This window comes from Rattus rattus, chromosome 5 (genome assembly GCF_011064425.1).
Source record: "Rattus rattus isolate New Zealand chromosome 5, Rrattus_CSIRO_v1, whole genome shotgun sequence".
Classification (NCBI taxonomy): Eukaryota; Metazoa; Chordata; class Mammalia; order Rodentia; family Muridae; genus Rattus; species Rattus rattus.
In genome coordinates, this window is record NC_046158.1 from 9,048,146 (window position 1) to 9,116,348 (window position 68,203).

At 50.9% G+C, this 68,203-nt stretch overlaps 1 long non-coding RNA gene across 1 annotated transcript; it reads right to left on the reverse strand.

Moving 5' to 3' along the window:
* Window positions 1–16,651: 16,651 nt before the first annotated feature.
* LOC116900069 lies at window positions 16,652–21,754 on the reverse strand. The gene is made up of 4 exons (XR_004387914.1): window positions 21,534–21,754; window positions 20,292–20,406; window positions 17,388–17,530; window positions 16,652–17,153 (listed from the first exon to the last, which is right to left on the reverse strand). It is a non-coding gene; the product is annotated as an uncharacterized LOC116900069 (long non-coding RNA).
* Window positions 21,755–68,203: the final 46,449 nt, after the last annotated feature.

Below are 68,203 nucleotides of genomic sequence, written 5' to 3' on the forward strand. Positions count from 1 at the left end.
CCCATTCAGGTCACAAGCTGTGTTTGTGTGTAGGGTTCAGATCCACAACCTATTGGCTGTGAATTTTCTCTCTACCAAACCTCCAGAATTTTCTGAGAAAGTGAGACCCAGGGCTGGCCCTCTGGTCGTCGCAGTGCATGAGTGTCAGAGTAGAGGACAGACGGCTCACAGAAGGCTCACTCAAAGGACATGGATGTGTGGCTCGAGGCAGGGAGTATAAAGGCAAGTCTGGCCGTAAGTGCCCTGCTTCCCCCCGCAGTGATCAGCAGCCCAACCACAGTCGTCCCCGTGGTCCACCTCCTCAAAACGGAACTCTGGACAGTGAGCACAGCGTGTGAGGTGGGAGGAAGACAGGAACAGCCAAGACCGCCTGCCTGTCAGACAGTGTTTCCAACAGGATCAGAGCTGTCACCCCACCTCTGCAGCCCACCTGCCAACTCAGCAGGGCATAGCAAGGCATTGTCTCTTCTGTGCACTGTACCACCTGCCTGTCAGGGGCTCTGCCTGCTAATCTTGGCTAAGAACCTGCCTGGGGACACATCCCAACTCTTGTTCATCCTGAGTCCCCACCCCGCAGCGCCCCAGCAGGGCTGTGGCCTCCACCTTACCCCCATGACTTCTAGAGAAAGTCAGATCCTCTGATGCATGAGTTCATGTGACAGTGGCAGTCAGGGCACCTGACCCCTGGATTAGTAGGTTGGCCTGAGGATGTGATGGAAAACAAGGTGGCAGGTCCCCCCAAGGTGGCAGGTCCCACACCTCAGAGCCTGCTTTGTGGGTAAACTCCAGCCAGGATTCACTGTCAGAAGGGTATGTGTTGTCTCAGCCAGCTCTGTACTCAGTCGACTGACTGCCTTATAAACACACGGCTGAACTTTAGCTGAGGGTCTGCAAAGGAAACCCACCCCCAACAGGAGAAGACTCTCTTCTGTTTGTAAAGAAAAATATAATAGATTAATTTGAGACTGTTACACCAGAAAAGTTAGTCATCCTGGAGATCCTGAACTCTCCCATTTTTGGGTAAACTCCACAAAACTGCATTGTTCTCTCTTTTCTTAAGTGACTGTAATTATTAGTAGTAACTGCCAGCCTGACCAAATCTGGAATCTCAAGTGTTTCTGGTCATGCCTGTAAGGGATCATCTTGATTGGGATAATTGAGGTGGGAGGACCTGTCCACCATGGGCAGCACCACTTCCTGGCTGGAGGACCTGTCCACCATGGGCGGCACCACTCCCTGGCTGGGATCCAGGACTGTGGAAGTGGAGAAAGGGAGTTGAGCATTCATCTCTCTCTGCTTTCAGATTGCAAATGGGATATGACTAGCTTCTTCAGGTGCTGCCCTGAATTCCTCATAGTGATGGAATGTACCGTAGAACTATGATTCAGGACAAACCCTCCCTCTCTTCCTCCCTTAAATTGTTTTTGTCAGAGTTTCATCACAGCAATGGACAAAGAAATTAAGACAGTGACCAATGACGGACATCAACTTTAAAAACGACTGAAAAGGTCTGCCTCCCTTCCCTGCTGTCAGGTGCAGTCCTTAACTTTTTCTTCCAGTTCCATGTTTCAGTTCTGTGTGGACATGTTTTTGTTTTTTGTTTTGAGACAAAGTCTGACTATGTGGCTCTGACAGCCTTGGAACACGCTAGATCAGAATGGTGTCCAGTTTACAGGGGTCTGCCTTTCCTTCCTAGTGCTGGGATTAAAGGAATGCCTCACCGTGTCAGGCTCTGATGTGTTTATTTTTTCAAACTGCCAAGATGTATCCAGGAGTCTAACTTTGTACCCATGCACGGAACATTGCATAAGAGTTCCCAACTGGAAAGTCTGGTGCAATGCTGCATACTTCAAACCTAGCACCCAGGATACAAAGATAGGCAGAGCTCCGTGAATTTGAGGCCAGCCTGATCTATATGATTTCAAGGCCAGCCAGAGCTACCCTCTGAGGCTGAGTCTCAACAACAACAAATTCTCACCTTGCCCCACCCCTATCCCCAGCCTCCTTCGTGGTGTTGGGGACAGAGAGCAGGGCCTCAAAGTGCCTTACCACTTCACTGCCCTCCAGACCCCCCAACTTACCCTTAAAATGTTCTCTGGGTAAACACATTGCCCTTCAATAGACCTGTGTCAGCTGAAAGCTTTCTCCAGGGCCCCTAGGATCTAACACATGGCTTTGGGTGCACAGTGAGGTGCGGAGGCTGTGTGAGGCAGACAGGTCTTCAGGGCTCCTGGCTTAGTCTCCTAAATGCCTAGCCTGGGGAAAGTCCTGCCAATCCCTCCCCCATCTCCTTCTGCCGAATTGTACACCTGAAAAATTCGAGTAAACCATTACTCTTGTTGGAGAGGAGATATCCCCTCTCCCCCACTGGAAAGATTTGCTACCCAGTCATCCTCTTTCTGCCTCTGGGCTCCTGTCCCCACAGATTCTAACAAAAGCCCAGGCCTCCTCCAGTTGAGAGAGCCCTCCAAATCCTAGGCCAGACACAGAGTGCTGGGCAGAACCCACTTCCTGTGGGATAGCCTATCTTGGTTCAGTCCCTAGGTAGTTGCCCACCCACATTTCTCCCTGGCCAACAGCAACACCTTTAGACCTTGCTGCCCCAAGGGCATCATACTCTCCCTTCTCATACCCTCCCTTCCCGGTACCTATGCTTGGAAGATTGAGATTGCAAATCCAGAGCTATGGCCCATGCCAGCACCCATACAGCTCATGACCCCTGACATCTGGAGATCCTGGTAGGAAACCATACCTCGGAATTAGGGGAGGAAAAAAAGCTCACCCAAATAGGAGGAGAAAATTGTGTAGGCACACAGCCAGGTGAAACACCAAGTGCAGGGCACACATGCATCCCCCGCCCCTGCCTGCCAGTCTCAAAAACAATCCCTACCCAGCAGCACAGAGCAATATAGCAGGGTCATCAGTATTAATATTAGTTATTGCTATTGATTTCAGCTTTAGGAAATTGATTTTCAGTCCAGACTCTTTTCTCAGGCTCTCTTCAGAAGACACATGGACACGGTCCCCATAGATTCCAGAGTCTAGAAGCTGCCAGCACGGTGCAGGCAGGGCTGCCACACTCACCCAAGGGAAGTGTAGACCAGAGCATCCCAGAAGGGCCAGCACTGCAGAGCAAACCTGTCTGACCCAGGTCAAGCCCTGGGCAGCCTCCCTCTGTCCTCAGCTTGGGACAGACTGCTGGGCCCTGAAGGACAGGCGTCACTCTGACTTTTAGACCTCCTGCACCTGGCCTTCCCTCCCCTGAATGTCGCTGTGTTCTTCCAAAGGCCTAAGTTCTACAGCCCAGCCCTGGTCTCTGAGCCTCCCCACTGACAGCTCAGTCAGTAAATAGCTTACAAGCAACCACAAGAAGCCTGAGTTTGATCTTTAGAACCCACCCTTTTTTAAAAAGCCAAGCATGATGGTGAGCATTTATAATCCCAGTGGTGGGGAAGCAGATACAGGAAGATTCTCGGAGCTCACTGGCCACTCAGCCTAGCCTAATCTAGAAGCCCTAGCCTGGCGACAGACCTTGTCTCAGAAAACAAGATGGTGGTGGTGGTGGTGGTGGTGGTGGTGGTGGTGGTGGTGGTGGTGGTGATGGTGGTGGTGGTGGTGGTGATGGTGATGATGGTGGTGGTGATGGTGGTGGTGGTGGTGGTGGTGGTGGTGATGATGGTGGTGGTGGTGGTGATGGTGATGATGGTGGTGGTGGTGGTGGTAGGGTGATGGCAAGATGACTCAATGGGTAAAGAAAGGTGCTTGCTGCAGAACCTGATGACCTGCATTCAATCCCTGGGACCCGCATAGTAGAGGGAGATAAGTAACTCCCCACAAGTGGTCCTCAAGTGATGTGGCCAAGACACACACACACACACACACACACACACACACACACACACAGTCATCTCCCTATTCCAAGCCTGTCCTCCTGATTTCTACTTAATGAACTTATCCAGTGTCAGCATCAAAGTAACAGAAAAGAAGGAAGAGGAGGAGGAGGAGGAGGAGGAGGAGGAGGGGGGGGGGAGGAGGAGGAGGGGAAGGAGAGGGAGGGGAGAGGAGGAGGGGGAGGAGGAGGAGGAGGAGGAGGAGGGGGGGGAGGAGGAGGAGGAGGAAGGAGGAGGAAGAGGAGGGGATGAGGAGGAGGAGGAAGAAAAGAGAAAAGGGGAAGAGGAGGGGAAGAGGAGGAGGAGGAGGAGGAGGAGGAGAGGAGAGGAAGGAAAGGAGGAGGAAGAGGAGGAGGAAAAGGAAGAGGAGGAGGAAAAAAAGGAAGAGGAGGAAGAGGAGGAGGAGGGGGAAGAGGAGGGGGAGGAGAAGAAGGAGGAGGAGAAGAAGGAGGAGGAAGAGGAGGAGGAGGAGGAGGAAGAGGAGGAGGAGGAGGAGGAGGAGAAGAAGAAGAAGAAGAAGAAGAAGAAGACAACGACGACGACGACGACGACGACGACGACGACGACGACGAAGAAGAAGATCATCTCAGTTCAGCAGCTCCAACCTTGGTTTTCCAGCCTGCTTCATGCCTGCCCTCTGATACAGTAAGGAACCAATGAGCATTCCCTGACCCCTGCTGATAAGGTCAGTGGGTCTCCTGCTGTCTCCACTGCCCTAGGCCCACTGGAAGCCCTGTGCATCTGACAAAGCAAAGGATTTGGGAGTTGAGGGTACCAGAGGCTGAGAAATGGGTCTTCCCAGAGTCACATCCTCAAGCCCCCCCTTAAAAGTGACATTGGGCCAAATTACTTTAAATATTGTTTTAGCCAATTACCAGCCTACAAATTAATTGCTCACAGCATGCAGAAGGCAGCGTAAGGGGGTGGCTGGGAGACTGCAGAGAAGTAATTACACACAGTAGAAGAGGCGGGTCTTACTCTTAAATTATAATTAAAGTTAGAGAAACTCTCTTCCACCCAATGCGCAAACATAATCCCCTCCAACCTCCCTAAGCGCTGTAGTCTCATTGATGCCATGGAAGGCTTGAAGCTGGGCCCACAGCCTCGGCGACTGGGAATCAGCAGGCATAGGAATGACCCACAGGGACCCTGACAGCAGTCCTTACCCCAGCTCTGTGGCTATTAAACCTGAGGACCCAGAACCTGTGAGGAGAGCCCGACAGGCAAGTGAAGAACAGTGGGCCTTCAAGACCCATAGTCAGGGGTCCCTGGGATAAGAAGCCAGAGTGGGAAACGGAACAGCCCAGTACAATGCTGGGGCGCCCTCCAGCTCCCTGGCAGGGGACACTGTGGGCTGGGTGGGTCTGCAGGTGTTGTCCAACCACACTCAGATGAAGAACACCGTGTGTCTCCTAGGAGCTAGAATCTTCTACTTTAATACCTCAGCTTATTTAAAAGTAAGGATGCCAGGGACTGGGGAAATGGCTCAGGGGTTAAGAGCACTTGTTGCTCTTGCAAAGGACCAGGGTTCGTTCCCAGTCACCTATACAAAGACTAACATCCATCCGTAACACCCTCTTCCTCTTCCATCCATCCTCTTCCAACCCCCACAGGCCCAGGCACAGACATGATGTGCATACATACATGCAGACAAAACATTCATGCACATGAAAAAAAAACTAAAATGAAACATTTAAATTCATTAATTAAGGAGTAGAGCATCTGAGGAAGATGCTAGGGGTCCTCCCTCGGCTCAGACATACACCCCCTAATGATTCTACGATCAGTATCAGGGAGCGGCAAGAAGGGGTCACCTGCCCCCTGCTCCTTTCCTCAGAGGCGCCTTTGACTCTCTCCCCGAAAGAGGTGGGTTCTACAACAGACTGTGAGATAAAAGGCTGAGCGGGCATCAGTTTCGGACCCTCCGACTGCCCCAGAGCACTGTTCACCACCCCTCACCCCAAAGTCCCGCAACTCAGTCAGCCTTCCCCCACCCAGGTCAGTAGACAGGGTTAGTAAGAGGGCCAGTCTTCTCCATCAGCTGGCACTTAGATGAGAGTGTGTCTACGGAGAGATGCACAGGGTAACATGTGTGTGCTTGCTTGGATAGCACTGACCCCCAGCCCACTGGGGTGAGGCAAACCCTCACGGCCACCCACGATAGTGGTCTGAGGGCCCTTAGGCAGGTGCTTTCAGTTCCGCATTTGTGCTACTAGTGGTGGGAAAAGTGTAATTCCGAGCCTCCATACTGCAGCTAAGGAGACACTAAGGTGTCTCTGTCTCCTCTAGCAGATTTAGGCCACAGCTCTATCACGTCTGCGTATTACTGGGCAGTAGGAGGCCAGACCTCTGGGAACATGCATTTCCAACTTTATAAATAACGTTAACCAGTTTTCCAAGGTGGCCAATCAGTCTACTGTGTTCAGCATCCACGTAGTGAGGCTGCCCTGTCCCCTCAGAGTGCCAAGGGCTGTCAGAGTCTGAAGTCTTCTCATAGGAGCGGTGACATGCCCTGGGGTTCAAGTGACAATACCCTCACAGCTCCCCCGGCAGAGCAGATAGGCCCACACTTACTGTAAAATCTCATTTGTAAAGTCCCCAGGTGAGGTGTCTGTTCATTTCCTGCTGGTTACCTGTTATCCGTTTGCAGGTGGCCCTGTGCGGAGACGATCTTGGCAGACGTCCAGACAGCAAAGACACCTCTAGGACTTCATCTCTCCTGACACCTCTCTTGCTGGGACAAGTGTTCTGAAACAGTCACATGCTTAGCCGATGACTGCGACACAGATTCCCCACAATCGATCCTACCCAGGGAGCTCATGCTTCATGCACGGCCTTTTAAGGTTCTGCTCAGATGGTTGGCATCCAGGCCAGTAGCAGTGCTGTCCGGGGCCACCCTCCATTCCCTAGGTGGGCTCCTAGCCTAGCCTAGCGCCCTCCACTGGCCCCATCAACACCCTGCCTGCCTCAGATTGGGAGCTTTGAGTCGCTATGTACTTCTCTAGCTGTGGTTACTGCTTTACCTACAGGTGATCATCAGTTTGATGGGCCTTGGACTCATGTAAGAGTCACACACCTCTGAGCGTGTCTTTAGGGTGTTTCTAGAGAGGAGTTTAACTGAGGAGGAAAATCCACCCTGGGTTTGAGTGACACCATCCAATGGTCTGGCGTCCTAAAATGAGTAAGGAGAAAGCCCTCTGAGCTCCAGCCACAATGTATCCAACAGCCACCCACTCCGGGGACCTCCCACTATGGTGAACTGTACTCTCAAACCTTGTGCCAAAATAAACTGTTCCTTCTTAAGTTGCTTTTGTTGGGTATTTGGTCCCAGCAACAAGGAAAGTAATGCCACAGCTGACATCACAGTTGGGCAAGCACACAGCAAGGGATACCATGGGCCACCTGGTACTAAAGCTATTCTTTTCTACCCAGCAATGTGCCACCAGCCACTGGATGCCTTTGGATGAGGCTCCTCCCAGGATGGCCGCTTGGGCTAATGTTTAATGGAGCTCTTGTGTTGTCACCCTGAAGTACGGGATCCCCTGTAAAGACACGGTGCCTGGACCACAGAGCCAGGAGCTGTGAAGAATGAGATACAAATGCTCATTTCCTCCTTGGCTTCTGGGCTGAGGGCAGTGCCTACGGAGCACAGCCGTTCCTAATACTGTCCTAGGAAAGATGGCCCAGCTTTAAGCGGTGTTGCCATAGAATCACATAGCTGGATCTCCTCCACGTGGCGGTCCTTTGCAAAGCCTGAAGCTGCTGGCCATGCGTGTGAAATGACCATGACAGTGTCTTTGTTACAGAGTTCGTTCTTTTTCTAGTTTCTTGCTGTCTCCATGCCCTACCCAGTAGCACTAGGGTTACAGGAGTGTGAAATCACTACTGGCTTTTTACATGAGGACTGGAGATTTGAACTTAGGTCCACGTGGTTGCACAGCAACCTTCTCGGGGCTGAATGTTCATCAGAGCACTGCCTCTTCTGCATCTCTTAAATTATTGGATGTCCTGTCATTGTTTCCATTCTCCTCAAAGCATTTTCTTTTTTTTTTTTTTTTTTTTTTTTGGTTTTTTTTTTGTTTAGCCGGGGACCGAACCCAGGGCCTTGTGCTTGCTAGGCAAGCGCTCTACCACTGAGCTAAATCCCCAACCCCCCAAAGCATTTTCTTATTCCCCACTGGTTGCTTGAGAGGGTGTTTCATTTCTGCAGATCGGTGAGTTTTCCAAATTCCTTAGGGCTATTGGCTTCTAAGACAGCCACAGATGTGTGTATCCCACTAAGATCAGAGAGTGGACCAGTATGGTTCCAGTCTTTTTCAAAGTATTGAGACTTGGTCTACACCCTAACATGTGTCTGTCCTGACACTGTTCCAAGTACTGGGAAGGAATTGTGAGCACTTGCTGATGCAGCAAACTGCTAGTTAGTTTGTTGACTTGATACAAGATGGCGTCCACCGAGAAAATACCCCTATCTGAATGACTTATGGGAAAGTCTGTGGGGCATTTTTCTAATTAATGTCTGATGTAGGAGAACCCATCCGCTGTGGACTGTGCCACTCCTGTGCAGGTGGTCCTGGGTGCTATAAGAAAGCAGGCTGAGCAAACCAGTAAGCAGCACCCTCCATGGCCTCTGATTCAGTTCCTATCCTGATTTCCCTACTGATGGACTGTGTCTAGGAACAATTAGCCAAATAACCCTTTTTGTCTCTTCCTCCTCTGGCTTTTGGTCACTGTTTTACCACAGCAGTAGAAAGCAAACTAGGGCAGAACCTCTGCTGGGCAGGATGCATTGTGGGAGTGGGGCAGAACCTCTGCTGGGCAGGATGCATTGTGGGAGTGGGGCAGAACCTCTGCTGGGCAGGATGCATTGTGGGAGTTATTATTCCTCCTCAGTCTTCTTTCTCAGTTGTGGCACTTGTACCACTATTGAAAATTGGCAACTTAAGCTTCCTCTCCTCTAATCGCATTATCTCTTTCTTCTCTGTCTTTGCCTTATTATTTTAGGACTCTGTTATCAGGTGCATACATGTTTATGATAGTCATTCTGGGATCAACCCTCTTATTATTCCGTATTTCCCTTCCTTGTCCAAAGACGGCTTTAAGTGATTGAATATTGCTACACTGTATCTCTGTTGAATCTTTGCATTAAACATCTCTTTTGAAAGTATGTGTTTATTTTACTTTATTTGCATGTTTGAGTGCCCAGGTATAGGGATGCGGATCTCAGGCATGTAAAATCCGAGATCTGTCAGAGCTCCTGGAACTTGAATTACAGGCGGTTGTGAGCCAACAGGTGAGCACTAGCAACCAAACCGTGCTCTTCTACCAAAGCAGTGAGTCCTCTTAACCACTGACCCACCCTCCCGCCCGAGAAATATCTGCCCCACCCCCTCACTTTAGTCTTCAGACTTGCTAGGTAGCCCAGGATGGCCTGAACTGTGCGATCCTCTTCCTCAGACTCCCGAGTGCTGGCATTGCAGGTGTGCACCACCACACCCGGCAGAAATGTCTTCTTCATTCTCTTACCTTCAACCTATTGGAACCTGTGGCTGTAGATGAGTCAGTCTTACAGTCAGGGTATAGCTATGTCGTCTGCATCTCTCTGCTAGTCTCTGCCTTTTAATTGAAGGTTTAATCTGTTTGCACGAATACAATTACTCATTAAAAAGGAGCAAACTTCTATCACATTTTACCATTTGTTGTCTATCCTCAGATCCTTCGTGTGCACACTCTGCATGAAGTAGGCACATTCAGCACACTGTTTGAGTTTCACTGTAATTTCTTTTATTATAGATATTTTAGTTCTTTTCTCCTGGTGCCTTAGGGGCTACATTTTACATTTTCTAACAATGTAGTTGCAAATGACACCAAGCTAATTGAAGTAGCATTCACAGACTCTGCCAGTGTATCTGCCGGCCTCTACCTCCCAAGTCGCACCTTTGTAAGCTGGAAACCAGACAACCTGGACTTGTAACTTGAACTTTATGGAACTGCCTTTTAAATGAGAGAGAGAGAGAGAGAGAGAGAGAGATGAGAGAGAGAGAGTGCCTGGGTGCCTGAAGACTGAGGAGAAAGATGGTGTCCTGCCCTCTTATCCTCTTATCCTGAGTCAGGTTTCATATTGACTAGATAGCCTGGCAAGCCTTCTTCCCCACAGAACTAAGTTTCTAGGTGCACCCAACTTCTTACTGGATTCTGGGAGTGAATGTGAGCTCTCTTACCTGCTGATTCGTCTAGCCAACCCCCGTATCTTTGCTTATCTAAGGAATTCTCAAATCTTTCATTTTTGTTTTGCTTTAATTTTATTTTGTTTCTTTGCTATTTGAGGCTGGGTCTGACTATGTAGTCTAAACTGGCCTAGCGCTCACGAAGCTCCACCACCACGCCTGGCCGTACATTGTCTGTGTTCGAGGTACAGCTTTTGTTAGACACCAAGGTCTTGTTGGGCAGGCTTTGTCTTCAGCCTTTGATGATGTCAGCCACCCTCAGACACTCATGGCTTCTCCTGCTGTCAACTGTCCTGAGGGTCCCTTGCATATGACTTATTGCTTCTCTCTTCATTTAATAAAATTTTTTTGAGCTGGAGAGATGGCTCAGTGGTTCCACAAGATCCAAGCCTGGTTCCTAGCAGACAGATAGGGCAGCTCACAATGGCCTATAACTCCAGCTCCAGGTGATCTGCCTTCTTCCGGTCAGAACACCCAGACACCCAGACACACACACACACACACACACACACACACACACACACACACGAACACACGAACACACAAATATATATAGAGAGAGACAGAGAGAAGAGCAGAGACAGAGAGACAGAGAAAAAGGGGGGAGAGAAACGCACAAATAAATTAATTTTTCTTGCATTTTATACTAAAAGGTAGGCACAATTTATGGAGGAGGACGCCCTCCTTCTACTGTATAGATCCCAGGGATTTAACTCAGGCTATAAGGCTTGACAGCACCTTCCCCTGCTGAGCTATCTGCCAGCCTCTCTCACCATTTTCAGGATTCTTGGTTTTTAAGACAGGGTTTCTCTGTGTAGCCCTGGCTGTCCGGGAACTCACTCTGTAGACCAGGCTGCCCTCAAACTCAAAGATCCTTCTGTGTATGCCCCCTGGAAGGCTGGGATTAAAGACGTATGACACTACAGCCTGGCCACCCTCAAGTTTCTTTGCTGTGGGAGCTAAAGAGATGGCTCAGTTAAGAGTGCTTATTGTTTTATCAGGGGACCAGAGTTTAAGACCCACCGCCCACACTGGGTATAACTACACAGGACCAAATGCTCACTTCTGACTTCCATGGGCAACTGCTCACACATGTTTACACACACACACACACACACACACACACACACACACACACACACCATAATGATGTTAAGTATGCTCTGTCTTTAGCTTGCTGCATTTTGAGCACAGTATGTCTCACATGGGTCTGTTTGAGTTTAATCCTTCTTGGCCTTTCATAGTTGGTCTCCCATCCTCTGGTGATAGCAGTAGTCCTCCAATTCCTCGTCCTTATAATTTCACTTCTACCCAAACTCTAAAATACACAAGCAATTGTACCCACCACTGGATGCAGTGTCTGTACACATGTGCAGGCAAAATGTTCATACACACAAAATTAAAATAATAATAAAGAGGGGTTGGGGATTTAGCTCAGTGGTAGAGCGCTTGCCTAGGAAGCGCAAGGCCCTGGGTTCGGTCCCCAGCTCCAAAAAAAGAACCAAAAAAAAAATAATAATAATAATAAAGAAACTACGTTCTTGGGACTGGGGAGATGGCTTAGTGGTTAAGAGCATTTGCTGCTCTTGTAGAAAAGCTAGCACCCAAGAGACAGAGGTAGGGCGATCTCTGTAAGCCCAAAGCTATCCTCATCTAAGTAGCACATTCAGGCCAGCCAGGGCTAAATAGTGAAAGAAAATGTGTGTGCTTCTTGTCCATCATCTCATTGTGACCGCCCTGGCTGGTCACCATGTTAATCCCCGGAATCCATTCCTCTCTACACATCCCATCCAGAGCTGCCTCCCAATAGCCTGTGCGGCTCCTCCCCTCCCCGCTCACTAAAATCTCCTCTAGCCGGCTACTAAGCCTGTTCCGATCTTTGTTTCACACTTACCAACTCTCACCTTTCTGCTTGCTGTCGATTGCAGGCATCTCCTGGAGTGCTCTGCTAAATCACGGTCTGTGTGGTAACTCCCACAGCTGCAAGGCTGGTGGGTCTGTTTGCTGCTGTCTGCTGCTTCCCTTGGTCCTGAGCCTCCCCTCGGCCGATCTTGCAATACTTTTTGAGGTCTGGTTAGAGCTGGACCTGTTTCCTGGTGAATCCCCTGAAGCATTCCAGCACAGAGCACAGTGAGTCCTAAACTATGCTTTGTGTGTGTGTGTGTGTGTGTGTGTGTGTGTGTGTGTGTGTGTGTGTGTGTATGTACACAATACCTTGTGTGACTTCTGGTAAAACAGCAGCTTTCATAGGCTGGCCTAGCTTCCTGTTCAAGGGGAATGTTCACTTTCCTTGTCAGGATTTCTCTTGTTCCCTTTGGGCTATCCCAGTCGATCTAAAACTCAGTTTTAACCTGAGTTAGTTACTCTCCTTGTTGCTTTGACAAAATACCTGACCGAAGCAAGTTAAGAAAGGAAGGCTCACAGTTCAAGGGGGTCCAGTTACAGTAACCCCACCAGGGCTCTGTCGAAGCCTATTAAGAAATTCTTTTGGATGTTCCATTGATACCACTGGGAGACCCCCCTCTTTTCTGAAGGGAAACAGAGGAACAGTGGATAGAGGGAGGAAGGGAAGGGAGAAGGTGGGAAGGATGAAAGAAGAGGGACTGTATTATATGGGAGAAGAATAAATTTTAAATTTTCAAAAAAAAGAAAGAAATGTTTTTTTTTTTTTTTTTTTTTTTTAAGATTTATTTATTTTAGAGGGACAGGCCAGAAGAGGGCACCAGATCTCATCATGGAGAATTGAACCTAACAGTCTGTGCTCTTAACCACTGAGCCATCTCTCCAGCCCAAGAAATGTTTTTGTCAAGGGACTATCATGGAGACCTAACGCTCCAGGCTACCCAAAATAAAAGAGTTAATGGAGTTGTGCTGGCCCCCAGCTAGCGGAGGATCATTCTGCCGAGAGTCAGAATCACCTAACACCATGGCAAAGAGATGGGGAGCGTAATTATCCTTCTGACAAGGCAATGTGTGCTCCCCTTGTAAGGTTCCCTGCCCTCTACAGCTGCTTCAGGACCACCATGGACAGGCGGTATCAGCAGTCAGAAAGCAGAGACTGTACAGGAAGTGAGGCCAAACTATCAAACTTCAAGGCCCGCCCTCAGTGACTCACTTCTTCCAGCAAGGTTTCACCCCTAAGATGTTATCATCTTTCCAAACAGCACCACCAACCAGGAACTAATGTCCAAACACACAACCGTGGTGGGGAGGGTAGGTGAGTGGTGGAACGGGGGTGGGGAGGACAGTGGAGGGTGGGAGTAGGGAGGAGGATTGGGGTCAGGGGCTGGTGGTATGGGGGATAGGAGACTGTGGGGTGTGGTGGGGATGGGTGGGGGTAGGGGTGGAGGTGGAGGGTAGGAGCATGGGTGGAGGGATCAAGGGGTGGGGTGTGGAGGTTGGGAGAGTGGGGAGTATGGTGGTGGGGGAGGGGTAGGGATGGGTAGGAGGCTGGAGGTGGGGGGTGGGGTGGGGGTGGGAAGGGGTGGGAATGGGGAGGGCGCCATATTCAAATCATGACACAGCCCCATGAAATTCATCCCAGGTGATATCTTGTTTACTTGTTTGTTACAGGACTATATAGTTCCAGCTATCCTGAAACTCACAGGTACCCACCTACCTCTGCCTCCCAAGTGATAGAATTAAAGGCTTGGACCACTACATGTGATGTCTTTCCTCTCCCTCTATGTCTAGTTTGGAATGGTAGCTTCGCATCTTGGGTCTGAAAGCTTCCCCATCACCACTGGGAGCAATGGTCACTGACTGGTGTCATGTTGTATTGTATCTAGCATATCTTTTTTTTTTTTTTTCTCTTTCTTTTTTTCGGAGCTGGGGCCCGAACCCAGGGCCTTGCGCTTGCTAGGCAAGCGCCCTACCCCTGAGCTAAATCCCCAAGCATATCTTTTATATTATTTTTGACTAGTATTTTTAATAAAAAAAATTTTTTTAATCAGAGTTTCTCTGTGTAGCCCTGGCTATCCTGGAACTTGCTCTGCAAACCTCAGAACTCAGAGATCCACCTGCCGAGATTAAAGTTGTGTGTCACCACCGACTAACAAGTTTTTTTCAAGGTTTGTTTTATATGTCTAAGTGTTTGCCTGAGTGTGTCTATGTGTACCACATAAGTACTTGGTGTACACAGAGGCTAAAGGAAGATGTCCAATCCCCTGATTGGGGGCTGATTGATACAGACAGTTGTGAGCCGTCATGTGGGTGTTAGGAACCAAACCCGCATTCTGTGCAATCGCAGAGAGAACTCTCACCGTTGAGTCATCTCTCCTTTTATTCCCTTAGGTTATGTGTATGAATGTATGTCTGTGTGTGCGTGTGCACACGCGAGTACACTTCACTCAGAGTCCAGAAGAGGGTGGTAGACACTGCGGAGTTAGAGTACAAGAGGCTGTGAGCCAAGCAGCGTGGGTGCTGGGGGCCAGACTCTGATCCTCCGCAGGAGAAGCACGCACTCCTAAGAGCTGAGCCAGCTCTGCAGCCACAACCCACGTATAGTCTAAATCAAGTCGAGGTCACACCTAATGCCAAGACAGCTGGGTGCAGTGTGGCTGCTGGGCTGTGCTGTTTAGGAAATGCGAACACAAAATCAAGTCTGTGCATGGTCAGCCCTCATGCACTCTTTTCAGATCCGTCTGATTCGTGGTCACCTGAGTCCTCCTCACTCCACCGATGCAGGGGAATGGCTGCATTCATCTGCTTGTTTTTGCAGGAAGATCCGTGGCTTTCATTGGATTCTCAAAGAGGTCTTTGACCAAAAGGAACAAAGCAATCAGATTCTCTAGGCCACAGGAGAGGTATGATCACTAGGCTAAAATCTCAGGCCCATCTCCAACTGGCTGTGTGACTTTGTCTTAGCCTTGATGTCGACCTCTGCCGGAAGAGGACACAGGTGGCTGAGCATGCCTGCATGATCTCGTATCTGTCTGTGCCTTTCCCCCATTCTGCTTGGATATCATGGGGTCCCACTTCAGGTCCCAGTTCCATTCTGCCAGCACAAGGCCCTGGTCAGAGTGGAAGTTGGAAAGGTGGAGGAAGGGGGTCTTTCCCTAGCTCCTCTCTGCTGGGGGAGACTCATGTGTGCTCTGTGATTCATTTCCAGCAAGCTGCCCTTATTCCCGGGCCACTGCAACACCCTAAGCCCCCTTGCCTGTGACTCTCCTCACACTTATTACCAGATCATCTGAGACACATCCAAGAAGACGAAGATGCCCTTCTTGGTTGCAAGCTTCCTCTAGAAGACAGAACTTTCAGAAAACAGACTATGGTGTCTTTGAGAATCAAGGGGAAACATCTCAATGGGATCCTCAGAGGCCCTCCGGCCTCCATTCCCTTGGGTCAACGCAGACTTTTCTCTCCCTGTGAGGGCCCCTTTCTGATTATAGATGACAAGTGTGAAAGGAAGACCCAAAACTGTACCTGGGCATGTGTGCTAGTTCACTTTTATATCTTGATGATAAAACACGCAGGAGACAACTGGAGGGTGGAAAGGTTTATTTTGCCTCCATCACAGTGGGTGAGGTCCAGCAGCAGGATCCAGAAGCTGCCTGCTCACATCTGGGCACATCAGGAGGCAGGGCGATGAACTGTGGCTCTTAGCTGGCTTTTGTACGGATGCAATGATAGAATCCAGCCTCTCCGGCCACAATATCTGCCTGCAGCAGCCTGTCTCCTTTCACACAGGCTCTCTACTGAGAATCAGAGAACCTGGCTATGGGCCAGGAAACCTCCCCCATCCTCACAGAGGTGTAAGAAGACCATCTACTTCTGCTCCGTGCCTCTGGTTCATCTCCTAGGAGGCCCCACCATTCTGTCTGTCCCTAGCGTTGGAACCTGACTCTCCTTGGATCCCCCACCATGTTGTTGCCCCTGAGACTGTCTGTGTGTCTGTTTGTAGCATTGAGAAGTCTTCTTTAAAATGCTCCTTGGTCTCTAATGATCCTGCTCAGAGCCCTTCTGGAAGCCCCAGCCACGGCAGACCTTTCAGCTCCCTCCCTTTCCTTGGAGTGTGTTTTTAACTTTCATATGTGTCTTTGTCTGTGTAAGCTCCTGTGAATCCTGGAGCTGAAGTTGGAGATAGTCCTGAGTCAACACATGGAGCTGGAAACTGAACTGTGCTCGTCTGGGAGAGGAAGAAGCTCTCTTAACCTTTGAGCCATCTCTCCAGCCTCCTAGATTTCTCCTTTTCCCACTTCATTTATCCCAGGATTGATTCCAGTGGCTGGGAAGGTCTCACCCACATGCGGGGACAGCCTTCCCTTTTCAGCTAATCCAGTGTGGAAATGTTCACAGACGTGTGCCCTACCCACGCCATAGGTGTTTTGCAATCCAACCTCCCTGGTGATGAAATTTAATCATCCCATCCCAGTAAACCCTTTTTTTTCCTCATAAACGTACTATTATCGAATTGTTTAAGATTATATCAAAATACAGAAAAATACTACAGACAGATCCTCTTTTCCCAACCACCTCCATCCAGAGCAATGGTTCTCAACCTGCCCAATGCTGTGGTCCTTCAACGCAGTTCCTCGTGTTGCCGTGATCCCCCAACCATAGAACTGCTGTTGTTGCTATATCATAGTTGTAGTTTTGCTACCGCTGTGAATGATAGCGCAAATGTCTGATACACAGGGTTTCTGGTGGGGTCTCGAGCCACGGGTTGAAGACCACTGATCCAGACTGTCAGTCCTTGTGTTCTCATGGCTCATTTGTCCCAACAACCCATCAGTGTGGTCAGGAGCTGAAGCCTGAACTGGATTCAGACGGCATTACTCTTTTATAAGTGTCACTTCCTGCCTTGGCTCAGTTCACTCTCCGATCCTGTGGGCTCCCCTTGGCTGTGAAGTTTCACAGACTTCCCATTGGTGACCTTGACCACTTTGAGCCAGATGTTTTGTAGAACATCCTCAGTTGGGCTTCATTTGGCACATCTCTGGCTAACCCAGAGTGATGGGAAGAGGACCAAAGAGGTGACAGCTCCTTCTTGTCCCGTCACATCAGGAGAGTACATCACTGTGTTAGCCAGGGCCTGCATTTCCGAACCACCAAGTCAGTTCGTGCCAAGCACACAGTGAGTACCTAACCCGTGTTCCTCCACATAGTAGGACCTAGATAACATCTCGGAAGAGGACGCTGTGGGAATCACACCCTGCTGCTTTGCCACATTCCCCTGGGGAATCCCTCCCTCTCTCCACTGGCTCCAGGCTCTGCCCACCCTGAGAGAGCCCACAGGAACCTGAGTCAACCCCCGCCAATGGCTTACCCAGCCAAAGCAACCTTCACAGCCTTGCCAAGCACTCTGCTTCCAAACAGCACATGAAAAGCCACAGATACTTAAACAGACAGTGTCCTTGTCTTAAAACCAAGCATGTCCCAGAGCAACAACAGGATAACCGGGAGGAGTCCCTGTGAGGATCCAATATTGATGATGTCACTGGAGCCAGAGATTTCCAACCAGACCAATGACTCATTGCCTCAGTGAACATTTGCAAGTGGAGATGTGTGGATGGAGGGATATCCTGTGGGGCACACTGTGACATAGAATAGGTTCCATGGTGAGATGTTTACTATGGTTTGTTTTTGTTTGTTTGTGAGCGAGTGTGTGTGTGTGTGTGTGTGTGTGTGTGTGTGTGTGTGTGTGTGTTCATGCACGTGCGTGTTTATGTTTTATTTGGGGAGAGGGGAAGAGTTGAAAGTCAAAGGGTGGACACGAGGGGAGGGGGAGATGAAAGGGACTGGGATCCCTGATGTGGAACTCACAAAGAATAGATGAAAAGTTAAAAGCAAAAACAAAAACACCAGACACATCCGTGGAGAGAGATGCTGGTCTGAGGCATCCATCATAACCATGGATGGCTGCACATACCCTCAACATAGGAAGGGACACTAAATAACTTTAGGTGATGGACAGTAGCCTGCCCCGTGAAGGGGCCCAGCTTACACACAGACTCTGTTTTCTCCCCACTTTGTTTTAAGGCAGTGGTTCCCAAACTGTGGGCTGGGACCCCCTGGGAGACCGCAAACAACTCTGTCACAGGAGTTGCATACCAAATATTTACATTATGATTCATACCAGTAGCACAATTACAGTTATGAAATAGCAACAAAAATAATTTTTTACGGTTAGGGGTCTCCACAACAGGAGGGACTGTATTAAAGGGTATCAGCATTACGAAGGCTGAGAAGCACTGTTTTAGGAAAGGAGGCAAGAGAAGCTGTTGCCTGGGGCCCATGGCTGGGAGAGGGCAGGGTCCTTCCTGTTTTAGTCCCTCTACCTCCAGGCTGTCTGCAAAGAAGAGAGCAGGAAGTCTCAGCATAGCCTCGACTACATACCTGAGGGTCAAAGCCACGGCAGATTGGCCTGCGAGTCCTGGGAGAGAGGGAACAGCCCAACACACACACAGATCCAGAGAAGGCTGAACCCCTCCCCTGGGGCTCTAATCAGGCCCGGATGAGAATGTACTGGCCTGCCAGAGGCAGCTCTGCTGGCTGTGCGTTCCGAGCAGTGGCTTCATCTAACCAGTTCCTCCTAATCTGATACCAGCAGAGGCAGAAACCAGAGTGGGATTCCTGTTTACCCTCTTAGAATGGGCACAGCAGAAGTGCCCATGGCACAAATACCCACCTCCTTCCACTGCCAAGTTCAGGAGACCCCGAGGTGAATAGAGCAGGAAAACTAAGGTCTAGGAAGTTCCCTTGGCTTCTTCTGATGTGGTGTTTAACTTCCTGCCTTCTGGAAAGACTTGGGAGGCCCATCAAGCCTGGGATGCTAGCCCATCATTGAGCTCTGTGATCAGTTAAAAAAGCTGAAGAAAGCCGGGGAAGTGTCTCAGTTGGGAGAGTGTTCATCCGTCCAACATGCTAAAGCCTGGGTTCCACCTCCAGTACTGCATATGCTGAGTATACTGATACAGGCCTGTGATCCCAGCACTCAGGACATGGAGGTAAGAGGATCAGAAGTCCCAGGCCATCCTCAGCTGCATAGTGATAAGTCAGCCTGAAATCCCTGGAGACCCTGCCTCAAAGAGAAGAAAGAAGGAAGGAAGGGAAGGAAGGAAGGAAGGGAAGGGAAGGAGGGAAGGAAGGAAGGGAGGAAGGAGGGAAGGAGGGAAGGAAGGAAGGAAGGGAGGGAGGGAAGGGAAGGAAGGGGGAAGGGAAGGGAAGGAAGGGAAGGGAAGGGAAGGGGGGAAAAGGGGAAGGGGAGGGGAGAGAAACACTCCCCGCTGCCATCTCTCATGGGTGTGAAAATTCAGGAGAAATGTGCTGAGGAAAAAGAACACAGGCGCCAAGTCCAGTTCCCAGTCAGAGCTCTGGGGGGACCCCCAGGCCCTGAGTATGTTCTGGACATCTGACAGCCTCTGGGCAAAGCCACAGCCAGGAAGTGTGCAGCCAAGTTGGCTGAAGGTGCTGGAAAGTGACTCAGCCCCAGAGCCTGAGCCCGCTCCTGTGTCTGCTGGGGCATCTGATCTTGTCTCTGTCCTGCCTCCCTGGTCCTACCTTACCTGTCTATCCAATGGCCACAGTAACCTCATTACCCAAGGTCTAAAAATGAAACCAGCCTCAAGGTTGGGATACATTAAACTATTCAAAAGGTCACAAGGATCCTTTGTCCTTAACGGCTTCAACCCAATGACTACACACCCCGACTCCCCCATCACAGGCACCCGGTGCCTCAGAGGACAAACGAGCTCAAAGCTATTGGTACCACAAAGATGTCCCCTCAGACCTTCTGGCATCTGCTCTCACATCCATTGCCTTCCCAGGGGGAGGAGCCAAAGCCAGCTAGAAAGCTCACAGCCTTCTTGAACCAGGCCAAGATGGCTGCCCAGTTTTTAGACTATGGTCGCTGGTCCTACTACACTTCTATGCAAACTTCATGGGAAGCTTCAGAGCTTCAGACAAGGACTGTGTGTGTGTGTGTGTGTGTGTGTGTGTGTGTGTGTGAGAGAGAGAGAGAGAGAGAGAGAGAGAGAGAGAGAGAGAGAGATCTTGATTTTATTCATTTCCATCGCTATAGTAAAATACCCTGTCAAAAGCAACTTAAGGGAGAAAGGGTTTGCTTTAGCACACAATTCCAAGTTACAGTCCATCATAGCAGGGAAGGCACAGCCTCAGGAGCTTGAAAGAACTGGTCACAATGCATCCAGAATGATCAAGAGTAACAAACCATGATTAAATCCTGCATGCTCTAAGGAATGTTGCCACCCACAGTAGGCAGGTCTTCCAACCTCAGTTCATTTAATTACGATAATCTCCCAACAGCAGCAACAGGTCAATCTGATCTGGAAAAAAATCCCTCAGTGAGACTCATGTCCCAGTCGATTCTAGAGTGTGTCGAGTTGACAAAACTATCTTGGGGAAAGAGTGTTTCCAGTGCCCTAGTCAACTTCTGGGTTATAGATCTTGCTGTGTGACGGGGCCTTAGTCAAGTGCTTGAAGGGGGCTTTCAGAGAGCAGGCAGGGGCAGCATGATGCTGGGGAGACCTGGGCTGTCAGCCAGGATGTGTGATAAAGGAAAGAACAGAGCTTGCACTGTTTCCTTGGGGAACTTAGGCAGCCCCTGACTCCAGCCCAAGCCTATGCACTAAAGAGGGTGGTAGAGCAATGAAAAGAGGGCCCCAGAGAGGAAAGTTACAACTCAGGAGTGGGGAGCCAAGGCTGCCAGGGAGCACCCCACCCATGGCACTGCCATAGGAACAGAAACAAACAGGCCTGAAAAGGCCATTGAACAGGCACAGTGTAATCCCCAGACACTGGAAAGACGGGCACCCATCCTGGCCACAGCAGTCACAGTGCCAGGCATGACGACCAGCCCCAAGGGTTCTATGACCACAGACCTGCTAGGGCCCAGACTTAAGCGGTCACAATGCAGCGGAGGGGCAAATGCTGGATCTCAGGCCTGTGCCTGAAGAAGGGAAGGCCACCCCTCTAAGGATGGAACTGGGGGGATTCCGGGCCACGACACCTAGCTGGACCTTGTAGGGAAGGCAGAGTGGACTGAGCAGGCAGGAAACGGGAACACAGGAGCAGGGTAGGCACAGAGCTAAGCATTCTAGGGCTCATGGCCTCGGTAACCAAGGTTCTCCTGGAGCAAGTAGGCCAGAGAAGAGGGATGAGGAGGGTGCCTGCAAAATATAGGAGCCTCACATTCCCTAGGGGTGTGGAGAGGTGAGGAAGACTGCCCAGAACCTGTCCTCTGATGCTATAAGGTCATGGGGAGGGGGGACTAGAAGAGGCACAATCAGAGGTGGGTGATCCAAGGAAGCTGAGAAGGGCAGGGTAGGTACATGGGCTGTGCAAAGGAGTCAGTGTTTTACTGCTATCCCCCAGACTGTCCTCCAGGTAGCCAGCACTCTCAGGGCAAGCCAGACCTGAAGAGCTTTTGAACGCCCCTTGCCTTGAAAGTTACCTCATTCCTCCCAGGGATCCCCAGACGGGGGGTTCCTTTCATTCTCCAGTTTCCTCCAGGCTCCAAAAGAAACTCACTTCCTAGATCTGTAGCTTGGCCTCTACTCAGGGCCTGTGTCCTAGGAAGGTGCCTGGACAGCTATAGAGAGAGGCCTGGGTCAGGCGGCAGCAAGAGGGCCTCTGAGCAGTACTGGAGTAAAGATTGTTGGGGGAGGAGTGGCCTCATCATCCTCACCCCCCACTCTACCCCACCCCCTTCCCATGCAAGCTCTTGTCCCTCCCAGGCTACCAGGAGCCCAAACTCTTCCCTTGGGGAAGCAGAGGCAGACACTTTGCATGCCCATCTCTCCCTCCCTCCTATGGACAGAGAGACAGTTACCGGTTCCTCTATCCAGAAGTTAGAACCATAATGACAGTTGTCAGTGGTGTCCTAGTACACACATATGTCAGTCAACCTGGAAACCTGTTTCCATTCCCGTGGAACAAGAGACCGTACGTGTAAGTTCCCAAAGCCACTGACTCAAAGCTCATGGCTGACCTACGTCTACACTATGCTGCGTCTAGGACCATGGCCAGATCATCAGCCCCGTCCTCGGCAGGGGCGTGTGGGCAGGAGAGGGGGGTGTTCAGGTCCGTCCCCAAAGATCCTCATGCCAGAATTACACCATGAAGTCAAATGTGACCTTTTTTGAGACAGGGTCTCCTGAAGCCCGGGTTGATCTCAAATTTGCTGTGTAACCAGGGGTGACCTTGAACTTACTCTCTTGTTTCTTCCTCCCAGAGCTGGCATTACAGACACACGCCACCATTTGGGTTTATGTGGACCCGGACGTCAAACCCCAGGGTCTGGTACATGTGGGGTGAGCACTCCACCTCCTACCATATCCCCAGCTTCTACCATGAAGAATGAGCACTGAAGGCTCCGAGACAGGGGTTCAAGCACTGACCTGTTCTTAGGCTGGACAGGCGAGGTAGGGGGGCCAGAGAGAGCTGGCCCGTGCTGAAGGTTGGTAAGAGGCCAGAGAACGCAGATAGAGCCCTGGAAGGATCATGTAAAACCAGAGGCTACAGCAGCTCAGCTTCAGCTAAGGAAGCAAAAGGGAGGGTCTCGGATGTCCAGAGCTTTTCTAGCCTGTGGGGAACCTGAGAGTTGTAGCTGTCTTTGGAGGAGCCACAGGACCACGGGATGAAGGGAAGGCGACTGATGCTCTCTCTCTCTCTCTCTCTCTCTGTGTGTGTGTGTGTGTGTGTGTGTGTGTGTGTGTGTGTGTGTGTGTGGAGGGTGTGTGTGTGTGTGTGTGTGTGAGATGGGCATGATGGAGCCAAGGCCAGCTTGGCCAGATGAAAGATTCTGAACATCAGAGCTGAAAGTGGTAGAGAGAAAAGGGGCAAGAAACACTGCTTTTTTGGCAGGCCTGAGCCCCTGGATGGGAAAAGAAGGGGCCTCTAGTCCCTAAGACCATCCTGCATCTATATGACATGGGGCGGGGGGCACAAGGCTGAGTGGCAGAAAGCGAGACAAGCCAGACACACCAGGGCAGAGTCCATGATTCAACTGCCAGGGTGGGCTGCGGTGTTACAGGCAGGGATTAGAGCCAGAGGGCACCTCCTGAGCCTCCTGTGATTTCCTGGATCCTTTGTCCCAGAGCAAAAAAAAAAAAAATGGACCAGGCATATGGATGGTGGCAAAACAGAGACAGCCTGTTACAAAGAGGATGGAGTTCGTGAGAGTGAACGAGTGTGCAGAGCTGGGGCAAACTCCAAGGCTCAAAAGCCCCAGGCCACAAGAGCCCTGATCCTCCTCGGGTCACCCCACCCACCTCCTCCAGCATTTGGAGAGTGCAGGCTATTCCTGAGAATGCCTGTCCACTACACGCGGCCTGGCGAGGGGATTCCTGCGGTTTAGCCCACTGGCTTTCCCTATATTGTGTCAGTCTTGATGATCCCAGAGCCTCCCTTTCAGCTCACTGGGGCCTCCTGTGTGGGGTGGCATGGCCTCCCTGTTCCCAAGTTTGGCTACAGACCAGTCTGGTGTCTAAACCTTGCATCCAAGTAGGAACTGATCAGGAGGATGTTAGGACACCAGCACCCACCAACTGCTTTGCATTCCTGTCAGAGGACTAAGTCTCCCTACAACCCGTCAGGCCAGTCAGGCCTGTGGAGAGGCTGTGGCAGCAGGTGAGGAATTGATGGAGGCTCTTAGACAGGTTAGGCCCTGTTCTCAAGTGGGGCACCAAAGCACCTTCCATAGCCGTGGCCGTGAAGATATAGAGCCCAGTCACCACCCCAATACCAACCGACTTTGAGGAAGGAGTCAAACCAGCCTCCCCTAATTGCATAACTTGTGAGCTCACACTCTCTCTCCCCTGCCTTCTCAGAAGGGGACAGAGACTTGGAAGCACCTCCATAATCCAGAAGCAGGGTTAGGTAGGACCCAGCGGTCTGTAATGAAGGCAAGAGCCTCCCCTTCCCAGAGGCTGAGGCAGAGAAATGGCCACTGAGCACCCTTGACCCGTTGAAGCACCACTGGGCTGTGGGACTCTGGCACTGGTTCCATGGCCTCTGAGCAGGCACTGCCCACCTTTAGAGTGTGCATCTTGGGGAATGGTTATTCAGGGTTCCCATAGTGCCCAGCAAAGCCACAGGGAAAGCTTCAATCTGCTCAGACATCCAGGTCCAAGCCCTTAGAGCACCCACAGCACACCCCCAGGCTCTGAGGCTTCAGGGACCTTAGTGTCATCCAATGTTAGTGCCTCCAATCTGTTACAGTCTCTGATCCTCCCTCTGCCACTGTGGTGCCCCATACCCTCCTTCTCAGAACTATGGGTCCTCAGTGGGCCCCTCACATGGACACTTTAGGCAAGACTTTTCACAGAAGCCTCAGTTGCATTTTACCCTGCCCCTGCCAGCCTGGGTTCAGGACCCTCTCTCACACAGCGGTAAAAGACTTCTCTCAATAGGAAGACTCTCTTTGGGGATTCTTCTTACTACCAAGCACAGAGTCGATGCGCATGCTTCCTTACTCAACCTTGACCTCTGGGGCTGGCTTTGCTTTTCTATCTCCCTTCCGTGTTCCTCGCATACCCCAAGCTCAGAGGACTGGGGTGGTCCCACCCTTTGCTTACTTCATGTCCAGGGTCAAGGGGGGCAGGGGTACCCTGAAGCCATGAGCTAGGCAGATGGCAGGCTGGGGAGAACTGGTTGTGGAGGGAAAAAGAAAAGGTTGGGGACACTCACCATCAGCCTGGCCACAGAGGGCATTGCAGATCCAAGAACAGTTCCTATCATGGCTGAAACCAGGAGGGGCTGCTAGGCAGAGGGTGCAGCTCAGGAAGAGGTCAGAAGCAAGGCGAAGGCCTCTGCCCAAAAACACCAGCCGAAGGGAACTCTGGCAGCACCCTGGCTCTACTGGGTGGTCAGCCTTCCCAGCAAACGCAGAGCCCTGGACCTGGGCTGAAGTGCCAGGATGGTATGGACAGGATAGCACAGTATCCTCTGGGATATTCTGTCTACCACCAACTCAAGGGGCTGCACGGCAGAACTGGCATATGCCTCTGGCACAGTCCATACTTCCCATGAACTCTAACCTCTGACACTGTAAGGGTAAGTAGCCAGCAGTCCCCTTCATAGCCCACCCCCATGAACAGCTCCCAGGTTACTTCCTAGGCTGGCCCTTTAATGCTTCATCTTACAAGGGACCTGGTATGAGGAGCCAAGAGCCATTGCGATGGCAAGAGCTGGCCAGCTGGCCTCTGTCCAAGCCCCACTGTCTTTTTCTGAGGTGTGCCCAGCTGGCCCTTTAAGAGGCCGGGGGCACTACTGGCAAACGCACAGCTGGCCCAGTACTGGGTCGGGCACGTTCCTGCTCCTCGTGGAAGACCTAGCTGGAGAAGAGACAAAATGTTCTTGCACAGCCTGGTAAACAAGCCTGAAGTGTTTTGAAAGCTTCTGCCTATACAAAGGACTGGGCTAGAAATGCAAGAGTTGCAAAAGGAGACGCTGGACTGCAGGAGGGGGCTGTGCTGTAACGGAACTGCCCTGTGCATGTGTGTGCACGCCAGACAGCTCTGTCTGTTTGGGGAGGGGCATGTACACACCTGTGTGCAGTGGTGGGCTCTGCCTGTGTGGAGGGAAGAGTGTGGCCACACCTGTGCATAATTGTGTCATCTGCCCGTGTAAGAGAAGGTGTGTGTATGTGTGTACTTGTCGGCTGGCAAGGAGGTATTTGTACACATACCCTTGTGTGCATACATACAGCCTATGGCTGTATGTGAGTGCAGGGGGTCAGGATCATGCAAATGTGAGCTTATACACACAGGTACAGCTCCACACAGCTCTCCCTGGAACCTAGCTGTCTAAGTCAGGATCACGCTTGCTGTGATGAAACACCATGACCAAAGCAACTCGGGGGAGAAAGGGTTTATTCAGCTCACACCTCTGCATATTTTTTACCACTGAAGGAAGTCAGGGCAGGAACTCAAGCAGGGCAGGAACCTGGAGGCAGGAGCTGATGCAGAGGCCATGGAAGGGTGCTGCTTGCTGGCTTGCTCTTTGAGATTTGCTCAGCCTGCTTTCTTATAGAAACCAGAACCACCAGTCCAAAGATGGCACCACTCACAATGGCTTGGTCCTCACCCATCAATCACCAATTAAGAAAATCCCTTATAGCTGGATCTTGTGAAAGCATTTTCTCAATTGAGGTCCCCTTCTTTCAGATGACTCTAGCTTGGGTCAGGATGACATAGACTAATCAGGACACCAGCTCTACAGAGCACAGGCTAAGATTGTCTTTGGCCCAGGCTCCAGGGCCCCTAGCCTAGGGTTGGAAGGGTGCCAGGAACCCTGCTCCCCTGACAGCTAATTAGAGTCAGGAGCACAGTGACCTGGTGACTGAAGACAAGGAGTCTGAAGAACCATGAAGCCGAAGAAACCAGGTGAGCAGCCCTCAGGGGCAAGCGCTTGTCACAGGGCCAGACTCAGCTCATCTGGGACCAATCTCAGTTGTAATGATGGTGCCAAGAGCTTTGGCACCCCACTGGGGACTTACCCTGTGCTACAAAGATCCACCCCCACACCAGCTCAGCCACCTGGACCATGTCAACCCCAGAGCATGTCCTCCAAGGCTGCCTTGCTATGCGAAATGGGCAGACGGCCGTGTGCGATTGGGTTAGAGGCAGACAAGCTGCCTGGCACTAGGAACCAATCCTCATGGCCCACCTCTGTGTCAGTGACAAGAGCTGTCCTCAGCTTGTCCTCTGCCTGTACCCATCCTGCAGGGGAGACAAGCTTTACTCTGAGTCATCCTACATAGAGGCTGCAGTCACCTGTCTATGCAACGACTTAAGGATATGGCTAGGCACTGAGGACATCAGCACAGGACAGCCTCTGCCCTAGGACAGGCAAAAAGCAGGACCTCCTAGTGTTCCAGACAGGGAGAGAGACACAACACAGTAGAGGGAGCACAGCGAGGCATAGAACCAATCTAGGGTGTGAAGACAGGGACGGTCTGTGGAGTGGAGGTGCAGGAAAAGTCTGAAAGAAGAAGGCTGCAGCCATTAAAGTAAAGACTAGAACAGGACTGAGTCCATAGTAGTCACCCAGCCAACACTTGACCAGCAGGTAGCTGAACCTTATGAGACAGCACCCTAAAATGCAAAGGGGACAGAAAAGTGTCAGAGCTCTGCCAGTCTGGTGCCAACCTGACCTGACTGGCCCTGGCTGATGCCCACATCGGCCTATGCCTCCTCATGCAACACAGACGTTTCTCAGAGCCAGGGGTGGACTCTGTCCTTAGAGTGGCTGGAGAGAGCCTGGTGGATGGAACAGCCAAGTCCCTGGCCCCCTGCCCAGTCCATTGGGGGTGGCCTTGGGAGGTACACCCACCTCCTGGCTACAGCAGGAGGCAGCATAGCCAGGAGAACCATCTGGGAAATGTGTATCAGTAGAACTTGCAGCGGAGCCAGCCAATGCCAGGGCAGCCAGGGTGTCCACCCCTTCAGCTCCCACAGCGAAGGTAGGGGTGGGGTCTCTGGTGGAGCTGATCCTTTGGCTAACCGTAGGCTGGGCGGTATTCAGAACTCATAGGCTAGGCGAATCCTCTCCTGAAGTATCCCAAGGGAGAGGAGCAAGGTAGGGATCCAGCAGCCCCCTCGCCACTACAAAGCATGATAAGGCAGCCAGCAGGGAGCAGAGATGACATGTCTTGAGCTGCCCCCAAAATCCTCAGGCAGGCAGACACATGGTGAGGGCTCGTCTCGATGCCCTGTGCTGGCCCCAGTCCTGTAAAGCCTGCTTAAGCTTGATTCCTTTCCCAGGAAAGTAGAGACGCCCCAAGAGCAGTGGGAAGAAGGGGATGGCACAGGAGGCCACTGTGCAGCTGTACTGTGCCCTCTGAGGCCAGGCCTGGGTCTCCTTCCGTGGTCTGGATGCTCAGCAGCTGTGCTGGGAGCCCTGTAGATGTACCACCATGTCAAAGGAGGCCGGTTGGAGGAGCTCAAGGTCACATGGCCAGAGGAAGAAAGCCTGTGTAAAAAGACTGACGATGGACTAGGCTTCCAAACCTTCTAGGTTCTAGGAGGATGGGAGGACAGGGACAGGAGTCCAGCCTGGAGGGTGGAGCCAAGGCAGGTGGGTGGAGCTAGATGTGGAGAATGGAGAGACTGCTTCTGAAGGCAGGGCACTCCCTCCCAGGAGGCCAGAGTTCTGAGAGTCAGTGGAGCTGGCATAGGAGGGAGAGAGAGGTAGCTGAGTCTGCGTCCAGTTCCTTCTGCCTCGTGTCCAGGCCCCAGGATACAAGGGCAGAGAGCGGGGATGGAGGGGAGTCTGTCTTAATCCGTCAGCAATGCAGGGAGAACCATGCCCTATCCCTGATCTCCAAAGGCCCACATACGGGGGATCCTCTGCTTCCCAAAACCAGAAAGACAGGAATGTCCCCACCGGATTAGGCCAGGGTCTTCCAGAGACCCCAGGGACACAGCAGCAGTAAAGGCCTGTTAAGGAAATGGACCATTTCATGTGGTCAAGAGGATGGGATCTGTGACCTGGGTGGAGACCTAATGTTCTGGACTGACCTGGCTAAGGGACCACCCTGAGACACAGTCTCCCTTAAGCCGTGTCACAGAGCTAGGCAGAATAACTATCCCTCTAATGAGACACTGTCCCTTGCTTTCTCCGAGTCCCATCCTGGAGCATGGTGGCTTATAGGGTCACAGCCACGAAGCTTCATAAGACCTCCCACTTTTCTGAATTGCTCAGAAAAACCTAATATTTCCTTTTGAAATTTCTTTGTTGGAAGCATGACTTGTCTTTAGGCATCCCCACTCTTTTCCTAAAGAAAAGAAGTCCCTGCCACATGGACTTCTCTTTGAGTCCATTCTTGGATTCCTTTATCAAAGAGGCTAAGAACCCCAAGAGGGGACCCCAATTTCCTGGAGAAGTCCCTGTCTCCTGTTACATACTGGACTGGACCTGTAGAGTAGGAGGGACCCAGACACCAGGACCTGACCAGGAAGTTGAGAGGTGGGTAGGTGGAACTTAACTCCCATATTTCCCACAGGACCATCTGAGGGGCAGCATCCCACGTACCTATCACTCAGGATCCCTGGAAGGTTCCTGAATTCCCACCATCCAGAAATGGAGGTTCTGAGGCTGCCTTCATTATCCACCCTTCACAGTTGCCATCATCCACACTGCCATCCATCCCAACATAGCTCCCAAATTGAGATCATTCCTCCTCCTCCTCTTCTTCTTCCTCCTCCTCTTCCTCCTCCTCTTCCTCTTCCTCTTCCTCCTCCTCCTCCTCCTCCTTCTTTCCTCTTTCCCCTCCTCCTTCCTCCTCTCCTCCTCCTCCTTCCTTCCTCTTTCCCCTCCCTCTTCCTCCTCCTCCTTCTCTTCCTCCCCCTCCTCTTCCTCTTCTTCTCTTCTTCCTCTTCCTCCTTTTTGCCCTCTTCCTCCTCTTCTTCCTCCTGCTCTTCCTCCTCCTCTCCTCCTCTTCTTCCTCTTCTTCCTCCTCCTCCTCCTCCTTCCTCCTCCTCCTCCTCTTCTTCCTCCTCCCCCTCTTCCTTTTCCTCCTCCTCCTCTTCTTCCTCTTCCCCACCCTCCTCTTCCTTCTCCTCCTCTCTCTTTCTTCCTTCCCCTCCTCTTCCTCTTCCTCCTCCTCCTTCTCTTCCTCTTTCCCCTCCTCTTCCTCTTCTTCTCTCCTCCCCTTCCTCCTCTTCTTCCCCTCCCTCCTCTTCCCCCCCCTCCTCCTCCCCCTCCTCTTCCTCCTTCTCTTCCTCTTCCCTCCTCTTCTCCTCTTCCTCCTCCTCCTTCTCTTCCTCTTTCCCCTCCTCTTCCTCTTCTTCTCTTCTTCCTCTTCCTCCTCTTTTGCTTCCTCTTCTCCTCCTCTTCTTCCTCCTGCTCTTCCTCCTCCTCCTCCTCCTCCTCCTCCTCCTCCTCTCTTCCTCCTCCTCTTCTTCCTCCTCCTCTCTTCCTCTTTCCCCTCCTCCTCCTCCTCTTTTGCTTCCTCTTCTCCTCCTCTTCTTCCTCCTGCTCTTCCTCCTCCCCCTCTTCCTCTTTGCCCACTTTCCCAAGGATCCCAGCTACGTAGTCACCATACCTCTGCACCCCATGTGCCAGAAGGCCTGGGTGATCTTTCTCTGGCCTTGCAGTTTAAATAGAGCGTTGAGGCAGTTCTTGAAGCCACAGGTCTGATGTTTCTTAGCCTAGACACATGCACACCACTGAGAGGGAAACAAGCTAAACTCTGCCTCCGAATTCATTTCCCAACTCAGTGTTCCAATTTCCTTTCTGTTAGTGTCACAAATACTTCAACCAAAAGCAGCTTAGGGGAGGAAAGTGTTTATTTAAACATACAGGTTATGCCCGTCCTTGAGGGAAGCAGGGTAGGTTCCTGAAGCGGAAACCATGAAGGAAAGCTGTTAGCTGGGTCACTCACAGACCCTTGTTCAGCTAGTTTCCTTGTAGAGGCCCCCACCTGCTAGGGAGAGTGCTGCCCGCAGTGGGCCAGGCCCTCCTGCATCAATTAACAGTCAAGACAGTTCCCCCACAAACATGCCAAAGGCCAGTCCTTCACTTGAGACACCTTTCCTGAGGAGATCTGGGCTGTGTCAAATTGACAGTCTCCCCTCCCTCCTCAATAGTGCATGGGTGACCTAAAGACAGGACTGGGGTAGGAGCCAGTGATCTAGAATGAAAGCCAGACCCTCCCCTCCCAAAGGCTGAGGTTGAGAAAGGGCCACCAACACCCTGAAGTGTCCCTGGGTTATCCAACTCTGGGGCAAAGAGGGGCCTGGGGGTGTGGATCACATAGCCTACAGCCAGGCAGACAGTCACACAGGCTAACTGGCGTCTGACAGACCAGGCCCCACACAGCAGGATGATACCCCAAGTGCCCCTCAAATCCAAACTGACCCTACTCTGGTAGGCACTAGGCAGCCTGGAGCCACATGCTCAGGGGAAACAGTGCCCAGTGTGCTGGGGAAGCCAGCCAGAGGGACATACACACTCCGGGAGTTTGGGAGATTAAAGCCAGCCACATAAACATGACCAGGAAGTGTCTCCACTGCAGTTCCCCCGGCAGACAGCGTCCCCACAGGAATTGCCCAATGGCTCTGTTGCAATGGTTTTAAATTCTGGCGCCAGCCCTGCAGATACACGGCTGTCAGATCCAGGCCTCCAGTCCCCCCAACACCCCGGCTGCCCCAGCTGCAAGCCAGAGCGCCTTGGGTTTAGGGGACAGGATGGTTGTGGAACAGAGGCTGACAGCAGGGAGATTTATACCAAGTATTAGCTCCAATCTGGATCTATCATCATTCAGAAGAGCACCAGGGTGTCACTGGCCCATCCCAAGGAAGGCAAAGGGCCCCAAACCTGTGTCCGCCTAGAAGACTGTGGGGCCTGGCTGCTCTTAGCTCACAGGCTCCTGTGGGCAGTTGGACTCCTCAGCTCCGTTACATAAAGGCTGGTCCTAGGGCAGGAGGGTCTGAACTGCCCCTCATGCCAACCTAGTGTAATGACCTTCCCTCTGCTCCGGGCCCAATTGGCTGTCCTGGCCTCTCTCCTTGCTTTCTCCTCCCCCAGAGGAAGGCAAAACCAGCCCCAGGTACTCCCTGCCACTGCCACTTCTCCCCACTGAGGGGCTTCCGTGATTTTCTCCTGTCACACACTTCTCATAGAACACAAACTACCAAGGACCTCAGCACACCGATGTCCTGGATCCTGCCTGGAAGTGGGTCCTGTCACCCATTCCCAGGTGAGAAAACTCAGGTGAGATGCAGAAGCCCAGCCAGGACCACACCCCAAGCCTCAGATGTGTTCCTGGTCACGTCCATCATCTTTGGTCTGGACAGGAGCCAGACTATTCCCCCATGTCCCCACATCCTGCAAGGGTACCATCTCCACCTCAGACCTGCTCTGACCTTCCCAGTCTAATTGTCCAGCTCCAGCAGTCATGGATCAGGTCCAGACCCAGGGCCTTAGCAGCACACGCAGGGCCGTACCCACAGCAACGTGGACCTCCCCAACCTCTTCAGAACAGGAGATCCTGGGAAAGCCGGGACTGTGAACATGTCAGGAACCACCCTCTACAAGGCGGCCTCCCCTTGCCAGTCCTCTGACTGGGGTCTGCCACTCCTCAGAGCCCCTGTTGGACCATCCTCTCTCTCTCTCTCTCTCTCTCTCTCTCTCTCTCTCTCTCTCTCTCTCTCTCTCTCTCTTTTTTTTTTTTTCAGAGGTGAGGACACTGTTCAGCCGCAGTCAAGCTCAAGGCTATGACCAAGACAGTGCCTCCCCATCGGCCACCAAAGAAGGTTCAAAGTTTCACTACTGGAGCCTGTCGGGGTGGAATGGGGGTGGAATGTGAGCCTTCTCCCACGGAACCTGCTTTCCTTAATGGGTAATCACAGACACTCAGGTTTATATGTTAAAGGAGGTTTAGGAGCATTTAATAGCTCATAAAATTTTATTGTTCCAGCTAAAACCAGTGATAACTGGCCTGAGCAGTGGCTGTCCCCTCCCCCAACACCCCACCCCGTTTATTGAAGAGTGAACGTTTGCTCTGCAGAGGACAGGAGAAAAGAGAAATGTGCATCTTCCCATAAGGGGTGTCCTGCCCCACCCCCAACACATGCTCCTTTCCACTCCCAAGCAGACAGGCAGCGCTGCCTGTGCCCCAACTGTGGACCCAAGTGACATCAGTTATATAGCGCCTACTGTGTACCTTATTGGAGCCACAAGGAATGAGGACACATGTCAGGCCAGGTATTTTTAATTTAATGTTTTATTAGCACACATTAATTATACATAATGCTGGGTTTCAGCCAGATGTGACGGCACATGCCTCTAATCCCAGCGCTCGGGAATCAGAGGCAAGTGGACCTCTATAAGCTGGAGGCCAGTCTGGACAACGCAGGGAGTTCTGGGACAGCCAGGGCTACGTAGTAGCCACCAAATAATAGCCACCAGAAAAGGGGGCGGTAATATAGCATTTCATAATTTTAAAAATGTACTTATGGGGCCGGAGAGATGGTTCAGCATGTAAGAGCACTGTCTGTTCTTCTGGAGGACCCAGGTTCAATACCACATGGCAGTTCGCAACTGCCTGTCTGTAACTCCTATCCGTGGGGATCTGACACCCTCACACAGACACGTATGCAGTCAAATCGCCAATGAACTTAAAATTAAAATAAATAATTTTAAGGGTTTGTACTGCCTATGTAGTTTTTAACATTTTATTTTTCTGTGTATGAGCATTTTCCCTTCATGTATGCATGTGCACCACATGTGTGCCTGGTGCCCGGGGAGCCAGGAGAGGGCAGGAGCTGGAGATAAGGAGCTGTAAATTATTATGTGGATGCTGAAAGCTGAACCCAAGTCCTCTGCAAAAGCAGTAAGTACTCTTACCCGCTGGTCACGGTGCCCACCAGTTCCATAACTTTCTCATACGTGTACATAATGTGGTTTTGTTTGTACTCAAGACAAAAACTGAGCTGTGTGTAGTGGCTCACCTTTGACCCCAGCACTGGGGAGGCAGAGGCAACCATGTGTCTGTGAGTTAGGTCTCAGTCTGGAAAGTGCTGCGATTCTGGACATAGACCACCACACCTGGCTCAAGCCCAGTGTCTTCAAGGAGCTGGCACACCAGGCCAGAGTTCCGTGCCCAGCAAATGGCCCTTCTAAAGCTTTCTAGAAGGAAAGGAACAGGTCCTGGGACTTCAGGGACAGACAGGATTGGGGTAATGTAAAACTATCACTAGCACACTACCTGGCTTCAGAGAGCCTCAGTTCCTTCAACTTTCAAACGGAAACCACATCAGTGCATGTCTTGTGGGTCAGTGTGTGGATAAAATGCAGAAGATCCATTAATAGATGAAAGTATAGTCTGCTCACACTGGAATATTATTACTCAGCCACAACAAGTACTGTGGTGGTTTGTCATAAGAATGACTCCCATGGGCTGGAGAGATGACTCAGAGGTTAAGAGCACTGGCTGCTCTTCCTGATGTCCTGAGCTCAATTCCCAGCAACCACATGGTGGCTCACAACCATCTGTAATGGGATCTGATGCCCTCTTCTGGTGTGTCTGAAGACAGCTACAGTGTACTCGCATATATAAAATAAATAAAGATCTTAAAAAAATAATGACTCCCATAGGCTCATAGACTTGAATATTTGGTCACCGGAGAGTTACACTATTTGAAAGGATTAGTAGGTGTGGCCCTGTTGGAGGAAGTGTGACACTGGGGGTGGGCTTTGGGGTTGAACCCCAGGCCATGCCCCAATGGCACTCTCTCTTCCTGCTGCCTGCCGTTCCAGACGTAAAACTCTCAGCTCCTTCTGCAGCACTGTGTCTGCCTGTGACAGAGTCTGAAGCTGTAAGCCAGACCCAGTTAAAAGCTTTCTTCGTAAGAGTTGCCATGGTCATGGTGTCTCCTCACAGCAGTAGAGCACTGCCTAAGACAAATAAGTAGTAACACTTTAACATCTACCACAGCCTGGGTAAACCTTAGAAATATAGTGTTTAGTGATAGGAGCCAGACACAAGAGGCCACTTAGTAAGTGGTTCCATTTGCATGAAAAAATACAAAAAACAAAACAAACAAACAAAAAGCCAGAATAAGCCAGTCCACACAGGCAGCATCGTGGAAGAATCCAGGCACTAAGAGAAGACACACAGGCATGACTGGATTCATGAGTATGGCTTTCTTTCTCTCTATCTCTGTCTATTTCTGTCTCTCTGTCTCTCTCTCTGTCTCTCTCTCTCTCTTTCTCTCTCTCTCTTACTTTTGTTTTTGCTCTTGTTCCTTTTTTGACAGGATGTCTTGTAGCCCAGGCTAGCCTCTAACTTCCTGTATAACTGAGGATGACCTCTTCTGTTTCCCCTACCTCTCCCTCTGGAGTGCTTGGATTATAGTCACATGTCCAACTGATGTGATACTGGGGATGGGATCCAGGGCTTTGTGCATGCTAGGAAGCACTCTCCCAAGAGAGCCGTGCGTTGCCCCAGGTCTAACACCCTTTGTATTTAAGATGCACTAGAGAGGCTGGAGAGATGGCTCAGTGGTTAAGAGCACTGACTGCTCTTCCAGAGGTCCTGAGTTCAAATCCCAGCAACCACATGGTGGCTCATAAGGGATCCGATGTCCTCTTCGCTGTATCAGCAACAGCATATTCATATACATTAAATAAATGATTTTTAAAGAAGAAGAAGAAAAAGAAGAAGAAGAAAGAAAAGAAAGAAAGAAAGAAAGAAAGAAAGAAAGAAAGAAAGAAAGAGAGAAAGAAAATGCACTAGAACTAGAGGTGTTGGCCACACCCTCCCGTGCACCTATGTGCCACTGACTCCCATTGAACCACACGCACTTGCAAACAGGTCATTTTGCGTGGCACAGAAAGTACATTCGGACAAACATGATCCAGGAGAAGCACCCAGCACAGCCTGGTCTTTGTACCCTTCATGCTGGCCACATATGATTAGATTTGAACTTGAGCTTCCACAGTAAGTGGGTACAGCAGGTATGTGTGTTGTGGGGTGGCAGCAACTGCCACAAATGAATTTGGTCCCTAGCTTTCCTTCTCAGTATTTCTCATGCCCATTCTCAAGTTCCTGTTGACAAGCCCTATGCTGGCCTGAGCTTTTGTCCATGGGGTGGGGAGTGTATTTTTTTTAAAGCCGCAAAACCTTCATCCCTTGCTGCATAGACGTACCCATACCTGCATAGTGAGGCTGTCTCTTCTTGTCTCTCTGTACCAGGGCTTTGTTCTGGGCCCCACCATCTTGCTGCCTGCTGGGTCCTGTGCCACAGTGACTGTGGATGGTGACCAGATGTTGCATTGTAAACACACTTACACTCAGGCCTGATTGTGAGGCTCAACCTTGCTCTTGAGTTGCTTGTACCCTGCAGGCTAACCCAAGTCCCCACGTCCCCTCCAGCCCTCACTACTCACCCACTAGAAAGCAAGGCCCAGGACGCCTCTGGCCCCTCTTGGGAGAGGTTCGGGTGTTGCACAAGTGCCTCGTAGGCTCCAAAATAATCCAATTTCAGAAGAGGAGAGGGAAGAAGAGGGAGGAGGCAGGGGGAGGTGACTGAATGCCAGAGGAGGGTTTCCTCGAGACAGCTGTTTCGTACTTTTTTCTCCATTTTATGATCTAAAAGTTTCCCAAAACAAAAAGATCTGTTATTTTCTGCCTCCCAGATATTACAGTGACAGCATGCCACGGCTAGATGACAATGACACAGGCGTAGAATGGATCCGATGTATGGAGAACTCTGCAAAGCGGGCTCCTTCTCGCAGAATCTGGGCTTCGGCTGCCGTCTCTTGCCATGATGTTCTGGCCACAGGGCCACAAGCACCATTCTCCTCTGCCCCAGTCTCTTAGCCCCAACAGGTTGGAAGGCTCTTGTACGCGCCCAACCCTCTTCCATCATGGTTAGGCACCACGCGACTTTTCATTTCCAAGTCTGATTACCACAGATGCAGAGTGAAAAATGATCCAATAACCCAGGAAATCCGAGCATCTCAGAGCGAAACACAATAACCACGGCTGTGGCTGCCAGTTTCAGTCAGACAGATTAGGCCAGCATCGGTGGCCCTGGGTGGCTAGGAAAGGACACTGGAAGGGTCACTCTACTGGGATGAGAGAGAGGGTCAGTCACTAACCTGGCCATGTTAGGGCTGGAGTAAGTGCTGGGGACTGGGCTGCAGCCACCCCTCCAATCCTGGCAAGGACTGAAATGGACATGAGCTTTTCTGCCTCTTGGCCTGAGGGGTCTGTGAAGTCGGAACCATGAGGCCTGGTACAAGGTGCAGAGATAGATGGATGGATGGATGGATAGATAGATAGGTGATAGAGGTATTATATAGAAAATATATGTATATATAGAATATATATATATAGAATATATATATATATAGAATATATATATATATATATATATGAATTAAAGGTGGGTCTTCCCACTTCAGATGATTTAATTAAAAAGAAATCCCTCACAGATGTGCCCAGCCTCTTGGGTTTTACTTAACTCCAGATGTAGTCAAGTTGACAGCCAAGTGTAGCCATCACAGAGGGATTTCAGAGAGCCCCTACCCAGCCCACCAAGCCTGAGCAGGCATCTAGCTTGTGTCCGTTTTAACTGAACTTTGCTTTTTTTTTTCAAAGATTTATTTATTTATTATATACAAATACACAGTAGCAGTCTTCAGACACACCAGAAGAGGGCATCGGATCCCATTACAGATGGTTGTGAGCCACCATGTGGTTTCTGGGATTTGAACTCAGGACCTCTGGAAGAGCAGTCAGTGCTCTTAACCACTGAGACATCTCTCCAGCCCTGAACTTTGCTTTTTAAAAGGATCATATTCAAGTAACTCAAATATCGTCTCCTGATTTTACACCCTTTTGGATCTGGGACATCTTGGTTGAGCCAGGGGTCTTCCACAGGTGTGCCCCCCATCCTGGCCATTCCCCTTGCCCATCTCCCACACACGTGGCTAGCCATAAGCTTTACACCGTGGCCTGCCAGGTCTCAAGCAGGTGGTCTCCCTTCAGGCTCTGTGTGTCCCCTACAGTGTGAGATACAACCCATCAGCAAGAAGTCCCTAAGTGGTTTCACCACAGGGGACGTTTTGGGAATCAACCGTAGACAGTGGTATTCATTCCACCCACGCGCCAGGCGACTGGTCAAATGCTCTGGCTACCTGAGCTAGAACTCCACCAAACAACCCTGAGCTTCTTTTTATTTATTTATTTTTTAATATTTATTTTTTATCTTTTAACAATTATGTGTGCATGCGTGTCTGTGTTGTTTGTATGTGCAAATGAGTGCAGTGCCCTTGGAAACCACAAGACAGAGTACGACCTCATGCAACAGAAGTTATAGGCAGTTATGAACCACCCAGCAAGGATCCTGGAGCAGAACTCAGGGCCTGTGCAAGAGCAGCAAGTATCTTTAAGCACTGAGCCCTCTCTCCAGCCTCCATATCTTACAGACTTCTTTCAGACTCATCCACCATTAGGAGATTGCAGGAAAACAATGGCCTGGGCCCATTTAGAAGGCCCTGAGCTGCTGCAGGAGGCAGGCCAGGCATTTGCACGTTGAGACCCATACGAGTTTATCACCAGAGACTTCCTTTAGTTCCTCCTTCCTGTTACAGTCAAGACACCATACTGATTTTCTCCAGAGTCTTGTGAGCTTTGAGGGTGGTCTATGGTTTCCACCCAAGACACTGAGGGAACAACCAGCCTGGAGGTGAGGACCTCAGCTCAACCAGAAAGCCCCCCCAAATCATCACGAGGTCACAAAAGTCCAATAACAGGTCATATCCAGGATGTGTGCATGCCTGACCCAGGTCACCTGGGTGAGCTAGGTCAAGTGCCATGGTCAAAAGCCTCTAACGGCACATGACCAAGCCTGACTGGGTTGGTTGTAGAGATGAGGTCCTGCCTCAGTTTCCTCATCAGGACAGCAAGAACATTCCCCTGGACAGCCCAGGGCCCCATCCCCTGTAGGGAAAATATTGCAACTAAAGGCAGCCAATGTAACTTAAGTGATAGGATGACACCTTGAAGACTTGGTCTATTTTAGAGTCACAGCAAGGCAAGGGAGCCGTGAAAAAATGGAGAGCTACTCAAAAAACAAACAAACAAAACACACAGACACGGGTTGGGGATTTAGCTCAGCGGTAGAGTGCTTGCCTAGCGAGCTCAAGGCCCTGGGTTCGGTCCCCAGCTCCGAAAAAAAAACCACACACATACACACACAGAGACATACACACAGACACATATACAGACACACATACACACACAGACACATACACAGACACACATATAGACACACAGACACACATACAGACATACAGACACACACACACATCCACAGACATATACATAACACACACAGAGACATACACATACCCCCACACACAGACACACAAAGAGACATACACACAGACACACACACAGACACACACAGAGAGACATACACATACCCACACACACAGACACATACACAGACACACATATAGACTCACAGACACACATACAGACATACAGTCACACATACAGACACACACACATACACAGACATATACATAACACACACAGAGACATACACAAAGAGACATACACATACCCACACACACAGACACACAAAGAGACATACATATACCCACACACATAGACACACATACAGACACACACACAGACACACACACAGAGACATACACATACCCACACATACAGACACACACACAGACACATACACATACCCACACATACAGACACACACACACACACACACACACACACACACACACACACAATCTCACTTCACATGTGAGCACAGGGGGCTTCCAGTGGCAGGAGAACTGGGATGTGGGTGACATACCTGCCTCCCACTTTTCCTGAGGATTCCAGCACAGCCGAGGTAGGACCTGGAGGTCCTGGTCCTCATCAGCCTTCTCCTTTGAACCCCATGAGAAAGAAAGCTGGGGCAGGAGAGATGGCTTAGCTGGCTGTTCTTAACCAAAAGACGCGGGTTCAATTCCCAGCACCCACATAAGAGCTCACGACTCTCTGTAATTCCAGTTCCATGGGATCTGACACCCTCACGCAGACATACATGCAGGCAGAATACCAATGTACATAAATTAAAAATAAATAAGTGTTTTTTTAAGTAGGAAGAAGGAAGGAGGAAAGAAAGGAAGGAGGGAAGGAAGAAAGAAAAGAAAAAGGAAGAAAGGAAGGAAGGAAGGAAGGAAGGAAGGAAAGAAAGAAGGAAGGAAGGAGGGAAGGAAGTCATGCTGCTTGGCTCTGCAGTTCCAGTCCAAGCTCTGTGTCCCCCACCATCCCTCCGTGGGTTTAATCCTGGTGTTGGTGTGTTTACTGTGTAGTAGAACTCATAGGGGGACATGTGCTGAGGGCAGTACATGTCCAACAGCCCTGCCTTCCAGCTGGAGTAGAAGGCCAACCCCCACAGACTGCTTTCCCAAGCCAGAAAACTGGAAGGGGGCCCTGGTTAGTGAGGACCCCATGGTGCACATTGGCAGCCAAACCTTTGGAAGGAGTCCCTACCCCAAGGACCCTGCCCTGGGCTTCAGGGCCAGTAGCAAATCCGGGCCTAGCAAAGGACAAAGAGACACAAGGACAGTTGGCCTGAGGTCCCATTCTGGCTTATGTATCTCAGCCAGTGATCACCTGATTGTCATCTGTGCCCATTGCCCAAGTAGTCCTGTGGCTTGTCCCAGGCAGAAGCTGTCCTTTTCCATGTACAGTTCAGAGTTTGTAAACATGCACTCCAAATAAGCCAACTCACCGGGTCCACCCCTGTCACCTCTGACGCCAGCACCTCACCCCATGAGAGCTGTCTACCTAGCTCTACTCCATCACTGTGTTACTGGCTATGACCACAGCCACTTCCAGTTCAGCACCAGGAAGCTAAGGGACTACAATTCCCCCCTGTTGCTTGCTGGGGACTCTGTCCAGGGACAGGCCGCAGTCTTCTCTCCCTCCCCCAGTAGGTACAGGTGCATTTTCTGCTATTTTTGTGGAGATGGAGTTTATCTTTTTTTTTTTTTTTTTTTTTTTTTTCCGGAGCTGGGGACCCGAACCCAGGGCCTGGCTCACTAGGCAAGCTCTACCACTGAGCTAAATCCCCAACCCCTATGGGAGCTTATCTTAATAAAAGCTTTCTCAGCCCAGGCCAGCATCATGTCCTCCGCATCCCTTGCAATTGGGCCAGGTGTGACATGTGGACCATCACAAAATCAGAAATCCAGAACCACTAACTCATGCTTTACCCTGGGCCATCTCACCCCAGCTCCTGCCCTTGGCAGGTGGGAGGGGAGGTCAACGTAGGGCTCAGTGTCAGCCAACACCCCAGGACCGCGGGACTTTCATAAACCAAATTGATGGGTGACAGAGGTCTGGGACCTTGAGAGTCCCCAAGGGTAGCTATTACCCCCACCCCCAAGCTCGTGTAACTCCTCACCCAGCCATCCCATGCAGGACAGCTAGAGCCTGGAGTCTCAGCCCTTCCAGCCAGTCAGACTGATGGGCATTGGCTGGTGCTCCTGGCCAGCCAGCGGCTGAACTAAGCCTGAACTCTTACAGGGCAAGGGTGAAGCACGGGGAGACATCCCGCCAGCCATTTCTCAGCCAATGGTCTCAGCTGGTGCCTCCCTTTTGTTCCCGAGGGAGAGGACGGACGGGTGGACTCAGAAGGTGGCCGAGTAGGGGAACAGCCAGCTGCCACAGCATCTCCACTGCCCGCCGGCAAGGAGATCACTCAGGCCCCGATACGATCACCTCAGGACAGGCGGAAATTGGAGTGTCCCGGGTGCTTGATCGAGGAAGGCGAGCAAGCTGAGGCCGCAGGGACATTAGAGGCTGGCGTAATGGCCTCATTCTGCTCCCCTTGCAGCTCTGTGACCTTGGGTAACTCTGAGACTGTGTGCTGCTGTTATGAAAAATCAGGAGTCAGGGAAATGGCCCTGGTGGCAGAGGGAGGGCCAGCTGCTGGGGGTGAGGGAGCCCTGAGTCCCCTCTCTGTCAACGCTGGCTGCAGACCATTCGCCCCACCACAAGCCTCTTGCAGCAGGGCCTGGCGACCCCTGAAGACACACTCCCAACTCCAAACTGTAATGAGAGGAGGTAGAAGATCTCAGAGAAGGCATTAGAGGAAAGGAGACGTGGGTAACAGCTAGGGAAAGGAGACTCATGGGAAGAACTAAAGGATAACCCTTCAGAGCTATGCTGAGCACAGAGTGGGTGGCTGCATCCCTGGATACCAGGCCAGCTTGGGTACCCCTCCACGGGCCTCAGTTTCCCATCCTTGGCCTCCCCCAGCAGGAACCAAGGACATTAACGGAACACGTACCTTATGGTACTCCTCCTCGGAGTGAACTGGTTTTGGGCCCATTTGCAGAGGGCTGAATGGATAGGGCCAAGACAATACACAAGGCCTCTTCCTGGCCCTGGCCAGCCCTTTCATAAGGCTCTTTCTACAAACAGCCTTGCATACCATTGCCCAAGCCTCCAGGTCCACAAGCACCCTGTCAAGATTTTGTCCTGTCTTGTATGATGGTGCATACTTGTAACCATCACCACCAAGGGCTGGGGTACCGCAGGGTGGGACAGGAGGTTCTAGAGTTCAAAACTTGGGCTGTCTCGAGAAAGAAAGAAAGAAAGAAAGAAAGAAAGAAAGAAAGAAAGAAAGAAAGAAAGAAAGAAAGAAAGAAAGAAAGGAATAAGGGATGAAGGGAAGAAAGGAGGGATGGAGGGAGGGACAGAGGGAGGGAGGGAAGACAAGTGATCCTATGTTCTTGCATCTGTTCCTCTGTCCAACCAAGCAAAGACTCCTGAACTTTCTCTTTTCTTTTCTCCTCCCCTTTGCACCTATTAACCAATCACATCGTGGGAGAAGTACACACATCACCTACATCAGGGCTAAAAGACTGGAACCACGTTGACCCACATGTGTTGCCAGTCCAGGCTGGGTTCTAGCTTGGAGGGGGTGGTACTACACACAACACTAGCTCACCCCTTTGCAAAAAGAATTTGCTCGAAAAGCTGCTTTTCCATTGTTTCTGTGTGTTCCCGTGTGAGACACTGATATTATCTCTAACACCAGCACTCTTCAAGATCTTCAGTGTAGACCCAGAGGCAGACAGTGCTGATGGACAGATGAGAGGTCCGGCCATCAAAACCAAAGTCAAGGGCAAGTGCAATTCTGCTGGGAAGCCCCAGGCTCCCTTCCCTCCTGGGGCCTGGCAGAAAGGCCAGGTGTGGTTCTATGGCCTGGTGAAAGGCCCACCATGCAGACCTCCCTCAGGAACCTTCCGCATGCACCTTAGGCTGACCTCAGCCTTGAATCAGGCACCCGTTCATCTCTCTGTCGCACCACAAATTGCCAAGTGCACAAGTCAGATGCATACCACCAGACAGGCCTGGGGCAAGGCCTCCTCATGCCTCAACACCCCACCCCGGTGTGACAGCATCAGTGCTAACATGAGACCCTGGAATGGGGAGGGTGAGCTTCGAGGATCTCTGCAGACCTACCTCTGCCCAGTACTCACCCAGTTTCCCGTACATCCTAGGTTCCCGAGGACTCCCTAACTCCTTTCAGAGAGCTATGAAAAGTCCCCGCCTTCCACTGGGGACACTGAGACGGGGTGGGGGGCATGTCCAAGTCCTCCCTTGCTCCACAGTTCTTTGCATCTCACATCCATGCAGAGACCTCAAATAGCTTGATATGGTCCCCACTTCCATATGAGGGCTAGGATAGTTCAACCTCTACCTCCAGGAAGGCAGCCTGAGCAATTGTCTGTTTCCCTCTAGTCTTGCACTCCCAGCACAAAGCACTGTAGACTGACTGCAGTCTAGAAGGCCCCTGCTAGATCCCTTGTACAGTCACAGCGCGACCACCCTACCTCCATTGGAGGAGAGAGCAGGTGCACAGTTTAATGGGGCCCGGAGGAGGGAGCCGGGGAGATGAGGCATCGTCGTGAGCCACTGGCTCTGCTTTCTGCATGCACTCCGTCGGCTTGCTACGCCATTCCTATTTACAGATCAAAAGAACAGGACTCTCCTAGGTACCATTACTTTGGCAAGGTCACTTTTGAGCACAGGCAATGCCGGATGTAAATGCACGTCTTGACTACCCTACCTTGGCTTCGGTATAGAGAGAGCAGATGTTTAGCCAACAGCCCGAAGGCATTTAGATTGTCCCCACTGCTCAGAGACCATGTCCTCCCCAAGCCTATGAGGAACCTTCTCGCTCACTACTACAGATGGTAGCTCGAAGCCCATTGGAGTTTTTAATAGCCCCATACTAGTGAGCGTCTTGGGCATAGTTGATAAAAATGGGTCTGGGATGTTGGCATTTCTCTCCACTAAGTGAATCGGCTCTGAGTGTTGGCTTCGTCTTGGGCTGTGCTAGGTCCCAAATGAATCGGTCTGCATGCTTCCTGCCACTGGGAAGCCACAACCACCACAGAGGTAACAGGAAGAGATATCATACCCTCCCTGGGCAGACCTGAAGCATATCAGGGCTGAAGTCTTCAGGAGACAAAGGCAGGCCAAGCTTTTGTGCTGGTGAGAGCAGTGGTCCCTGAGCGCTAGCCGCCACCACCACCCCCAAGCCCCAATCCAATCTACCAAGCAGCTTGTGGGTAGGAAGCCAGGGAGGGCTGAGCAAAGGAGAATGGGTCTGTATGAGGCAGCAGTCCCCCCACTATGAGCAGGTCCTTACCAATACAGGTCCAGAGGACAGGCACAGGAACCTTGTCTCTGGTCCACTTCCTGCTTTCTATGTGCCCAGGCGAGGAGTGGACCGAGAGGCCGACTCTGTTAATGGCCAGGTCTTGAGTCAGGTCATCGACCTGAGCCTCAGTACCTTGTCTCTGCAGTAACTTCCTGAAGTGGAAACTTAAGGATTTGTTTTTTCTTAATTTTGGAAAGTCAGTTGTGTCAGATGGTGTCCTGTTGGGACAGACACATGTAGGATTGTTTCTCTGAATCAGTCATGGGTGAGAGGATGTTTTGTTAAGGCAGACATGTGAAGGGATGTTTCGTTGAAGGGGACACAGGTGAAGAGACGTTTTGTTAAAGCAAGCATGTGAAAGGACATATGACATTAAAAAGGGCCCCACAGACGGTAGACAGTGCTGGATGGTCCTGGTACAACGTGTCTTTTTTTTAATGGCCATCGTCTGTTAGGACTTCACAGAAAGAAATGTACTGAAGAATTTCTGGTGGTGTTCTGGTGACTTCTTGCCACTTCCACAGACTAAGGCTGATTGGCAGAATGACATCAGCTGATAGAGATTCACGTGCTGTTTTGCTGAGGCAGACCCGTGGAAGGATGTGATGCTTGGAGGGCGTATAAATTGGACTCAGTGGACAGTGACGGGGGCTCACATAGCTAGCTCTGCAACATTTCATTGGTCTCCAGTCTTAGTCTTCTCTGATCTTCGCTTCTTCGAGAGAGGCACGGCAGAGAACTTCTCCTGGTGTCCCTGCTGGTCCTGTTCATTCCCGCTGACTCATGCCCATTTGGCTGAGGCCTGGCTGTTTCTGCTGGGCCATGCCACCGCTAATGGTTCCTGTGCTGCCCTGACTCTACTGAACTAGACTGCTGGTATATATTCTGACAACGCAGATTGGATTTGCTCCAAAGAACAATTTCTAAATAGGTCACCTTCCCCCATATCCTAATAACCTTTCTTTCCCACTACCTCTGGTGTGTGGTGGGCTAGAAGGGAGGTTAAAGCATTTAAGAACCTTTATTAAAAATATGTTTTGGAGAAAAGCAAAGCCTTATCCCTGCCTGGGCCAAAGGGCATGCCATGACTTTTCCGAGGAGAGACAAGCAGAACAATAGGCTCAGAGCCGGCCAGCAAAGCCTGAAGTGGAGCAGTTGGTGGCCAACATGTGCCAGCAACCATGCCTACCTCGGGCCTCAGCCTCCACCAGCTATCTGCTTCTTCTCCCCAAGTCCCAGCTTACCCCCTCCGGGCACTGAACATGGGTACTCTTCCTGAACATGTGTGTAGAGTGTTTTGTGTATGGTGTATGTATGTAGTATATGCTTATGAGTGTATGTGCACACATGTAGAGACCAGAGCAGACACCAGGAGTCTTAGTTAGGGTTTTACTGCTGTGAACAGACACCATGGCCAAGGCAACTCTGATAAGGACAACATTTAATTGGGGCTGGTTTACAGGTTCAGAGGTTCTGCCCATTATCCTCAAGGTGGGAGCATGGCAGCATCCAGGTAGACATGGTGTTGGAGAAGGAGCTGAGAGTTCTACGTCTTGATCTGACCGCAGCCAGGAGAAACTGTCTGTGGTTGGCTGGGAGGAGAAATCTCAAAGCCCACCCTGCAGTGACACACTTCCTCCAACATGGCCACACCTCCTAAGAGTGCCACTCCCTGGGCCAAGCACATGCAAATCACCACACAAGGTTCATCCTCTGTTGCTAGTTGTCTTATTGCCTTGAGTCAGGGTCTCTCAAGGAACTAAAAGTCCCCCTCCTCTGTTTGACTGACTGGGTCCCGGGCTCTCAGGACCTTCTGTCTCCTCCTCCTCAATACTGGGGTTATAAACATGCACGGCCATGACCAGTTTTTACATGGCTGCCGGGGATTCAGATGCAGGTCCCGAGGCTTAGACAGTGAGCTCTCTTCTCCACTGAGACACTTTCCCAACCCCATTAGAACTTTTGGGGTTCTTTGGCTTTTTGACAGAATCTCCTGTAGCCCAGGCTAGCTTCAAACTCAATACGTATTCAAAGCTGACTTGACCTCCTCCCATCTCCATCCCTTAGGTGCTGGTATGTTCTACCATGCCTGGTTAGCATTCTAGAACTTTCCAGCTTTCTTTCTGTCTCCCGACTTGAGTTTCAATGTTTGCCTTGGCCATGAAGGCCTCAATGTCTGCCTTGGCCATGAAGGCCTGCGAAGAACCACTTCCAACAGGTTGTTATCATTCAACCATCGGGGCCTCAGAGTCCCTGCTCTGTCGGTCCCAAGCAGCACCCAGCATAGCACACTGTAGTCAGCCTCCCCAGGCTATGGCCTAGCTGGCCACACACTGGCGATATGGTTGGGTTGACTTGTGGTAGAAAGGAGGAGAATCCCAATCACAGGGTAGACCTGGAATCCTCCAACAAATAGCACAACTTGGCTTAAATGCAATGGGCTGGGCAGGGACCCCTAGCCTGCTAGAAGCAAAATCATGTATGTCAGAGGGTCTGGGTGAGCAGCATTGGCAGTGGCTGCAAATCTGGGAGCTGAGGCCGGGAAGATCTTTGCCCTGCTTACAGCCAGCGTGTGCCAAGTTCTCCCTGCCAGAGCATTTCCCAAGCAGGTCTGGGAGCAGATTGGCACCATTCAGGCTTCATGCAAGGGAGAGGAAGGGAAGTGGAGAGTCAGCTTTCTCAGGCTTTGCTCTTAACCCCTGCAGAGCATTTCAGCCCCATGAGTGGAAAGACTCGTAGATAACATGATGGAGAAGCTGGGACTCAGTTTCCAAATCCAGCAGGTATTCTCGGTCTGGCCAAAAGGAGAGCCAGCAGAGTGTCACCACACACAGTCATGGGGAATCTGAAGCCACCAGGCATGCCTTCGCTCAGGTCCTTCCCAGTATGGGACCTTGTAGCTCCAAAGTTCCTGCCAGGGTCTCATGAGCCCCCATGCCCTGGCTGAGTGCAGTTGGTGACGAGGCCTTTAGCTGAGTCCCCACTGTTGTCATTCTGGGTGTATGAATGTCATGTCTGGTGAGACCTTGGCAGCAGTGATGGCATCGACGATGGGCTATGTATATAAGGAGCATGCAGTTCATATAAGCCCCATGGCCCCTCCGTGCTCTCTGGCCTGCTGAGAACAGTCCTGGGACTATGGAAAGTTGGGCTCACCAAGGCGATGGGAACAGAGGACTTTCCTTACCAGAGTTACCCATGAGTCTTCTGCCTTGGAGTCTGTGGTGGTCATCATCCAAGGCTCACTATAGTGTAGACACACACTCACACACTCACACACACACACTCACAGGCTCACACACTCATACACACACAGACACATACACACACGTACTCACACATGTACATACACACATGTACACACTCACACACTCATACACACAGACACATACTCACACACACATGTACTCATACATGTACACACACTAATGCATACGCACACATGTACACACTCACACACTCATACACACAGACACATAGTCACACACACATGTACTCACACATGTACACACACTCATACACACACTCACACAGACACACGCATGCTCACACATGTACACAGTACACTACACATACACACACACTCATACACACATCCACACACACACACTCCAGGCCAGGGTGTCCCTGCCCCTTGTGTCTTGTCCACACCTTGCTCTTACTATGAAAATCCCTTCAGGCTCTTGGTCAAAAATTTGAAGCTATAACCCTAACCTGAGTGCACATCTATTTAAGAGGCTAAGGCAGGAGGATTGCTTGAACCCAGAAGTTGGATACCAACCTAGACAACTTAAAGAGATCCTGGGGAAAGAGGGAGGAGGGGGGAGGAGGAGGGGGAGGGGAGGGGAGGAGGTGGAGCTATGCCCAGCAAATTTTCTTCACAGTGGGCAGCATCACACACCTCAAAACAAACGCCAGTACCTAGCATGTCTGTTTTCTTTCCTCACTGGTTCCCTTGTAACACTACATCAAGGAAAGAGTAGCACCAAGTTACACGTGACCTTGGGAACCTCCCAGGAACTGAAAAGAGAGAGAGCCATTGTCCTGCTTTGTCTGGGGACAGTGTTGAGATGTCCTTTCCCTGCATGTTCTAAAGCCATCTGAGTGTCTACCTATCCCAGCTCCACTGCGTGTTACTAAGCTGACCACTCCATGTTGAACACAGACAAGGAGATGGAACTTTCTACTTCTTCCTTGGACTCCAAGATAGTGATGGAACTCGACAAACCCATAGGCAGAGGACTCGGTTTCTGACGTAAGAGATGAGTCACACAGCAAATCAAGCTAGGAGTGGATGGAGCCGGGGAGGCCAGACCGTGAGGATGGATATCAGAGCTGGGAGCCCAGAGAGTCAGAGAGCGAGCTGGTGGAGGGCTAGTGGATGCCTGGAGAGGATTCAGGGAGGGCTGAGTGCAAAGGCTGTGGCTAGGAATGAGCTATACGTCCTGACAGATCGCACACCAGAGAGGAGTTGTTATCAGGATTACCCAGGCTGGGGTCGCAGGATCAGCAGGGCCTGGTAGAGAGTCATGGGGCCAGCTAAAGAAGGAACAGATGAGAATCGACAAAAGACCACCATCCAGGCAACCTCTGGCCTCCCAGCCTCCCTTCCCCTCTGCTCTAGCCATTCAGCCTCCCTTCCCCTCTGCTCTAGCCATTCAGCCTCCCTTCCCCTCTGCTCTAGCCATTCAGCCTCCCTTCCCCTCTGCTCTAGCCATTCAGCCTCCCTTCCCCTCTGCTCTAGCCATTCAGCCTCCCTTCCCCTCTGCTCTAGCCATTCAGCCTCCCTTCCCCTCTGCTCTAGCCATTCAGCCTCCCTTCCCCTCTGCTCTAGCCATTCAGCCTCCCTTCCCCTCTGCTCTAGCCATTCAGCCTCCCTTCCCCTCTGCTCTAGCCATTCAGCCTCCCTTCCCTTCTGCTCCAGCTTATTCAGCCTCCCCTTCCCTCTGCTTCTTCAGCCTCCCTTCATTCAGCCATTTCAGCCTTCCCTGCTCTCAGCTTCAGCCTCCAGCTCTATTCAGCCTCCCTTCCCCCTCTGCTCCATTCAGCCTCCTTCCCCTCTGCTCTGGCCATTCAGCCTCCCTTCCCTCTGCTCTAGCCATTCAGCCTCCCTTCCCCTCTGCTCTAGCCATTCAGCTTCCCTTCCCCTCTGCTCTAGCCATTCAGCTTCCCTTTGATTGCCTTGATTGTCCCATGATGCTCAGGACCATTCCTTGTACTTTGCTTTAATGCTTCATGCCTGACATTCCAGGTGAAGCCTGGCGGGGCAGGATGGAGGCTTTCCCCAGCTGTGGCTAGGTGGCTCCTTTGCTAGTGGCCCATTCATTGGCGGGAAGAGGGTGGCTCCTCTGGACTCCTGGTCACCCTAGGCACACACCTTCCCACGAGCATACATTAGCATTGCCGGTGGAACATCTGTCACAGTCCGAGTGCGTCACACAGGTATTCCTAACCCTTTCCTCCTCGGCCCTCAGAGGCCCGCCAGCCATTTATACCCATCACTCAGGGGAAAATAATGTCATTTCTGTTACACTCACCCTCTCCACAGAAGTGCTGTAACCATGCAGAGATGACATTGCAGGCAGCTCCGCTTGTGTGAGTGATGTAATCTCGGGGCGTTGCCTAGCAACCCCAACAACGTTTGGGAGACTCTGATTCTTGAGTGGGGTAAAGTCACATTTACACAGCTCAGTTAATCAGCTTCCTGGCAACTCCGCCAAGATGATCTCATTTTATTCATGATTATTTTATGTGAAACGCGCTTTTAGCTCTAAGAGAACACAAAGATTTAATTCAACACCCGCTATTGCTCTATGTTTCCAGGGTGTCGTTAACACGGCGTCCATGCAGATAACCATGGCAACACATGGGTAATTAGTGTATATGACGGGAGGTATTAATACAGAGCCGGCAGGCTCCCAATCAGCCCGATTACCACATGTCATTACTGCAGTAATTACCTGCACTAACACGCAAATTGAACTAAATGGTCAATTGAAGTAAAGTGAATGGCTTTTTATTCTAGTCCCTAAATAATGTGTCTGCTTGGCTGAGTAGCTCAAGGTAAATAAGACTCTTAAATTGATGGCCTCACCACCACCCCTCCCTGGGTGGGAGAACTAGACTCTGAGGGTCCCCAAGGGTCCTCACAGTTTTAGCAGGCGGCGGTGTGCCCCTCCCCCAGGCCCCGTATCACCAGCCCAGGAGAGGAAAACCACCATGCAGAGCTCTGGTCCTCATTAACTATCCTACTCTATCCTGCAAGGGTATCTCAGTCACCCCCAGGGGAGGGCATGGAACTTTCCAGAATGAGGTGGAGGGCAAAAGCCAATGGCCTTCCTCCCAGCAATGTTTCCTTGCTCCCCTCGGGTAGGTGGGGCAGAAGTGAATCTCTGGCTTCCTGTTACAGGATGTTGGGGGGGAAGGGTCAAAGGTCAGCCTGCCTTTATTAACAGAGCGTTTCTGAAATTCCATAAACTTAGAAGATCTTCAAACAGGAAGTCACACTGGACCTCTCAGAGACGCACGCACATTCCAAGTCTGAACGCTGATCCCTTCAGAGGAGAGGGGGTGGGGATGTCGGGCTGGGCCCTGGTGGGGAGACAATGAAATCAACCCTCTCCCTTTTGAGATGCAGCAGTGGTGTCTGACCATGGCAGTTTAGTGCAAAGCATGGAATCCTGTGGTCTCCTTCAATGGGCCTGTCTGTCCCCGAGGCCACCTTCAGAGCTGGCCTCTAGGCCTGGGATGAAGGCCACCTTGAAGGCAAAAACAGGGTTAACCTGGAACAGGCAGGGTGAAGGCAGATATGGAGCAGAAGAGAGCAAGAGGAATGAAGTCTCTCAGCGGAGAGCAGCAAGCAGGTCCCTCACGAGTCTCAGATGGCGGGAAGTCCTGCCACAGGGAGCGCAGAGACTCCAGCCCAGCCCTGATGCTTCCCAGGGTTACAGTATGGTGGTCCTGTAGGGGAAGGTGCCATTTCTCTACAAAACATAGTAAGACCCTCAGCTTTCAGATTGAAGGCCCATCTGCCAGTACTGAGGTGACAGAGGACAGGAAGTGAAAAGTCACTCCATCGCAAAGGGGGTCTGCTGCCAATGTACAATCCTCACCTCACCAGTACAAGGCATGGTACACACACAGATCAGTGACACCCTAAGGATTACAGGGTACTGACATCAGTACCATTCTCCCCACAAGCCAGGAACAGAGCACCGCCTAGGAGTGGTAGGGACAGCAGCCTACAGGCTCCAGGTTAAGGGGCAGGTGAGGCTGCCTAAGGCATTCCCTACGATCAGTGAGGCCTGTGACCAGAGAGATACACGGCACAGTCTTATGAAAGAAGAGAACAGAAAGCCAGGAGCTCTGGTTCTTCCTGTGATATCTGGGGACAGGCAGTCTGAGTGGGGGCCATGCAGAGGCAAACAAAGACAGACACCACCTCCAAGCAAGAGGCCTTCTGCCCATGGGACACAGTCTGCTCTGTGCCAGGACCAGAGCACTGCAGAACACAGTGGCTGCTGCTGGTCCCAGATGAGGGGCCTGGGCTGGTGTTACTGAGTACGAAGCGTTTCCCCACCGGCTCATGTGTTGTAACTCTTGATCCCTAGTTGGTGGCACTGTTTTGGCAGATTCGAAACTTCAGGAAGTGGGGCCTCTCTGGAGAAAGTAGGTCACTAGGCTATTGCCTCTCTGGCCCCTCCCTGTCTCTCTGCTTTCTGGCTGTGGTGAGCTAAACAGCTCTGCTCCACACATCCCCACTACAACAGTGCCCTGCCCAACAGCAGAGGACCAAGTGACTACGGACCAAATCCCCTCCAAGCTGTCAGTCCAAATAAACCCTTCTTCCTTTGGTTGTTTCTAGCAGGAGTTTAGGTCACGTGACCTGAAATTTAAGAACCGTTAGAAAACACCGAACCAGCCAGGGCTGAGCGGGGCAGGACAAGTAAAGCAGGGGAGCCAGCTCTATCCCCCAGCTCTACCTCCTCCAGACCACAGACAGCAGGAAGGGTGCTACAGCGGGAGCAGAGACGCCAGGAGCTGGGGAGACAGCTCACTCGGTAAGGCAACTGCGCATGTGCATGAAGACTGACTTCGGATCCCAGCGTTCATGCGAAAGCTAGAGACGATGGTGTGAGCTCCAGTGCCGGAGCCAGAGACAGGCAGCCCAGCCTAGCCAAGCTGATGAGCTCTTAAAAATAAGGCGGAGAGGGCTGGAGAGAGCTCAGCAGTTAGGAACGCTGGCTGCTCTTTGACAGAGGACCCTGGTTCATGGTGGCTCACCAGCACCTTTAAAGTCCAGTTCCAGGGGATCCAGCACCATCATCTGGCCTCTGTGAGCTCCTGCACACACATGGCAGGCACACCCATAGACATTAAATCTTTTTTTAAAAAAAAAAAAGTCTCTTTTAAAAACCTAAGGGGGGGGATAAGGGACTGCAGAGATGGCTCAGTAGTTAGCACTGGCTGCTCTTCCAGGGGACCCAAGTTCAATTCCCAGCACCCACATGGCAGCTCACAAATATCTGTAACTCCAGTTCCAGGGGAATCTGACGCCCTCTTCTGACTTCCTTAAGACACTGTACATATGTGATGCGTATGTGTGTATACATATGTGTGTATATCTGCATATGTATATACATATGTGCATGTATATGTGTATACACAGACATATATATGCAAGCAGAACTAAGAAAACAAAAAGAGAGGAAGAAAGAGTGCATCCTTAACCCAGGACCTGAGGGCCACATCACTGGCCTATAAACTCTACTCATGGAAGGCTGCCACAATTCCAGGCTTGCCTGACTTCTCCAGAAAGCAGAGAAGACATACTCTTTGTTTTATGACATTATTTTAAAATTAAACTAAACAGTGTAGGAAAAGGCACTGTGGCCCACACCTTTGATCACAGCACTCAGGAGGCAGAAGCAGGTGGATCTCTGTGAGTTCAAGGCCGGCCTGGTCTACATGTCTAGTTCCAGGACAGCAAGGGCTACACAGTGAGATCCTGTTGCTGTTGGTATTGTTATTGTTTTATTAAGTAAGATCTAGAGGGTAGGGAAGAAGGCTGTGAAATGCGGTCTTCTGGCCAGGAACTCACTGCAGCTCTGGTTACCTAGACCAGATCTGGGCAAGGCAAAGCCAAAAAGATCTGTCAACATTCTAACAGGCAATGCTAACTGGATTTAGTGGGGGGCGGGGGGAGACAAAACAAAGCAAGGAGAGGACATGTCGGGGGAGTCTGGTTGTTAAGGAGTAAGCGGAGTTAGGGTGGGAATAATTAATAACCACCATTTACGTGTATAAAACGCTCAGGGCTGGAGAGATTGCTGGGTGGTTAAGAGCACTTGCTAGGCTTGGTCTTCATGAGGGGAACGGGGTCTATCCCAAAAGCTGTTGCCTGTCCGTGGGAAATGTTCAAGCAGGGCTGCCTGGCCTGGCCTCAGTGGGAGAGGATGCACCCTAGCCCTGCAGAGACTTGATGTACCAGGGTTGGGGGGATACCCAAGGGGCCCCCACCCGCTCAGAAGGGGATGAGGTACAGAAGGAAGGATCGTGGGAGCAGGTGACCTGGAGCAGGGCGATGAGCAGGATGTAGAGTGAATTTACAAGAGTACTTACTATGCCTTCAGAGGACAAGGCTTTTGTTCTCAGTGCCACCAGAGCAGCTAACAACCATCTCTAACTCCAGTTCCGCTTCTGGCCTCGCAGGCACCAGGCTCTCACGCAGTCCACTTACAAACACACAGGCAAAATATGTATGCACACACATGCATGATTTTTAAATTCTTTTTTTTTCTTTTTTCCTTTTCTTTCTTTCTTTTCTTTTTTTTTTTTTTTTTTTTTTTAGAGCTGGGGACCGAACCCAGGGCCTTGCACTTGTTAGGCAAGTGCTCTACCACTGAGCTAAATCCCCAACCCCTCGATTTTTAAATTCTCAAAGAATAAATAAGTGATATTCCATTTTAAAAGAAAGAAGTCTGTAGAAGTCTGTAGAAGTCTTTGATGGGGGATGCTGTTTAAAAGCTTGCTTTTTAAACCCAGAAGCGAGGCAAGCGTTTTACCTCAGACCCATCTCCTCAGCTTTGGAGGCACAGCTGTGGCCAGTGCAATATGATAAGAAAAACAAACAAAAGATGGAAAGGCTCTCAGAAAGGCAGGGACAAAGCCGTCACATTTCACAGGAGACAGGGCTGTACACACAGACCTGAGGTAACCTACTGAGCAATCATCAGAATTACTGAGCTTTGCAGAATGTCGGGTATGAGGTCAACACATAATGTCGTATTTTTAATGTAACAAGGCTAACCAAAAGGCTGGAGGAGGCTCGGCAGTCCAGAGTGTTTGCTGCTCTTTCCATGACTGACCTTGGTTCCCAGCAACCATGTTGGGGGGCTCACAACCACCTGTAAGGCCGGCTCTAGGGGATCCAATGCCTGCTCTGGCCTCCAAGGGTGCCCACGCCCACACAGACCACGGACATACGAATAAGTAATAAATAAGTCTTTAGGGGTTGGGGATTTAGCTCAGTGGTAGAGCGCTTGCCTAGCAAGCGCAAGGCCCTGGGTTCGGTCCCCAGCTCCGAAAAAAAGAAAAATAAATAAATAAATAAATAAATAAATAAATAAATAAATAAATAAGTCTTTAAGATATACAACTAAACAGATAGACTGGTTTTCAAGTCCGGGGTTAAGATACCAGTGGGGAAGTGATCAGAAGCATGCCTACAGCCCTGGTTTGATCCTCAACTTTGAAAAAAATTAAATGATACAACTTAACACAGTATGAAGAGATCTCAGTTTCCCAGAAGGAAATCTGGTTGAAGACTCGGGAAAATGTATGTAACATTATTGATTGATGCTAATGGACACGTAAGTAAGTCACGAGCACTGCAAGAAACTCAACACCATATACATACATGCTATAGATGTTCGATTGGCTTTTTACGGTTTTCTTTTTATTATTAGTTCATGTGTATAGTTGTGTTGCCTGTATGTCTGTCTGTGCATCATGTATGTGCCTAGTGCCTGAGCAAGACAGAAATGACCCCAGAGGGTGTCAGATCTCCTGGAACTGGAGTTGTAGTTGTGAGCCACCATATGGGTTCTGGGAATCGAATCCAGGTCCTCTGGAAGATCTCTGCTGGGCCATTTTTTTTTTTTTGACACTAGGGCTCATGTAGCCCAAACTGGCTTCAAAATCCCTATGTGGATAAGGATAACCTTGAAGTTCTTCATTTGATTATGAGGGGAAGGGGGTCATGGGACCACTGTGTGTCTGTAGAGGTCAGAGGAAAAGTTCTGGGAATGGGTTCTCTCCTTCCACAGAAGGCTCCATGGATCAAGCTCCAGTCTGCTAAGCCATATCCAGGACCTGGTCTCTTTTTAACGTAATCATTTCCTGTTATGAACTTTCCTTCATTGTGTGTGTGTGTGTGTGTGTGTGTCTGTGTGTGTGTGTGTGTCTGTGTGTGTGTGTGTGTGTGTGTGTCTGTGTGTGAGGGTGTCTGTGTGGAGTGTGTCTGTGTGTGTGTGTGTGTATGTATGCTCCTGTTCATGTGTGTCTGTGTGTATATCTGTATGTGTGTCTGTATATATGTTTGTATGTCTATGTGTATGTATTATGTGTCTGTGTGTGAATGTATGCGTGTTTGTGTGTGTCTGTGACTATGTGTGTTTGTATATGTATGTATGCATGTTTGTGTGTATGTGTGTATGGATGTGTCTATGTGTATGGATGTATCTGGATGTATATATGTACGTCTGTATGCATATGTGTGTCTGTGTGTCTCTATATATGTGTGTCTATATATGCATCTGTGTTTTTGTGTGTATGTGTTTGTGTCTGTATGTTTGTGTGTCTCTGTGTATATTTGAGTGTCTGTGTGTGTCTCTGTATATGTGTCTATATATGTGTCTGTGTTTTTGTGAGTATGTGTTTGTGTGTGTGTGTCTGTGCGTATGTCTCTATATGTGTGTCTATATATGCATCTGTGTATGTGCATCTGCATATGTTTCTGTGTTTATGTGTGTCTGTGTGTGTGTTTGTGTGTGTGTCTGTGTGTCTGTGTGTATGTGTGTGTGTTTTTGTGAGTATGTGTATGTGTATGTGTTTTTGTGAGTATGTGTCTGTATGTCTGCGTGTATGTATGTGTGTGTCTGTGTTTTTGTGAGTAAGTGTGTGTCTGTGTGTATGTGTGTGTGTTTGTGTGTGTGTGTTTGTGAGTATGTTTGTGCGTGTGTGTATGTGTGTCCGTGTGTATGTGTGTATGTGTGTCCGTGTGTATGTGTGTGTGCATGTCACCCAAACATCACCCATTATTGGACTTTCATTTCCATCAGTGTGGAGTGTTTCGTTGTTTCCTTACACAAGCTGTGTGGTCTTAGGCCAATTGGACAGAAGGGGATGCCTGTGGCGGGGTGTCTGGGAATCTGGGACTTCCAGATTCTGACTGAGGTGCACGCCGCCCCATTCTAGTCAGCTCAGAGGAAAGCTGAGTCGAGCTTCATCAGGCCACCCTGATGTCCTCTTCAACTCAGCCCTCTCACACCGTCCTACCTGATGTGGCGTTAGGACCCCAGCCTTCCTAGTTCTCAATGCCCCTTAATTACCAAGGGAAGGCCCAAAGAGAGGAACTTCCCATCTCTGTGGCAGTGTCCACTGGCCCATTGTGACAGACAGAAAGCTTTCAATGTTCCTCTGTGACCGTGGGCTAGGACTTTCTAGTCACCAGTCCACCTTAGCCAAGGCCACCCTGCCAGAAAGGTCCTGGGAAAGAGTGGATGTGCAGGCCTCACGTGCCTGGCTGACTCACAGAGGCACGTAGAGCTCAGGGATGCTTGTTAAAGGGTGGAGTGAAACGGGGGTGGGAGGACCCCAGAGGTGGGGGTGCGGTGTGGCTCTGCGAATAGCTCAAAACCACCGCCCTACAGATTCCCTGCCCAGTTCCTTCTCCTAGAACTAAGACGGAACTTGTGCTACTAAGCCAAGATGCAAGGATGCTTTTAAGGAGAAATGTCAGGTCCTTCTGTGGCCTGTCCACAGGGCTGCCTCTGTCCTTCTGCTCCTCAGGGATGGACCCTATGCCCAGTTCACCCCAGGACCCCCTGCTCCTCCTGTTGCAAGGGAGGGGAGTATGGGGGCAAACCGTGCCCATGGATAGACAGGCCCTGTGCTCGGTCTCTATGCAAGCTCATTGCTCTCACCAAGCTGGGACCAAGTTTGTCTTTCTCATAAGTCCCCATGCACTGCAGATGCCACCCCAGGGCCCTGGCTGCAGGCAGTGGCTGGCAAATCCCCAGCCCTTTCTACCCCCACACCAAGCTCCTTGTCTACCACTCTCTTGGGCCCCTCTTCTTGGTACATCTGGGTCAGGCCTGGTGCTGCCTCTTATTGTCTCCAAAATGCAAAATTACTGCTGGCACGTGTCATTGTACCAAATTAGCCACACTTAACTCAAGTGCCTGCCCGTGGCAGCTACAGCAAGCCTGGGCACCTGGGAGTGCCTGGACCTCTGCGCAGGCTGATTCAGTCCATGCCATGTGAAACCCCAGGCGGCAGCACCCAGCCCTGGCCCTGCCCTGGCCCTGCCCTGGCCCATCAACCTGAGCCCCAAGCCCTGCAATGTCTCACGGGGGAAGCAGTGAAGATTAAAGGATTCTAAAGGCATCTGCAGAGCTCTGGGACCTCCACCTCTAGCCTCTTAAATGCCAGGTAACCTGGCACCCTAAAGAAAAACAGAATCCCAAGGAAGCAGTGGGCAAACACCTAAACCTTCTCTTTGTCTACTGAGAGTGGGGCTGCGAAGAGAAACGGCAAAATGAGCCTTCCCTAGGGAGGGGCTTGCTGGCCTCTATGGCTCACTTCCTCTGAAACTTGCTCCTGTTGACATGCTGAAGGGGAGGACAAGGGGACTCTCTCCAGGGGTGTCCAGAAAAGAAAAGCGCCAGCCTCATTCCTGCCTTGGCCTCCACGCATCCCTGCAGACTACCTACTTCCTGCCCCTAAGGCATCCAGGCCCAGGCCTCTCTGGCTCTCCACCCAGAGAGTCCCCACAACCTTCCCAAAGTCTATCTGACCAGAAAACCCTCTGCTTCCCAACCTCCCAGGAACCCCTGGGTCTCTGTACTGGGGTCTATACTCTCTCCATCGTTGGGTCACCTCCCCCGGAAGCCTACCTGGATGTCTGGTGCTAAGTGGCACCTCAGTAAACTTCCTCATTTCTGCCAGGCCTCTCCCGATCAGCTTTGTGGCTGTTCTCCTCTCTCTGGCAGGGATCGAGCCTGTCCCCACGACTCAGGATATGTCTGGTCAGTGAGGGCATTACAACGTGGCTCCCCATTCCCCCACATTCTGCGACAGCTGAACTGCATGGCTTGCTGAAGAGCCCAGGGATGTAGAAGCATCTAGAACACAGGACACAGCTGGGGGTGCGGAGTCAGGGCTTGGATACTCCAGGGTGGGGCGCCACTCCTGCTGTATGCCAGGCTCACACACCCCTGAGATCAGGAAAGGCCTTCCCTCCAGAACAAAGGCAGGACCCTGGACTACAAGCTCAGTAGTCATGGCCTGCTGGGCATGCCTAGCGCCCCGAGACACTAAATCCTTAGCAAGTACTTGCCTTGTTCATAGCCACATCCTGAGGGACCGGAGCTGGCCTTCAGAAGGGCACCAGCGAAGCCCTGTAGACATTACCAAGCTGTAAGATCATGAAGGGAGCAGGTTGCAAGCCTCAAGGATCCCAGGAGAGGCTCCTGTAGTTTGACTTTGGGAGCAATGGAAGGTTTGGGGCATTGGGAGGTAAGGGTCAGGCCAGACATTCTGCAAACCCATATCCCACCGTCTACCCATCCTCAGTTCAGGGAACCCTCACCTGGACAGCCCAGGTCCAGCTGGACTGATGGGTGGCCTCAGGGTCAGCAGTGGTTCAGATCCCAGACATTCCAAGAACTGGCTAAGACCACACCACATTGAGAACCAGCCTGTCCTGCAGGACCCAGCTCCACACAGGCTGCCCAATATTTGTCAACAAAGGGACCCAGGGTTCTGCCTAGAGCTGAGCTGGAAACAAAGACTCTCTCATTGCCTGGCTGCCCAGGTCCACGGTTAGTCCCTTGGAGTCTCCTGGCCTCTCTTCAATTGGGAGCATAGAATAAAAAGTATAAGGCCAGGAAGTCAGTAGAATTGTGGGTTCTTCCTCCTATTGGAGTCACCCCCATCCCAAGTGTGCCAGCACCCCATCTGTAAACCTCAATTTCCCGATCTGACAGGTGTGTCACCAGGTCTGGACAAACACTGAACCTGAGAGACCTGGGCCTTTACTGCAGAGACAAAACATGGCGGCAGAGTTACCCTGCTGCCATTCATCCACAAGCACCAGCAGGGATCGGCTATGTGTTCACAGACTTCACAGCCGCCACCGAAGGTGGTTCCTCATTGTCTCATGTGGCCACCATGAGGAATTCTAGGTACTGCGACTTTATTCTCAACACCAGCCTCACCTACTTCTTGTCCATTGCTCGTGAGACTTCTTAGCAGTCAACAGTTCACCTACCCTAGGCTGGGGCCTCCCCGTGAGGATTACTGTTACCTGTCAGCTTGTCTGGAATCTAGAATCGCCAGGGAGATGGGGCCTCTGAGCATGCTTGTGGGGGAATTATCTTGGTTACATTGATTGATATGGGAAGACTCATAGTAATCATAGGTGGTGCCATTCCCTAGGCCCGGGTCCTGAGAAAGAGCACCAAGCTGCAGCATGTCTGGTTCCTGGTTGTGAATTCACCATGACGCGCTCCACTAAGCTCCTGTAGATACACACACACACACACACACACCACACACACACACACACACACACACACCATGAACTGTACCTTGAACTGTGATCTGAAATAAAACCTTTCTCCCTTAAGTTATTTCTGTCAGAGGGTTTTAATACAGTAACAGGAAAAAAAATTTTAAGAGGGTCCCCATGGACCAGGTAAGAAGTTTAGGGGGCATGGAGGCATCTGGGCCTCAGGATAAGGAGACAGGGAGAGGACTCAGGGACACATCTTTGAGCCACAAAGCCAAGCAGGGCAGGGTGTGACCTCAAAGAAAGCCTGGTTCTCTGTCCTCAGGACCGTGATCAGTCCCTGTGCCTCTACCTTGACATCACACTCTCCTGCCCCACTTCTCCTGGGCCCTGGGTCCATGAGGTGCCTGGTCTGAGCCTGCTTGACCATGCTTTGCTTTGCGCTGCAGAGGGAGAGAGAGGGACAAAGCAAGAGGAGCCTCGCACAGTCACAGGGCCAGAAACCAAGCTACCTCACAGCTGCTGCGGTACCAGTGGTACCACTTGCCCTCTGCGGATGCCCTCCAGACAGCCAAAGAAAATAAAGAACCAATGAGCACACATCTTCCAGAGAGCCTGCTACACATCGGCTGTGCTACAGTTCTGACTGTGCACAGCCCCTGGCTCTCCTCCACCTCTCTGTCTGTCTGTCAGTCTTGGTGCAGACATGGGGGGGTGGAGAGACTATACATAGGCTCCCCTCCCTTCCTCAGCCCTCCCTTTCCCTGCCACCTTTCTAACAGCACCAGCTGAGAGGGCAGCCACGGCGCCGAGTCACAAATCTTCCATGTTATTCCCGCTCCTTTATTTACACCGGGCGCGCAGTAGCAATTCAATCTGAAAAAGCACCATGTTTTCAGAGGCGTGCGGCCCGAGAAATTGATGTTTGTGTTAATCAATCTTGTAGGAGCCTGCGGGGCTCAGAGAGGTGCCTCTCGAAAGATTTCCACTATTGATTGATTAGAGCCCAAGTAGGGAGGGAAGGGGAGAAACCAACACTCTCAGAGTCTGAAAGCTGGGGAGCTGGGTCAGAGTGCCCAGGAGCTCTGCAGCACCCCAGGAGCCCCACGGTTTCTTCTCATCCAAGTTTGGGCAGGCTGGGTGATGGGATTCTTGGCTCTAAGGATAGGTCTCTATGTCACCTGTTTTCCATCTGGGGGGCCTGGGGACATCCATACTTTGTGTCATCCCACTACCCACCCGGGTCTATAGCCTCCAGAGGTTTTAGGGCTCATCCTGACATAACCCTGCAGCTGGGGCAGCCGGAGACTGGGCTCGGGGAAGAACAGCCATGGGGCCTCGGTTGGGCTCCTTCACCGTGGAAAGTCCCTGGGCAGCGGCCTAGAGCAGACTGTCTACTGGCTCTGGTGTAAGTGGGGGGGCGGAGGGGCACGCAGGCAGTGAAGCCAGCTGGTCAGCCTGTACCAGCAGCAAACCCAAAGACTTGCCCCTTTGCGGCCGGAGGCCTAGGCTGGGTTTAGGAGTTTCTAATGACTCCTGACTGGGCCCTGGAAGGAGCAAGAGGACAAGGGGACAAGAGAGAGGTGACTGTGACACATGGAAGGGACAGACCATGGGCCCGTGGCAAATACTGTGCATTGGGGGAGGGGACTATGAGTGACCACAGAATCTAACACTGTTTGTTCCATGATGCTCCCTGACTTACGAGCAGAGCACACTGTGCTCCCCAGGCCCATGTTACAGAGGGGAATCTTCCATAGGTGGCCACTCAGCTACAGACAGACAGATCCAGGGCCAGCCTGTCTGTTTCCAAGGACTGACTTGGTTTCCCGGGAACAAGCCTCGTCACCAAACAGGTGAGCCGACTTTAGGGTGCAGAGGGGGCCAGCAGTCTGGATGGTTCTCAGACATAAACCCGGAGCAATACACCTAGCAGGGGCCCAGACCCAGCTCCAGCACTTACGAGCAGTTCTTACCCCCTTGTCAGAGCATCTGCTCCATACACACCCCCGACCCCCAGGACACTGTGACAATCACAGCACACAAATGAGGCCCTTTTCTACCATATCTTGGTCATCACTGACCAAACACCTATTGTGTTCTAGGGACTGATTTCTCAGTAGCCAATATAATGTAGGAAAGGAAGATCATGTCCCAGAAGCAATGTCCTATCTCACATGGCAAAAAGACTGGAAGGGCCGTGAATCCTAAGTGGGAAGCTATGTCCACAAACGGGACTCCACTATCGTCAGGACTCTGTCCCCGGAGATTTGATAGCAGCCCTAGAACACCTTTGCCTGCCTTATGGAGCCATCCGGGCAGGAGAGGCTCTGACAGGGTGATCTTGAATGGTCAGCTCCAGTCTGTCTTGCTACTCCACGTGAAATGCTGAAGCGGAAACTCACTTGGGCTTCAGGGGTTTGAGAGCAGCCTGGGCACAGACCCCAGCTCAAAAACAAAAACGTACAAAGGTGATCTAGGACCTGGGGTCCTAGTCCCTGGATATCTGTGGATAGTCTAAGCCAACCCCTCCTCATCATGCCCCTGGGCCCAGCACTTTGCAAAGGCACTCTGCCAATCACCAGACACAAGAGGAAATAGGTTCTTGGGAATGGTCAAAGGCTACAATGAGCCTACTAATTGGGTGCCTTTTGCCCCACTTCCTCACACGCACACACGCACTGTCATATCTTGTTGATTTTCCAACAAACAAACAAAATTTCTGATTCTGCAACAGAATGTCCTGTTTAGGTCCACAGGAGCCAAAAGGGCGACCCTGAACCATCCACCACAGGACTCGGTTCCAGGAAGAGTTCACTAGTCCCGGCAGAAGCCCCAAAGCACAGAGCAGTCTCAAAGGGCAGCTACACTTATGGCTGACTCAGATCAAGGCTACACAAAGCACAACCACCAGGCAAGAAAGAAGGCTTGGCCGCGTATATACTGAAGACTGCATGTGGGGCTACAAAGATGGGTGAGTGGGTGAGGAGTGGGCACCGCTCATGCAAGTCATGAGAGAACACGTCTTTAACCTAGCACTATAAAGGCAGAGGCAAGTGAGGTTCTGGGCCAGCCTACTCTACAGAGTAAGTTTCAAGACAGCCAGAGCCACAACATAGTGACACTTCATCTGCAAACAATGAAAAGAAAAAAGAAGAGTGACGACTCTTGTAGAGGACCCAAGTTCAATCCCCAGATCCTACATGAGGTAGCTTCACTACTGCCTCAAACTGCAGGGGACCCACACGCACCTACACTCAGGGGCACATACAAGCACAGCATTCGCATAACTGAAAATAAATCTTTAAAAAGCAAGCTTGACCTATGGCTGGGATGGTAGTTATGAGAACTTGTGTTCTGACAGAGGTTCAATTCCCAGCACCTACACAGTGGCTCACAACCATCCGTAACTTCAGTTCCAGAGATTCGCTGCTTCTCTAGGGACCTGGCATACATATGGTTCGCATACAGGCCAAAACGCTCAAACACATAAGATACAATAATTTTTTTTATTTTAATATTAGACTGCTGGAGAGAGAGTTCAGCAATTAAGACTCAGTACTACTCTTCCAGAGGACTCAGGTTTAGTTCCTATCACCCCCGTCCAGCAGCCGACAACCAGCAGCAACTCCTGCTCGAGGGGATTTGACATTCTTTTCTGGCTGCCAGGGCATGAACACATAATTTAAAAAACAGTAATAAATCTTAAAATGTAAAATAAAATATGTAATGAAAGTTGTCACGGGGCTGGAGAGATGGCTCAGCGGTTAAGAGCACTGACTGCTCTTCCAGAGGTCCTGAGTTCAAATCCCAGCAACCACATGGTGGCTCACAACCATCTGTAATGAGATCTGATGCCCTCTTCTGGTGTGTCTGAGGACAGCTACAGTGTACTCATATAAATAAAATAAATAAACCTTTTAAAAAAGTTGTCACGGGATGGAACGATAGCTCCGTTGTAAAGGTGTCTGCTTTGCAAGTCTGGGAACCTCTGATTGATCCCCAGTGCCCACATAAAGAACCAGGCATGACAGTGCTCACTGCAGCTCTGTACTACGGCGCTGGGGAAAGAAGGGCCCTTGGAGCTTGGCAGCCAGCAAGCCCAGTGCGACGAGTGAGCCCCAGGCCCACGGGAGAGACCCTGTCTCAAAGATCAAGGTGGGCAACTGCTGAAGAATGACACCGGAGACTGACTCCTGGCCTTCCCATGCACGCACAATACACACAAACGTGCACACAGTCACAGATATGCACATTTTCATGTGACGACAAAAAGAGGTTTTACTGACCTACCCAGACTTTCAACAAACGCAGACAGGAGGAGGCTCTCCTGTTAGAGGGAAGCTGCTTAGGCATGGCCAACCATAGTATGTTTCAAATAGTCAACGTCTCAGAGTGCAAAATGAAAAAAATGAAAGGACAAAGCTGGGGTGTGGGTGACTACATGCCTACAGTCCCAGCACTCAGGAGGCTGAGGCAGGAGAATGGAGAGTTTGAGACCAGCTGGGGTAACACAGGAAAAACGAAAGCATGTTAAAGAGGCAGATACCTCTTTATACCTGCCCAGCTGGCAGTGCCTTTGGTCAGTCCATACAATCGGCAAGATGGAAGGAACGTTATCGAGTGCTATGTCTGTGGGTCTAAAGGAGCGAGAGGGCTGTAGTCTTACTCCTCTTACCAAACACTTGACAGGAAGCAGTTTAAGGAAGGAAGGTATATTCAGGCTCCCAAGTCAGACCTTACAGTGCATCACTGCAGCGAGGGCATGGTGGCAGGAGGCTGCTCGCTCACATCTTAGAAGATCAGGAAGCACAGGAAGGACAGGCTAGCACACATGGTGATTGTTTGTTTGTTTGTTTGTTTGTTCTCCCTTTTTATTCAGACTGGGACTCTAGCCCGATGGGATGGTGCTAGCCACACTCCTTTCTAGAAACCCCCTCACAGACACATCCAGAAACATGTCTCCTAGAGGATTGTAAATTCTACTAGACTGACAATAAGATTACCCATCCCAAGCCCATGCCTTGTCAAGTAGACAGTCACGTGTATCACTCTTAAACAACACCAGTCCAACCTTGGTTCCCCATCCAAAACCTCTTCAGTCCAACTTCAGAAGTCCCTACAGTCTTTGAGGGTGCCAATACTGCTCAAGCGCTGTTTCCTCTGGAACTCTAGTTAAAATACTAAAATAATCGTTTAATTTTGTAACATGTATGAATGTCTTGTGTGCACGCATGTCTGTGCACCTCATACACGTCTGATGCCCGTGGAGGCCAGAGAAAGCATATTTTCTGGAAGTGGAGTTAGAGCGTGCAGTGGCGTTTCAAGTGGTTGTGAGACACCATGTCAATGCTGGAAATCGGGCCCGGGTACTCTTGCAAGATCAGACAATGCTCTAACCACTGAGCGACCTCTGCAGCCCCAGTTATTGTTATCTCACGGGTATGAGTGTCTTACCTTCACGTATGTATGTGTGCTGTGTACATGCCTGGTGCCCACGGAGGTCAGAAGAGGACATTGGATTCCCTGGGACAGGGGGTTGTGAGCCACCATGGGGGTGCTAGGGTTCCAACTTGGTCCTCTGTAGGAGCCACAAGTGCTCTGCAGCCCTGAATTAAATTAAATTTCAGAAGCAAATTCTGTTTTTCACTTTTTGTTTTGTTTTTTAAAGGCACGAAGTGAAATTCTGATTCCTAAGGGAAAGAATGGAAAATAACAAGAAAAAAAAAAAAAGATCAAAGATAGACCAAAACTCAAGAGGGGCAGCAAGTGCCAAGTCCTGTGTTCCGTGTCCAGCATCTGAGACTGGTGGTGGCCCTACCCAGACTTCAACAGCCTTGATTAACCCCACACCTCCAACCCTACCAGCTGAAGCACATTTAACCTCTCCCAGGTCACCTCCAGTGTGTGCCTGCAGTTTTCCTCAGTGGATATTCCATTGTCCGGTCATCTCCAACATCCTGGGATCCCCGCTGCAACTGACATTCACCTTCAAGCGTCACACAGTGGTCTCTCAGAACCTCCTTGCAGGGACTCCAGTCCTGCTACTCAGTGACTTTCTGGAACTTTGGTGCGAACCTCCATAACACTTGGATTCTGCATGTCTGCAAAATGGCCACTTGGAGGAAGATTTGAGTCATGCGGAGGCCAGGCTAGACCCCAAGGCCACAGCAGTGTGTCCTGGCAACTGAAACGAGGAAAACAGTCCCCCGGGTGGTTGGGTTTGGGGTGGGGGCTGTTGTTAAGCATCTACCTAGCCTGGTGTGGGCTCTCTACACCACAGAGGAGGCCTGAGTCCAGGCTCTTTGAGCAGATCCTCCAGTCATGGCTTTGCCTCTTTAAGATGTCTGTCAAAAGGGGTCACCTGGTGCTCAGCTGCGTGGCGAGTTGGGAGAGCAAGCTGTCATATTTATCCCCCACTTGAGGCATGGCTTTTGGCTGAGGAAGCGAGACCACTTCAACCTCCCTAGAAGCCAATGTACAGTGGGCCTACGAGGGGTCCCTAGCCTGGAAACGGTGCTTTGTTCTTTGCACCTTCGGCCTGTGCACTCGCTCCTCATGGGACAGCCCGGAGGTTCATAGGCAGCCCCCAAGCAAGCCCGGCCAGGTCTCCGTCTGTTACCTTCATTCCCAACTGCTACCACCCCGCTCCAGTTGTGGTCCTGCTGGTCCTTGGATCCTCCATTTGCCAAAGGACCCCTACAGTGCCTACTGGAGGCACAGTGGTCAGGGAAATAGCTAGCCATGGGATGGCTGAGAGACCAGCCCGGAGGACATCCTGAAAAGGTAGAGAACCATGTGAATAGAGACCCTGAGGTGGGAAAAGTTAAACATTCTAGCAGGGGAGGAAGGGCAGGACCCAGGATGGCTGTGCAGGGCTGGCGGCCTACCACACTAGCTACCTCAAAGCTCCACTTGGGTCAGTGGGTAACTTGCTTATGAAACACGGAATGAACCCAGGTTACTCAGCCCGAGAGCCCCTGGAGACAGGTACAGTCGAGCTGTACTCTTCTAGACTACCCTGGACTGAAAGAGGCCGCCCTCAGCACGCATCTCCTGCATTCCCCACACAGGGTCTGGTCACAGAGAAGAACCAACCTTGGGTCCTGACTTGGGAAGCCGCCACTTCACCTGGAAGGCCAGACCTATAGGAAGGGACATAGAATTATAGCCACACCGCTGACTGCACCCCACTTCACGGAGGACACATGTGAAGATGGAGGTGAAGAGAGTAGTGGACTGAATGTTGCCCCCCTCAAAGACATTTCCCTTGGAACTTACAACTGCCCTTGTTTGGAAAACAATACTTTGCAAATGTGAATGGGGATCAGTAGATTAAAGGCCTTAAATCAAATGACAAGTGCCATTATAGGAGTTCTGTGTGAACACACAGGGAATCAAGAAACCTTAAGAGAAGGAAAAAGAAATTTAATAATACATTCTCAACCCTAGGAGTATCTGGGAGACAGGAGGAACCACCCCTCTAAGAGCCTTGGGAAGGGCCAGCACGGGTCCCCCACCCCATGTCCCCCATGCCTTGATATTGAGCTCTGACCTCCAGAACAGGCAGACTTGTTTTGAACAGCCCAGTTTCAGTTCATGGATGCAGTATCATCCATGGATTTCAGTTCAGTGATGCAGTATCAGGCTGCACAGAAACCTTTATCCGCTCCAAGTAAAACAGGGACCCAGCCTGGATGTGGTGTCCTGAACCTTGACCTGGGCCCACAGTTCCAGACAGGGAAGCTTAGATGGACAGAGCCAGGACCATTTTGTCTTCACTTCACGTTTCCGAGCATCCCGGTGTTTATCTGTGACATCCCAGTGTTCATCTGTGGCTGGTGACAGTAGGTATCCTAGAACCCCGTGCAGCCTGTAGCGCATACAGTCAGTCTGGCTGACTCTTCCCCTGTGGTTCGGTGAGTGTGGTACTGGAAGGGAGCAGACATAAAGACAGGCCCCAGTTCAACAGAAACAGCAGAGGCTACCAGGGACCACAGGACAAGGTCAGAGTCACCAAGTCAGGACCGGGATACTCAGGAGAACCCAAAAGGACCAGGCTAGCTGGCTGAGGGTCTCTCTTGAAGAGCTTCAGTAGAGTACTGTGTGTTCCTC